At 41.5% G+C, this 71,900-nt stretch overlaps 1 protein-coding gene and 1 pseudogene across 2 annotated transcripts; one reads left to right on the forward strand and one right to left on the reverse strand.

Moving 5' to 3' along the window:
- Window positions 1–5,492: 5,492 nt before the first annotated feature.
- On the reverse strand, window positions 5,493–59,698 carry BEND2 (BEN domain containing 2). Of its 2 annotated transcripts, XM_025373018.1 has the most exons (14): window positions 59,674–59,698; window positions 55,327–55,539; window positions 52,602–52,736; window positions 51,400–51,518; window positions 45,065–45,479; window positions 43,390–43,515; window positions 35,905–36,051; window positions 31,642–31,749; window positions 21,259–21,399; window positions 17,984–18,184; window positions 16,408–16,529; window positions 14,471–14,699; window positions 11,410–11,613; window positions 5,493–5,668 (listed from the first exon to the last, which is right to left on the reverse strand). In XM_025373018.1, exons 1-14 carry the CDS (start codon window positions 59,696–59,698, stop codon window positions 5,493–5,495), a joined length of 2,361 nt encoding a protein of 786 aa, XP_025228803.1. The 2 variants fall into 2 exon arrangements, with proteins under 2 accessions (XP_025228803.1, XP_025228804.1); XM_025373019.1 differs by lacking the exons at window positions 5,493–5,668; window positions 35,905–36,051; window positions 43,390–43,515 and having other exon boundaries at window positions 11,384–11,613.
- Window positions 39,203–40,162, forward strand: LOC112616070 (annotated as a pseudogene).
- Window positions 59,699–71,900: the final 12,202 nt, after the last annotated feature.

A 71,900-nucleotide genomic window follows, 5' to 3' on the forward strand; every position in this document is an offset into this window, starting at 1 on the left:
TTTGAAATTACTATTTTTCTTCCAGGATATCTGTCCACCATGCAGCCTCTTCATGCCCCCATTCCATTGTTCTATAGCTGAGCAAAGAATTGGCCGTCACAATCCTGGAAGGCAACTGCTGGATAATTCAGTGGTATTGAAAATATGTGAAGGGATTTATGGGTTAGTGATAACACCCTTCGCATGAAAGTGAGACTTTAGATCTAGTCCTGGCTTTGTTGCTAGCAGCTCTATGATTTGGGGCAAACTACTGAACTGTTCTTGTAACTATTTTATGGAAAAATCTAGAAGGCTGTGATACTGAGACGAGCACATCAGCTCTGGGGTTTCTTCTCCGCAATGCATACCCTCAATCTAATCAGGAGAAAACATCAGACAAACCCAAAGGGAGGGACATTCTACAAAACAACTGACCAGTACTCTTCAAAATTGTCAAGATCAGGAAAAAACAAAGGAAGACTTAGGAGCTGTCACAGATTGAATGAAAGTAAGATGTGACAACTAAATGCCAGGTGGGACTTTAGATTGAATCCTGGAAGTAAAAAAGAACTTCAGTGGAAAACCTAGTGAAATACAAAGACAGTTTGGAGTTGGTGGTATTGTACCAAGGTTCCTTTCTGAGTTCTGATCATTGTAGCACGGTTATGTGGCTGTTAACCATGCTCAGGGGAGGCTATATGGGAACACTCTGTGCTATTTTTGCAACTCTTCTGTAAGTCCAAAATTATCCCCCCAAAAAAACTTTAAAAATAAAAGACTGCTAAGTAGCATCAAGAGTGAATTCATCACTTTGCACTGGGCCTGCAAATGATGTAGCCAGTCCTGTATGGAAGTATATGGAGAACAGGACGAAACATTTCTTAGGATGCAAAGTAAGGAAGCAGCACGAAAATGACTGCCCTGAGCTTGAGAGGGTTCTGGAAGGGATGGAGACAGGAGCTGTTAAATCTGAATGGAACTTGGGGACAGGAATAAGAATGGCTGTGGGACTGAGTGCAGTGGCTCACGCCTGTAATCCCAGCACTCTGGGAGGCCAAGGTGGGCAGACCACTTGAGCTCAGGAGTTTGAGACTACCCTGTGCAACATAGCAAGACTCACATCTCTACAAAAAGTACAAAAATTAGCCAGGCATGGGGGTGCACACCTGTAGTCCCAGCTACTTAGGAGGCTGAGGTGGGAGGATCGCTTGCACCTGGGAGGCGGAGGTTGCAGTGAGCAGAGATCACTCCATTGCACTCCAGCCTGGGTGACAGAGTGAAACCCTGTCTCCAAAAAAAAATAGCTTTATATATTAATATCTAAGAATTTTTAAAAATAAAATAGCTGTGGACCACTGATTGAAGACCAGCTGGGACAAGGCACACACACTTCAACTGATGATGGCTACAGAAAACGACAAGAATCTGATTCTGATATCCTCTCCCCAGCTTGGAATTGTAGAAGACCCCTAGAACTTAGAAGTAAGTCTGGAGAAAAGGACGGAAACACCACTCATTGGTATTCTCCCAACCTCCATCGATGCCCCGGGTTGTTTTCTTGTCTTCCAAGGAAAGTCAAAAGCCTTGAATGATTAAGATTAAGTTTCTACTTCCAGTGCATGGAGGCTCTTAATAGAAATTAAGTATTTATAGAAAAATTAAGTTAGATTTCCTGCCCGCCTGTGTTTGTGGACTGAGATTTGTACCTGTCTCACCCATCAGTCTTCCAAATTGATTTTACTAGTTAATTTGAGATTACAAATTATTCTACGTTGAAGTAGATGAGCATATTTTTTTAGCATAATGAGAAAGGTCATTGCAAATTTGATGCATTGTGAATTAAAATAAGTTAGGATGAAACGAAGGGGTGATAAGTGCTTTACTCTACAGAAGAGTTAATAATGTCAGACCTCCATGGAGAAATTACTCCACTAGATATGGATATGGGCTATAAGGAAAACTGAAAGCCAGAGCTGAAAATCTTAGCTTTGCTGGCCAAAATAAAAATATTACCATATATTTAAATAAATATTAAAGCATAAAAATGGCATGTGTTAATAACACTTAGATTTTACTCAGGAAGGACAAAGTACTGCCAAAGTTTTCAATAGACATAATTATATCTACCATGGTAAATTACTGTTACTGGGTTAAACTATTCTGTTTTGCTTATCAAGGAAGAAAGTCAACATTCTAGCTGTGCCACATTTAATAAACTGGCTGAAAAATCTGTGTTACATTAATATAAAACACTGTAGGTAACATCAGCAAAAGTTCTGTAAGATGAGTTCATTAAAACAACAACCTGAGCATCTATATTAAGAGCATTTTAAATGTGTGTTTATTGTATTTATTTGGGAAACAAAACAAAACATTAAAGATACATTTATTTATCAAAAACAAGTCTTATGAGCAGGCAGTTGAAATGTTTAACATTGGACTAATACAGTAATAGAACTAACTTGTTAAATTTTGAAGACAGAAAAGATCCACTTTAACATAAAATACAAAACATCTTCATAAAATTTATTTTGTCCAGTCAAATGTGATCCTCCCTCTTGAGCCCAGGAGTTCCAGATAAGCCTGGGCAATATAGCAAGATCTCCATCTCAAACAAAATGTGATTTTAAAGAAGTTATGTGTATGTTATTCCTCTTCAAGCCATGGGAACGACTTTTAAATACTTTTTTTAAAATAAGGGGCATTTTGAACTGTGCCATCCAACCCAGTAGCCACTATCCACTTGTGACTATTTCAATTTAAATTCTAATTAGCTAAAATGAGAGAAAATTTTAAATTTACTTCCTCTGTCTAATTAGTTACATCTTAAGTGCTCAATAGCCATACAAGCCTATTGGACATTGCAAATTTATATTTTTAATGTGGTATGTTTATTTACATTTCCATCATGGTGGAAAGTTCTATCAGGCAAGACTGCTTTAAATAACTTCTGAAAACCACTAATGTAATAAAGTTAGCAATAGAAGTCTGGAAATTTTCTTCTAAATGTAAAGTTTTGTTTCTGTGGTTTTGCTTCTAGTCCAGGGAATATTTCAGATACCACAAAATATTAACCAAATTCAAAATCTGCATATACAATTTGAAATTTCTTCTTGCCTAGGGTCGAATTGTATTTTTCTTTTAAGAAAATTATTTTTAATTGACAAATAATAACTGCGTGTATTTATGGGGTATGATGTGGTCTTTTGATCTATGTTTATAATGTGGATTACTATTCTGTATTAGCTCTGTTACTAGTAGTTTGTAAAATAACTTATGAAACTGAACGGTGAAGCCAATGACTATCTTAGTTGGATTAAATCTGAATTACGGAAGTTAAAGCCTTTTTGCCCTTTATGGAAGATTTTTTTTATGCAAGATTTTTTAAATTATCTATTTTTTTTTTCTTTTCCCGAGACGGAGTCTCACTCTGTCACCCAGGCTGGAGTGCAGTGGCACAATCTCGGCTCACTGTAATCTCCACCCCCTGGGTTCAAGTGATTCTCCTGCCTCAGCCTCCTGAGTAGCTGGGACTACAGGCACACGCCACCATGCCCGGCTACTTTTTTTGTATTTTTAGTAGAGACGGGGTTTCATCATGCTGGCCAGGCTGGTCTCAAACCCCTGACCTCAGGTGATCCACCTGTCTCAGCCTCCCAAAGTGCTGGGATTACAGGTGTGAGCCACTACGCCCAGTAAATTATCTACTTTTTAAGACCTTTGTAGGCATAGCTTAACTTATAAAGATGTATGTAGAAGTACTATGGTTTTATTAAGTTGAAGGCAACTACTACAACAAATCATTCAGAGAATTATTTTTAAAAATAAATCCTTAATATCTTATCTTTAAAAAGCTATACTTGTATATTATAAACTATACTTAAATTTTGCTAAAATACTCTAAAAGTTGAATTTTGAAAAGATATATTTGAAAATATGTATTCATTCTACAAATCGGTCACATAAAAAAATCTAAATCTCGCAAGTCACGAAAATAAAAAGACTTGTCAAGTTTTATATGAATTGTATTATTTGACTGAGTGGCTCCTTACTTTCTATCAGATTTCTTTCTCTACCTTATCAAAAAAACAAATTATATTAATGTCAATTATTTAAGACAAAGACATGGGTCAGAAGCCAGTGACCAAAACTAAAGGCTGACCTCTTACAAGGGAAAAAATTGCTTTTTGAACAATACCTAAGAATGCTATAAAAACAGATGTGACTGAGGGCCATTTGATAGGTTAAAAGCTGAAAGATGGCATTAAACCTGGCAAAATGGTTCTTAAGCACAAATGGTCGAATGATGAAATTACAGAGTACTTCCCATGGCTGAAACATTCAAGAACTTTCTTTAAAATCAAGTGCCTATGTTAAAAATAAAATCCTATGCATGAGCAAAATGGGATTATTTTTTAATTCTCTAAGAATCCTGTCAATATCCTTTAAAATCACTTCTTTCTAACTGAATTTGGAATCTTTTTTCACTTAAAACATTGTAAGATTTACATTTGTATGCATTTCAACTAGTAGAATCTATCAGAAAAATACAGCAAACATATTAAAACCTTCACCCAGACATTTCAGAAACCAAAAATTACGTTAGTGTCTGAATTTGATCAGATCCTTAGCATTTATAGTAGCATATTCTTAAATCTAACCTACCTAAATGGAACTACAGTTTTATAATATGATTTTCTACGTTAACCCTGAGAAAACGTCAGTGCTAAGATATTATCAGGAGGTAACTAAAGAAATGCTGTTCTCATCAGGAGTAAATTAAAAGCACACAGGTCTCATCGGAAAGTTTAGGTCAATGTGTCAAGCCTATGATTCTGATGGATGTATAAGAAAGGTACTGTGGGTGCTTTGGTTATATGTAAACCATACCTCGCTTCTGAGTTAGTGGCATTAAGATCTAAGCCCTTGGTTACGATGTACTTGGCAGATACTCAATGTCTAGTGCCTGCAAGTTTCTATGCTTGGCAAATATTTCCCAGTGCCTCTTCTACGGCTCCCTACCTATCTTTATTCACTGACACTCAGATGTCATCTGTCATTACGTGCTAAGTGTACTCATCTTCTCACCCCACATTCAAAGGCAATGAAAACTACCATTTTATATTATTTGACTGATCGACTCCTTACTTTCTATTGAATTTCTTTCTCTGCCTTATCAAAAAAAAAAGTATATTAATGTCAATTATCTAAGACAAAGCCATGGGTCACAAGCCCATGAGTTTACTACCATTCCCTCAATGAAAGGTTGTCATCAAATCCACAGATGAAACATTACACATCTTCCTAATGTGATTCTACCTCCTTTATGAGCAGAAAAAGAAGTTTGGCAATTTCTACAGGTGTTAATGCAAACTACTCTGCCAGTACAGCAGGCTGATTTTGGAATTAGAACTTGAGAAACTTACAAAATAGTCTTAACAGTTTAAAAAAAAAAAAAGTTTGGCAGCTGCCGTTCAGGTGCTTCTGTCAGTGGCGTTGGGATCTCTTGACTTTTACTCCTGCTCCGACTCTGGAGGGGTCACTACTGGAAGCGACTGAGATCTGGCTTCAGCACTTCTGACATTATGTCTAAGGCTACGGATACTGCTGTTGATGGAGGTCACACACAACTTCCAGTCCCTTCCATTTTCCGAGAGATCACAAATTGGGTAGTTTTCTTGGAGGAACTCTGGTGGTAAAGACCCAAGACATAACAGTTTACTTGCAAATCACTTCTCAGAGAAATCAATTCATTCAACTTTCATTCTACTATGGTGTCTGTGAAAGGATCATTAACACTTCAATTAAAACACATAGGCTATAATCATTATTAAATTAGCTGAACAAATTCTTTAATCTAAAAAGAGAACTATATGAAACAGCACCATGCTTAAATCACAATAAAGCAAAAATCTCCCATGACCTTGCCACATACCAGAATAGAAATCCTCTGCTGCCTTGAGTATTCAAGGTCAACTTTTGTTACTCTCAAAAGTATCAAACAAGCATCTAGCATGTCACTTATCAGCTCGAATAGAGACATGCTAAGCCTCTGCAATGAACAAGAGGCTGCAGTGTCATCCTACTTTAAGAGGGAAGAAGCTGTAACTGCTAACTTTTCTGGTACTGCTGGATTTATCTCTGATAAAAGGAATAAGGGTATTTAGATCTTGCAATTAGAGGAAGACTTCTAAAAGGGAAGGTGACAGAGTAACATAATTCAAGGAGCACTCTTAGAGAAAGTGAGAAGACAGACAAGGAGAAAGGTATGGAAGAGAGGTGTTTATTAGAAGAACAGGGCTGCCCTCGGACACATCATTAGGTAATCAAAGGTCTAAGTGCCTTTCAGCCCTTGGAAAAGGATCTGGTGATCCCTACAGGTTAGCATTAGTTAGTTACATTAATCTCATTTGTTTTTCAATAGGGTTAATAGGCTAATAAACATGCCATAAACATCACATATATCCAAATTTTTTAGCAAAGCATGTGTCAAGGTTGAAAGGCTTTCGTACCCAAAGGACTAATTAATTAATGGATCAGTGGTAGCCTGGAAAAAGGTTTTTGTGGTATGTCACTGGATTCAGTATCCCACTCTATCCTGCTAACATTTTATTAATCAAAAATAAGTTCTGGAAAAAATGTTTATCCCATTTTCCCACAACAGCAAAGCTGGGAGGGATAATTACCACACCGGAAGACAAATACAATGCTTGCAAAGCTTTCAACAGGTGGCAACAAGGAGCCTAAATTGACTGGTGTTTCCCAAAATGTGTTCTCTGGAACGCTAGTCATAAAAGAAGTTTCTTGGGGAAAAAGGTGCTAGTTGCACAAATGGGAAATGCTACCCTCTGCAGCTAGTCACCACTTGGGGATTTAAGATTGCACACAAGCATATTCAGGGTTCTGAACAATCCCACAGAAAAGACAAGTGGAGCCTCCTTTTGCTGATTGAAATGTTAGAGATGCAGCTGCATTGGTGGGACGCATAAATGAGGGAGGTGGCAGTGCACAGGACAACAGAAGGTCAGGGATCAAGACTGGGAGATTTAGGCAGGCTTGATGGCTAAAGGCATTCAGTTTTCAAACTGACAGTCGGCCAGGCACGGTGGCCAAGACGACCGGATTGCTTGAGCTCAGGAGTTCGAGACCAGCCTGGGCAACAATGGTGAAACCCTGTCTCTACTAAAAATACAAAAAAATTAGCCAGGCATGGTGGCGCATGCCTGTAGTCGTAGCTACTCAGGAGGCTGAGGTGGGAGAATCACCTGAGCCCGGGAAGTCAAGTCTGCAGTGAGCCATGATCTAGCCACTGTACTCCAGCCTGGGCAACAGGAATGAGACCCTGTCTCCAAAATAAAAGAAACTGACAGTCAAGTGAAACCTATCTATTGACTGAGGTCCTTGGGGTGCTTGCTTAAGGTCTTTCCTAGCCGTTTGACTTTAAAAGTATTTCACGAGGCTGGGCACAGTGGCTCACACTTGTTATTCCAGCACTTTGGGAGGCTGAGGTGGGTGGATCACTTGAGCCCAAGAGTTTGAGACCAGCCTGGCCAGCATAGTGAAATCCATCTCTACAAAAAAATTACAAAAATTAGCCAGGTGTGATGGCGCATGCCTGTAGTCCCAGTTACTCGAGAGGGTGAAGTGGGAGGATCATTTGAGCTTGGGAGGTCGAGGCTGCATTAAGCTGTGATCACGCCACTGCATTCCAGCCTGGGCAACAGAGTGAGACCCTGTCTCAAAAAAAAAAAAAGAAAAGGTATTTCATGAAACACCTAAAACACCTACTAACATCTAGCTGAATTTGAGAAACACAGTTCAGGGAATGCTGACCTACACTGACAAGATATGATGCAGCAAAAAATATATTTATATTTTTCTTACATTAACATTAAAAGGTGCTAGCAGTATAAATGGTAACAGCCTGAATACTAACAATATAAATGTCAGTTATAGCAAGAAAGATCTAGAGGTCTTAGTTGACCATATATTTTATTTTATTCTATTTTATTTCATTGAGACAGGGTCTCACTCTGTCACCCAGGCTTGAGTGCAGTGGCACAATCACGGCTCACTGCAGCCTCAACCTTCTAGGCTCAAGTGATCCTCCTGCCTTAGCCTCCCAAGTAGCTAGGGAGTAGCTAGTAGCCAGTGTATGCCCAGCTAATTTTTGTATTTTTTGTAGAGACAGGGTTTCACCAGGTTGCCCAGGCTGGTCTCGAACTCCTGAGCTCAAGGCATCCTCCTGCCTCTGGCTCCCAAAAGGGCTGGGATTACAGGCATGAGCCACTGCGCCTGACCTGACCATAAATTTTTAAATGGCATGTGACATTTTAGGCTGCATTAACTATTGTATCCTGGGTGGATTTAAGCACATCTGAAGGTAGTTATTGAATCAAATCATGAAGGATCAGGGCAACATGTATGTGAGGAATTCTGAAGGGAAATGTTAATATTTAACTGAAAAAGCATAAGGCTTAAGAGGGAAAAGGTTGGGTAGAACATTTCCTCTCCAACCCTCATGCTACCATGTGGAGAGACCTCTACATTGGAAAGTTGGGATGAATGGGACATGTACGATTGAAGAATAAAGCTGCTATTTTTATCTTCACCTGCCTGAATGGAGCAGCCCTCTCTCACTCGGTTCTGAACTTAAGAGGGAGTGTCTTTATGATCTCCTAATGCTCCAGCAGGAAGTGATGGCTGTCACTAACTGCTTGAAGGCCCAACCTGTGAAAAGTGATTGGATTGACCCTGTTTAGGTAGAGAAGGGATAACCAAGACAAATGTGTATGATTTACAAAGGAAGGTACATTTTGAGTCACTAGAAGGAAGAACTTTCCCATGAATTGTAGCTGAGACAGCAGGTGCCTCATCAATGGAAGTGTTCAAAGCCCAAGGGAGGTGACTCTGTCAAAGTTGAGATAGGAGTTCCTGCTGTGGGTGGGATGTTGTATTAGAGGGCCTGTAAAGTATTTCCTATTGCTAAGATTCGACAGTTCTGCAATATAAAGACATGGATGGGGGTTTAAGGAGTGAGGGTTGTTCGCTAATTGCAAATCTGCCTACTAACTTCCTCCCTATCAATTAAGAGCCCTTAAGTGATACTGAACTCTCATCAGAGAGCATCAGATAATAGTTATTTATATGAAATCTACACCTTTGGCTCCTGGACAGAGTTACCTTTGACTACTAATTTTCAGAAACTTTTCCCCAAAATAACAAAATATTAGGGTAAGAAACTATATTAGAATACCAGAATAAATTGGTTTATTCATTCAATGGGATATGAATCAGCAGTTCAAATGTATGAAAAGATCTCAAAAACATAATGTTGAGTGATTTTAAGTTGTGCAAAAAGATTACTGTACATCCCCATTTACGTACATTAAAACAACCACATGCCGAGTGCAGTGGCTCACACCTACAATCCCAGCACTTTGGGAGGCCAACGTGGGAGGATTGCTTGAGCCCACCAGCTTGAGGCTGGAGTGCAGCGTTGCAGTGAGCAACAGTGAGCCACGATCACACTACTGCACTCCAGCCTGGGCAACAGAGCAAGACTCCATTTCAAAAAAAAAGAAAAGAAAAAATAAAGTAAAATAAAATAACTACAGAACAATATTACATATTATTTATGGATCTATTAACATAGGTAGCAAAAGTATAAAACATGCATGGGAATGATATATCCAACTCCAGGACTGTGATTACTTCTGGGGAGCAGGAGAGGGGAAAGGGATGATGAGTTGGAGTGTTAATTATATCAGTAAAGCTTTATTATTTTTTTAAAAACAAAAACGTGGAGCACAAAACACGAAATGTCTATTATCAGTGACGGGGGTAGACAGGTATTTATTATATTATTTTCCATACATTTCTGTATGTTTCAACTCATTTCGAATGAAGCAGCACTTTTACAGAAATCATATTAGGGGTCATAATCCCAGTTCTCCCACGAGTGCAGGTCTCTCCTCTCATATCTGATCACCCAGCCTTTGCTCTGACTCTTCCTTCTCCAAGTTCATTTTATCTTTATATTAAAGTGAAAGAGACTTTCTTATCAGCTTCTACTCCTTGGGGCTGGCTCCGCCCCTTGGGACAACAATAACTCTACTGTCTTCTCTCTGCTGAAATAACTGAAATGATTGTCCTTCTACAAAGCAATAGAACTTTGAGTCTTAGGAGAAATTTGTTAAAATCTGCCCTATGTGGATAATACATCCAACTCGTGCTGAATATTTGTTTACTGCAAAAGACATCTTTCAGATTTTAATATAATTCAGTGAGAGAGAAAATGATAAAAGGCTTAGAAAATATTTTTCATCAACTTTTAAAGAAGTAATCTTTTCTAGATGTTAAAGAACTATAAAAGTCACCTATTTTTCCCTGCATTAAAAAAAAAAAAGTAATTAGAAAGACACTATTTCTTCCATAAACACATTCATTTCAGAATTGCCTACAAACTTTTTTTTAACCATAAAGGGAAATTGAGTTTAGTTTTTTTGCCTAGTAGGTTAGCTCAGTGATGTTCAAGTTGCAAGTTGTGACCAATTACTAGGTTGTGAAATCAGTGATAGCAGTACTTGAAAGAAATGTAATGGAAGAGAAAATACTGGAATGTAACACTCATAGAGTAAGTACTGTTTGTGAAACTTTTGCTTTGGTTTTTAAAAGTCACACTCACACAGAGGCATGTACTGTGTCACAATGTAAAATGTAGTTCTTATTATGGGTTGCAGCAAAAAAAAAGTTTGAAAACAATTGGGTTAGATGATAACAAATGCTTATAAAAGCTGCTAGCTGAAAACCAGGTTTCTTTATTCTGAAACACCAGTGTTGTTCAAATTTGTTGGCTATGAAAATGTATGATATGAAGGTAGGAACCACCTGAGATCAGAGCTACATCTTTGCTGGGTGCCAGTGACACAAGTAAGAAATATTTTGCTTCCACTTTGTCCAAATTTGAGATTTCACAAGAAATTTTTAGAAGCTTTATTACTTCACTTAGCATATGTCACAGAGACTATATTAGGCTAATGTGCACAAGAAAAACTTAGCAAATTAACCTTCTGTGCTTTTGTTGACACTTCTGCAAATGGATAAAGCCCTTTAGCTTTGACCTTGCTCCTCAGTCAATGAAGGTGTTTTGAGTTTTCATACCCCTGGCAGTCCATAGCAGGGAGCTACAGTCAATAACCCCTTTCCTGTTCTAGCAAAGCCATTCAAGACACAGCAATTAGCCCTAAGAATCCAAATGCAGAGAGAAATACAATTCATGATCTTGCTCCTTGCTGTACTCTAATGAGGGACTCAGTAAAAGTTCCATTCTCCCCAGAACAAACACAACCTGAATGGATTCTTCTTTCTGCCCTTCTCTTAAACACAATTGGCTTTTATTTATTCAGACACACTCTACATGTAACAAACCTTGGAGAGCACTAATCTTATTAGGGTCAAGGGCATACAGGCCATGCTTTAGATTGCCATAGACGTTACTTTGGATCAGGACATCTTTTGTGAAGAGTTTGTGAATAAGGTATCTAGCTGACAGGCTTGCGCAAGACTTAGCTTTTGCCAAAGTCAGTACTGAATATGGCATCCGTATATTTCTCCAAGGTCTTCCAAAATAGCCTAGAAGCAAAAGAGAAAGATGTCAATTTTCACAGCAGATGTTAGGTTGCATTATTTTTTAAAGGCTGAAACAGAAACACTGATTTTTCTGAATTGTTAGGCTCAAGAATTTGAGAGGTTAAAAATCTAAGGCCTTAAACATTTTTATTTATTTTAAAGACAGAGTCTTGCTCTGTTGCCTAGGCTGGAATGCAGTAGCACAATCATGGCTCACTGCAGCCCCAGCCTCCCAGGGCTTGAGTAATCCTCTTAGCTTAGCCACTCGCCACTCAAGTAGCTGGGGCTACAGGTCCACCCCACCACCCCCAGCTAATTTTTTTTATCTTTTATAGAGGCAGGGTCTCACTTTGTTCCTCAGGCTGGTCTCAAACTTCCAGACTCAAACGATCCTCCTGCCTCGGCCTCCCAAAGTACTGGGATTACAGGTATAAGCCGTCGTGCCCAGCCTAAAGCCTTGCGTTTTTAGTGGATTATGAGACAGCATGAGAAATGAGGTAGAAATCACTGTGATTACACATGCTACCACGGTTCAACAGGAAGATTTAATATGCTGTTACCTTTTAGGATACAATAAGTTTTAAAATTACATTAAGTAACAAATTCTAAGTAATTTAATGCACTGTTTCCCTACTTATAAGAAAGATTTTTTCAAAAATAAGCTCCATGATTCTTCCTGAAATAGTTATAATTTTTAAAATGTAGGTTTTCTATTTAGTATTAAATTCATTTTAAATCAACACACTGCTGGTTCACTTTACATATTGTATCTTAGAGATCTTATTTGAAATGAAAAGTAAGTTTTAAGACTTTTCATTTCTCAACTCTACAGCTTAATCATCATCATCTCTTCAGTCCACAGTGATTCAAATTAACTCTATTTGAAAAATATTATATTTTACATATAATAATTATTTGTTAAATAAAATATATTTTAAAATATAATATAATTATTATAAGTCAGTAAGTATATTCTTCATCTTAGAACATCCATCATTTAATGGGTGGCAATAAAAACTATTGAATCATCCAGATTCAACATTTAGCAGGAGAGATTATTTAGAAACACATTTAATGGGTCCAAAGACTTAATTCTGGGAGATTTACCTAGTAATATTTATCAAGGTTCAGGAAAAAAGGTTAATACTCTTTAACCTGGTAATTCAATTTCTAAGAACCTAACCTAAGATAATCCAAAGTATGAAAAAATCTATCTGAATCGGCCGGTGCAGTGGCTCACACCTGCAATCCAGCACTTTGGGAGGCTGAGGCAGGTGGATCACCTGAGGTCAGGAGTTCAAGATCAGCCTGGCCAACATGGTGAAACCCTGTCTCTACTAAAAATACAAAAAAAAAAAAAAAAAACTAGCCGAGCGTGGTGGCACACATCTATAGTCCCAGCTACTCAGGAGGTTGAAGCAGGAGAATCGCTTGAACCTGGGAGGCGGAGGTTGCAGTGAGCCGAGATTGTGCCACTGCACTCCAGCCTGGGTGACAGAGCAAGACTCCATCTCAAAAAAAAAAAAAAAAAAAAAAAAATCTGAATGAAGACTGTTTTTTTGTAGACTGATTTGTAATCCCCTTCCAAAAAACCCTCAAACCAAAATGACAACAACAACAAAAAGAAACAAAGTAGGAGACAAATAAATTGGGATGCACTTAATTAATGGAATGTTATAATCCTACTTAGAGCAATGATTACGAAGATTGTAGATTCTTGAGGAAAAATAGATACATATTATAATGTTAGAGAAGGGGAGTAATTATATGGGAATCATAATGTTTCCAAATGTTCACAGGAAAAAAAAAAACTGGAGGAAAATGAAAATGCCCACAACAGTTTTTTAAAGTATTTTGATCGTGGGAGCTTTCTTCCCCCTCTTAAAAATATTTTCCAATTTTTAAAATAAAATGGCATAACGGACTCCACACACACTACAGTGACTGCTTGGCTCACAGTGGGCTTAGTTGCCCCGTCCCCTCGTTATAGCTGAGTCAGGGTTAGAGACATGTGGCCCAAGTTCTCACAGTCTTGGGGCTGCTCTAGTTCTTGCCTGCCTGAGACTCACTCGGTTCTTTGCTTCTTTGAATACAGGAGCTATTCAACTGGTGACTTGTGTTGTTGTTTAATTTATCCAGTCTGTGTCTGTAGTGTACAATCTTAACAAATACAGTAGTTAGATTACTTTTATAATGGAAGAAATAAAGCTATATCTTGTCAATGATTTCGTTTGAAAAGGATCCCAGGTAGTATTCTACTTAGGGTTAACATGGGGGCAGGGTACAGAGAGAATGAAGTTTTGCTACTTCAGATGTCACTCATCGGTATGGGTGATGCTAAAGCCCAGCACCCTGGGAAGATGCATTGGGAAGCACAAGTGGCAGGTGGCACAGTCACTACTGAACCACTGCCACTTGACACCCATCAAAGCAGGAGGCGCCTTTAGCAGACAGTTTAGCAGTGGGAGCACAATGTTCTGAGAGATGAGATTCACAAATTCGTGCCAAAAATCCTATTGCACACCTGCAATGTGCCAGGCACACAGAGAACAAGAAGTGTATCTCAGCTGCAGCCCCTCCCCTTCACCACAGAGGGCAGTGCCTTATCAGAGCTCACACGGTCCAGTGAGTCGGCAAAGAGCCACTTTCCGTAGTAAAAATAACAGTCCCAGAACCATGTGTCTATATATTTCATTAACTCATTAATAAAAGACATTAAATTGTTTCACTTTCTGATGAAATTTCTCAAACACACATAAAAGTAGAGAGAATAGTACAATGAGCCCCAAAAATGCATCACTCAGATTCAACATTTATCAGCAAGAGAATTTATTTAAAAATAAGTTTTTTAAAAACTCACCCCATGCTTCACCAGGTTCCTCTGGATTTTCAGTGGAAGGCTCTTGCATTTCTTCAGGGATAGAATTACTGTTTGGCTGCAAGTTCCCCTTTTCTCTCATTTCAGAATAATTCATTGGCTGAAACATCCAAGAACTGCCTTCACCACCATCTCTGTCCCTGTGGTCATTTCTGTCTGCAGATGCTGGTGCAACAGGGTTGGTAAGCTTTTTATTTTTGCGAACAGTTTTCTGTTGAAATACAAAACCATATCCGTAAACAAAGTCCCACAGCAAGAAAATATGTCTGTGCTCTACCACCTACCAGGCCCCACCTAGGGAAGCAACTAACTCTTTAAAAGGTGGGCTGAAGCCATAGGAATACTGTTTGTCGCAATACTATCTGGAAAGAAGGAAAGGGGTGGCTTCTTCCGCAAGCTGTCATGACCCGCTGCTCCTTGGAGGATTTTGTAGCTTTGTCTAAGGAACTGAATGAGAACTGCTGGGACAAATTAAGTGCATAATAAACATTTCACAAATAAACAAAGCAGTGAGTTTCTTGGAGATGACCACTTTTTGTTTCTCATGTTTTGTTTGTATTCTTTTTCCCTAGTGGCGCTCAAGTCTGGCTGCCCGTTTGAACGACCTTCGGGATCTGTAAAAACAAATGGTTGTGTTGGGCCCCACCCTAGGCAAATTCAGCCAGAATCTCTGGCAGTGGGAGTGGGGAGCTCAGGCGTTAGTAACTATTTTTAAGTGTCTCATGTAATTCTAATATGCACCCAGGGTTGACAACCACTGCTCTGGGTTAGCGCTTCTTGAACTTTAGTGTGCACACAAATCACATGGGGGATGGAGGTTGGGGAGGGTCTTGCTAAAATGCAAATTTTGCCCCTGAATCAAGACCCTGCAATTTTCACAAGCTTGCCAGTGGTCCACTGCTGCTGGGCTGTGGACCTACTCTGAGTGACAAGGACCTGTCCCATTCCTAGTCAAGCACACAGCAGGCATTTGGCAGACACTGCTTCTCTTCTCTTTTGACACCTAAGCAAATATGCAAATTACCATTTTCCAGGCAGTGTCTTAATTTTACATTCAAATTGTTTAGGGTGCAATTTTTGAAGGCTATAAAATGGAATGTTAAAAATAAGCAGATTTGGTTTCAGGCAGATGGTGCTTGAGCTATCACTGAAATCAACCCGTTCACCAGGAAAACATACGCTCAGCTACAAATATTCTTGGCAAATTGTTTCCATAAACTTACTCTAGAGACACAGGAGCGACTAGACATGGCCAGAAGAAAAGGGGGTTGGTGGAAATTAGGAACTGTCATTAAGATACATATTTCATCAAAAGACAACAGATATGACACTCTTCCCTAATGGCCCGGTCGTGGTAAAACAAACAAAAATCTCTAATGTAGTTTGAAGACAGACTGGAGGAGAGAGAAACTAGATTTCTGTTATCACATAACTATATGGAGTGTAAAATATCTGTAATCGTTTAACGTCATAACGTGTTTATTTCACCAAGTTCCATCATCACTAAAAGTGAACAAGTAATGAAGTGCCTGCATTTTCCCCTGCACCTCCTCAGCTACCATTGAAACAGCCAAAGAGCACACAGCTAGCTCCTTTTTGTGTTGCTCGGTGAGATACTGAAAAAGATTTGCCAAATATCTTTGTAGCTGAAACTATTTTCCTAGTATTATCCTTGGCTTCAAATATACTAATTATAGCACTTTATTTATCTTTAGGATATTTTTATAGAGCATAAATCTCAAAAAAGTAAAATAAACATGCAGTATGCTTTTGAAAGAACATCCCATGCCCCCTAAGTTAAGTTAATGAGAATTTTAGCACACGGCCTAAAGAGCCTGTAACTCATGCTATCAGTTCTGAAGCTGTACACAGTACAAACTCAGGTAATAGTAACCATATTTAGACGAAAAATAACTTACTGGAGTACTCTTGGCTTCAGAACATAAACAGTAGATCATAGAATTGATACCAGAAATACAGTCCTGCCAGTCTTTTCCATGTTCACACAAATCACAGGTGGGAAAAGTTGTTGCCAGATATTCTGCAAACAGCAGAAAGTATTCACGAAAATTAGAAAAAAAATTAACAAACTAATGAAAATTTTTTTTCTTTGAATACTGACTTTTAGATGGTTCCATTGTGTAATGGTGAGCACTCTGGACTCTTAAATACTGACTTTGTCTCTTTCTACTTCTCATCCTTTTCTCTTATTCTTTCTGAGAATTTAGAAATTCCACCCAATGAGGATGCTTTGCTGAATTATTTCCCCTACCATGAGATCCCTAAAACACTGACGTAGGAAGCTAATATTGAGCTCTTGTTGCTCAAAAAAAAAAAAAAAAAAAGGTGTAGGCCGAGCACAGTGGCTCACGTCTGTAACCCCAGTGTTTTGGGAGGTCAAGGCAGGAGGACCAGGAGTTTGAGAACAGCTTAGGCAGCAAAGTGAGACCTCATCTCTATAAAAAATACAAAACTTAGCTGGGTATGGTGGCATGCACCTGTGGGCCTAGCTACTCAGGAGGCTGGGGAGGAAGGGTTGCTTGAGCCCAGGAGTTGGAGGCTGCACCAGAGCTATGATCACACCACTGCACTCCAGCCTGGGCGACAGAGCAAGACCATGTGTCTGAAAAACAATTTTAAGTGTGTAACCAAATGTTGACTCTTTCAGGGTGTTCAGGCCATTTAATAACCCAATGGATAAATCAGAGCTAAAAGGAAACATATCAAGAGAAAATAGTGTTACTGCAAACATGATTACACCAGGGGCTTACTCATTGTGTCTATCTTCCCCAGCTCTTCCCTCTGCCTAGAACATCCTCCTGTTCCCTCTACCTAGTGAAGGAGTCCTTCAGAATCCAGCTCAAACATCCTGTCCTTAGTTAAGCCTTCCCCAACTCCCTCAAAGCAGCTGCTCTGAGCTTCCCCAACACTACCACACTGGACTGGGATGTATCTGTTTCCATCAACATGTCCCTTTCTAGACTATGAGCTCCTCATAGGCAGAAACACTTATTCATTGTAGTATCCTTAGTACTCATGAGTTCTAGGATCTCAATAGACATGTCTGGAAGGCAGGAAGGCAGAAGGCTAAAAAGGACTAATCATAAAATTCTATTTCTGTGTTGCTAGTCTCCAGCACTGACAAGTCTTTAATTCCCCCACCTTTTGGCAGAGGAAGCTTTTTCCTTTTTTTTTTTTTTTAAAGTAGCAAGTTTCAGGACTAAAGAATTGACTTAGTACTAACCATAAACAACTATAATAGATGAGGCTTGTCTTATTCAACCATTCAAGTCAATGGACAAGTTTTATTCTTTGGAAGTTGTTACCAATGATATATTATTAAGTTGTAAAATCAGGGTCAGACAGGTGAAAAAAATGAAGAGTTTTAAGATTCACACAGACTTCATTGTTATTCCTTCAACTGCCAATAACATTCATTATATGACCAAATGATTATTAAAAATAAGATTCCATTATCACTTAATGTACACATACCTCTCAATGCAGCCATTTTGTTTGGGTCAAGGGACTGGCTGTCTTTCAAATGGATATCCACTGAGTTGCTAATCAGGATTTCCTTGGAGAACAAAATACGAACCAAATAGCAGGCGGCTTGCTTAGGTTTGGCCATATTTCGTACAGCCAGCAAATGAGTTTTAAGTACTCTGACATTTCTTTTTGGATCACCAAGATAGCCTTTAAAAATAAAGAGAAAAAGGAACATCCTTGGTTTTGTCATGCAAAGGTATCCTGAAAGTACACAAGAGAATTACACTGATTTCTTTCTTCTTCTTCAAATAAGGCAAATGCTGATAAACTGATTTCTAATTCATGAATTTCTACTTGGGTGAATTTTTTTTTCGATGCTTATCTCTTCCTTTCCCTTAAATGGGTCTCTTTGACACCATCTGCCAAACTGTCAACATTCTTCACTTCTGCTGGTCTTGAGCTTACTGTATTGAACTACTCTCTTCATTAGTTTGAACACACGTCATTGTTAGGCTGCAGGTGCATATGTAAACATGTTGCCCTGAGTTCCCACTGCTCCATTTCACACTCTAAAAGTATACTCAGAGCCATTCTACTGGGTAAGTGGATGTTCCCTGAAGACAGTATTGAAAGCATGGGTGGGGATCATTAAGAAAATTTTCAAATAGCTAGCATTTATCAGTAGTTCCTGTATATCAGGCATGTGCTAAATATTTTACATCTATGCACCAGCTCAGTTTCATCATTCTAACACCTCTATCATTACTCCCACCCCATTATTCCCACCCCCATTACTTCCAAATGAGGAGACCGAGGCCCAAAGAAGATAAGTTATTTGAAAAGGTCACACTGCTAGTTACAGAGCCAGTTTTAAAATCTGTTTATGAGTCAACTGCTCTAAACCATGAATCTTCTACTAATATCTTCCATTCTTTTTCCTATTTTTTTAAAAGAAAAAATTGAAATCATGCTTTAAGTATAGTTTAAATCCTGCTTTTTCAGTTAACATTGTATTTTGAGCATTTCTCTGTTTTCATCTTTTTAAAAAAAATCTGCATTCCTGTCACCATGATTTTCCTGACAAGTGACATTTATGTAGTACTTACGTCCAAGGCATTGTGTTAAGAGCTTTAAATGCATTGTCCTAGCCAGGTGCCGTGGCTCACGCCTGTAATCTCAGCACTCTGGGAGGCTGAGGCGGGCGGATCATGAGGTCAGGAGATGGAGACCATCCTGGCTAACACGGTGAAACCCCATCTCTACTAAAACTACAAAAAATTAGCTGGGCATGGTGGCGGGCGCCTGTAGTCCCAGCTACTCGGGAGGCTGAGGCAGGAGAATGGCATGAACCCGGGAGGCAGAGCTTGCAATGAGCCGAGAGCGACAGAGCGAGACTCCAGCCTGAGCGACAGAGCGAGACTCCGTCTCAAGAAAAAAAAAGAGAGAGAGCTTTAAATGCATTGTCCTATTTGATCTTCACAATTCTGTGAAGTAGGCACTATTATTTTTGTCACTTCACAGCTGAAGAAACTAATATTTAGGTTACGAAAGGGGCTGAAGGTCATAAGGTTAGTAAGACACAGAGCGGGGATTTGAAATCAAGCAGACAGACATGAGAGCTCATGCCCTCAACTATTAGGCTTTACTGCCTCACATGCTGTGGATATACCAGAAGTCAAGTGATTAATTCCCTATCATCATTTATTTTTGTTTGTTTGTTTCCAAATTTTCCCAATGATTCCGTAAAGGACATTCTTGTACCAAAATTTTTATGTAATTTTTTATTACACTTTCAGAGAGAAGTGAGATTACAGTCAACTGGCATAAATGTTTTTATGGATTTTTCTACAAACTATCTTTCAGAAAGTTTGTACCAATGTATACTTCTAACAATGTATCAGAGTGCCCATTTTAGTACAGAGAATCAACTTTTGTTTCTGGGTTTTTTTTTTTTGTTTTTTGGTTTTTTTTGGCTGGAGTACAGTACAGTGGCATGATCATGGCTTGCTATAGCCTCAACCTTCTGGGCTGCTCAAGTGATCCTCCCACCTCAGCCTCCCAAGTAGCTGGGATTACAGGCACATGCCACCACGCCTGGCTAATTTTTTGTATCTTTGTAGAGATGGGGTTTTGCTATGTTGCCCACGCTGGTCTCAAACTCCTGGGCTCAAGCGATTTTCCCACCTCAGCCTCCTAGATTGCTGGGATTAACAAGTCTGAGCCACTGTGCCCAGCCGAGACCATAATTTTTGAAATTTCTTCTAGTTTGAGTAATAAAATAATTTAAAGGAATAAGCTTTCCTCTAGGAAGGGAGTCAACAAACTACAGTCCACTGGCCCATCCCCCCACCGACATGTGTGAAAGGTATGCTGGCCATGGCCATGCCTATTCATTCGTCTACGGGCTGAGGCTGCTCTTATGTTACAACAGCAAATGTGGGTATTTGTGACAGACAATACTATCTAGCCCTTCACAGAAAAGGTTTCCTGACCCCTGTTCTAGGATATTAATAAGAGATAAGCTGCTTAGAAGTTGAGACAAAAATGAACTGACTACAAAATATTTGGAAGGCTTACCCTTAGAAGCCACAGAGCTTGGGGTCCCCTCATCTCTGCCACTGTGGCTTGGCAGGCAGTACATGAACTGGTAAGATACGTGAGCTTTAGGCCAGTTACGGTGGCTCATGCCTGTAATCCTAGCACTTTGGGAGGCCAAGACAGATGGATCACTTGAGGCTAGCAGTTTGAGAACAGCCTGGCCAAAATCGCAAAACCCCATCTCTACTAAAAATACACAAATTAGCTGGGCATAGTGGTGTGTGCTTGTAATTCCAGCTACTTGGGAGGCTAAGGCAGAAGAATCGCTTGAACCTGGGAGGCGGAGGTTGCAGTGAGCCAAGATCATGCCCCTGCACTCCAGCCTGGGCAATAGAGCAAGACTCCACCTCAAAAAGAAAAAAGACACATGAGTTTTAAAGTCAGAGAAAGCTGGGGCAGAGCTCAAGTCCTACTCACCAGCTCTGTGACCTTGGGGATGGGGATAATAAAAGTGCCAACACCATGGGGTCATTATGGGTATAAGTGGAGAAGAGGCATGTCAATTGTTTAGCACAGTGCCTTGCATGTAATATGCACTCAATAAATGTTAGTCATGGTTCTGAATATCACCTAAAACCTGTCCTCAAAACAGGAAACACACAGCTTTCACTGTCTTGCATCAAGTAAGTGGAAGAATGTAGCTCAAATAGTGCCACTTATAATGTGTGTCATTTCAAACTCACCATACTTGGGAGGGATACAGACAGGTGATGAGGAAGAATCCTGGCCACTGTCACTGTTCAATAAAGTTGAGCGATTCATTGTGTTGAGGCTGTTTTCCGTGTTGGTATCTACTTTTACCAAAATGTTCAGAGGTAACAGTGCTGAAAGAAAAGAACTCTCAACTGACAATTCTATATCCAGCAAAACTATTTTTCAGGTACAGAGGGGAAATATACTCTCAGACAAAAGAAAACTAAAAATATTTGTTGCCAGCAGACCTACTTTTTTTTTTTTTTTTTTTTTTAGACTCTTGCCCAGGCTGCAGTGCAATGGCATGATCTCGGCTTACTACAACCTCCGCCCACTGGGTTCAAGCAATTCTCATGCCTCAGCCTTCCGAGTAGCTGGAATTACAGGCACCCACCACCACACCTGGCTAATTTTTGTATTTTTAATAGACATGGGTTTTCGCCATGTTGGCCAGGCTGGTCTTGAACTCCTGACCTCAAGTGATCTGCCTGGCTCAGCCTCCCAAAGAGCTGGAGACCTACTCTTAAAGAATGGCTAAAAGAAGATCTTTAAACATAAAGGTTATGATGATAGAAGGAACAGTGGCACATCAGAAACGAAGAAAGAATAGAAAGATGCATGTGGAGAAATGGAACAGCCACACTGGAAAACAATTACTACATTTGTAATTATAATTACTATTATTGTAATTATTATTATTATAATTTAAAATGTAGTAATTAATTGCAGGGTTTTCTTAGGGTTAAGCACCTAAGAGTGAACTTGCTGGAAATTTCACTCTTAGGTATTTATCCCAGAGAAATAAGAGCTCGTGTTGACACAAAAACCTTCACATGAGTATCCTCAGCAGCTTTGTGATAGCCAAAACCTGAAAACAACCCAAGTGTCCTTCAATAGGTGAATGGTTAAAGAAACTGTGGTAAATCCATACCACAGAATACTATTCAGCAATAAAAATGAAAAAGAGAAAGAGCAGAAAAATAGGCGATACAAAACCATCATGAGTTCTCTAAATCATATGGAATGACTGAAACAAAAGTGAAAACACCATCTGATACCTATGACTATGATATTTAAAGGTGGGGAGAAAAAGAAACCTAAGTGGAATTAAAGTTTCAACACTTCATTCTAAGTGGTAAAATGCTGATTCCAACAGGCAGTGATAAGTCACATATGTATACAGTAACACTCAGAGCAACCACTAGGAAAACTGCACAAAGCAATATACTCAAAAACAAACAAATCAACATGGAATGCTTAAAATGTTCAAGTAACTCACAGGAAGGCAAGAAAAAGAAAAGGAGAATGAGAAACAGAAAATAAACAGAAAAATAATAAAATGGAAGGGCTTAAACCCTGTATCAATAATTACGTTAAATGCAAATAATCTAAACATACCAATTAAGTGGCAGCAATTGACAAAGTACATAAAAAACAAAACCCTCGATTGCCAGGTAGTGTAAATGAAAACAAAAAAAGAAAAACAAGACCCACCTGTATGTTCTTTATTAGAAACTCTACAAATTCAATAACATAAGTAGGTTAAAAGTAAAAGAATGAAAAATTACCATGTGATATGGTTTGGATTTGTATCCCTGCCTAAACTTCATGTCAAATTGGAGGAGGGGCCTGGTGGGAAGTGACTGGATAATGTGGGCGGATTTCCCCCTTGCTGTTCTCATGAGAGTGAGTGAGTTCTCACGAGATCTGATGGTTTAAAAGTGTGTGGCACTTCCCCCTTTGCTCTCTCCTGCCACCATGTGAAGAAGGTGCTTGCTTCCCCTTCACCTTCTGCCATAACTTTAAGTTTCCTGAGATCTCCCAGTCATGCTTCCTGTTAAGGCTGTGGAACTGTGAGTCGATTAAACATCTTTTCTTCGTAAATTACCCAGTCTCAGGTACTTCTTTATAGCAGTACGAAAATGGACTAATGCACCATGCAAATATTAATCCAAAAAAAAGAAAGCAGAGTGGCTATATTGATATCAGATAAAATAAACAGACTTCAGAGCAAAGAAAGTTACCAGAGACAAATAAGAACACTACATAACAATAAAAGGGTTAACCCCCAGGAAAATATAATGATCCTCAATATGTTCGCACCAATCAAAAGTGTCTCAAAATATATAAAGCAAAAACTGAAAGAGTAGAAAGACAAAATAGACAAACCCACAGTTATACTGAGGACCTCAAAACACCTCTCAGCAACTGACAGAACAACCAGACAGAGGCCAGGCACGGGGGGCTCATGCCTATAATCCCAGCACTTTGAGAGGCTGAGATGGGCAGATCACCTGGAGGTCAGGAGTCAGGGACCCGCCTGGCCAACATGGTGAAACCCCGTCTCTACTAAAAATACAAAAATTAGCCAGGCATGGTGGCACATGCCTATAGTTCCAGTTACTCAGGAGGCTGAGGCCCAAGAATCGCTTGAACCCAGGAGGCAGGGGTTGCAGTGAGCCAAGATCAAGTCACTGCACTCCAGCCTGAGTGACAGAGCGAGACTCTGTCTCAAAAAAAAAAAAAAAAAAAAAGAACAACCAGACAGAACATCAGCAAGGACAGAGAAGACCTGAGTAACACACAACCAACCAACAGGATTTTCATTATAGAACATTCCATCTAATAAAAGCAGAATACACATTTTTTTTTCAAATGCCTATGGAACATTCACCAAGACAGACCACATCCTGAGCCAGAGGAAAAAACCTCAATAAATCTAAAAGAATTGAAATCATATAGAGTATATTTTCTGACCACAGTGGAACCAAACTAGAAATCAATAACAGACAAGAGAAAAATCTATAAACACTTGGAAATTAAACAGCAAACTCCTAAATAATCCACATGTCAAAGAGAAGTCTCCAAGGAAATTTGAAAATACACAGGACACAGCTCGGGAGCAAGATAGCTAAATAGAAGCCTCCACCGACTGTTCTCCCCACAAGAACACCAAATTTAACAACTATCGACACAAAAAAAGCACCTTAATAAGAAATCCAAAATCAGCTTAGGTCCCAGCTCAGCCACAGTGGGGTAGGGTACCAAGTGGGCTCTTGGGGTCCCTGATTCCAGGCCTTGGCTCTTAGATGGCATTTCTGGGCCTACCCTGGGCCAGAGGGGAGCCCACTGCCCTGAAGAGTGAGTCCCAGGCCTGGCAGCATTCACCATAAGCTGAGTGAACAGCAGCGGTGGCCTGGCGGTACCCCCTGTGGGCCTGTGGCAGTGGTGGCCACAAGGAGAGACTTCTCTGCTTGTAGAAATAGGAGGGAAGAGTGGGAAGGACTTTGTCTTGTGGCTTGGGTGCCAGCTCAGCCACAGTAGAATAGAGCACCAGGTAGATTCCTGAGGTCTCCAGCTCCAGGTCCCGGTTTCTGATTGGCATCTCTGGACCTGCCCAGGGCTGAGGGGAACTCACCGCCCTGAAGGGAAGGACACAAGCCTGGCTGGCTTCACCACCTACTGATTGTAGAGGCCGAGGGTCTTGAGCAAACACACACTGTAGCCAGGTAGTGGTTACAGCGAGCCTTGGGCAAGACTCAGGGTTCTGCTGGCTTCAGGTCTGACCCAGCACACTCCCAGTGGTGTTGGCCACAGGGTTGTTTGTGTCACCCCTCCCCCAGCTCCAGGCAGCTCACCACAGAGAGAGACTCCTTTGTTTGGGAGAATGTAAGGGAAGAGGCCAGGCGCAGTGGCTCATTCCTGTAATTCCAGCACTTTAGGAGGCTGAGGCGGGCAGATCACCTGAGGTCAGGAGTTGAAGACCAGCCTGGCCAACATGGTGAAACCCTGCCTCTACTAAAAATACAAAAATTAGCTGGGCATGGTGATGCACACCTGTAATCCCAGCTACTCAGGAGTACTGAGGCAAGAGAATCGCTTGAACCCGGGAGGTGGAGATTGCAGTGAGCTGAGATTGCGCCACTGCACTCCAGCCTGGGTGAGACTCCATCTCAAAAAAAGAACAAGAGTCTCTGCCTGGCAATCCAGAGAATTCTTCTGGATCTTAACCAAGATCACCAAGGCGGCATCTCTACAAGTCTTCAAGAGCCACTGCATTACTGGGCTTGGGGTGCCCCCTGACGCAGATACGGCTTCAGTGACCAAAAACTTAGATCAAAACACCCAAGTCCCTTCGAATATCTGGAAAGCCTTTCCAAGAAGGATGGCACAAGTAAGCCCAGACTGCAAAGACAACAATAAATATCTAACTCTTCAATGCCCAGACAGACGAACATCCACAAGCATCAATTCCATCCAGGAAGACATGACCTCACCAAATGTATGAAATAAGGCACCAGGGACCAATCCCAGAGAAACAGAGATATCTGACCTTTCCAACACAGAATTCAAAATAGCTGTTTTAAGGAAACTCAAAGAAATTTAAGATAACACAAAGAAGGAATTCATAATTCTATCAGATAAATTTAACAAAGAGATTGAAATAAAAAGTATCAAGCAGGAATTCTGGACTTGAAAAATGCGGTCAACATACCGAAGAATGCATCAGGGTCTCTCAATAGCAGAAATGATCAAGCAGAAGAAAGAATTAGTGAGCTTGAAGACAGGCTATTTGAAAATACAAAAAAGACAAAAGAAAAAAGAATGAAGCATGTCTACAAGATCTAGAAAACAGCCTCAAAAAGGCAAATCTAAGAGTTATTGGCCTTAAAGAGGACATCAAGAGAAAGACGGGGTAGAAAGTTTATTCAAAAAGATTTGCTAAGCGCAGTGGCTCATGCCTGCAATCCTAGCACTTTGGGAGGCCAAAGCAGGCAGACTGCCTGAGCTCAGGAGTTCAAGACCAGCCTGGGCAACATGATGAAGCCCCATTTCTACTAAAAATACAAAAAATTAGCCAGGCATGGTGGCATATGCCTTTAATCCCAGCTACTTAGGAGGTTGAGGCACGAGAATCACTTGAACCCGGGAAGTGGAGGTTGCAGTGAGCTGAGATCACACCACTGCACTCCCGCCTAGGTGACAGAGCAAGACTCTGTCTCAAAAATAATAATAATAACAGACAACTTTCCAAACTTAGAGAAAGAATATCCAAGTACAAAGTTATAGAATACCAAGCAGATTTCACCTGAAGAAGACTACCTCAAGATATTTAACAATCAAACTCTCAAAGGTCAAGGATTACAAAAAGATACTAAAAGCAGTAAGAGAAAAGAAACAAACAACATACAAAGACCTCTAATATGATGGGCAGCAGACTTTTCAGTGGAAATCTTACAGGCCAGGAGAGAGTTCCATGACATATTTAAAGTGCTGAAGGAAAAAAAATTTATCCTAGAATAGTACATCTGGTGAAAATATCCTTCAAGCATGACGGAGAAATAAAGACTTTCCCAGACAAACAAAAGCTGACAGATTTCATCAACAGCAGATCTATCCTATAAGAAATGCTAAAGAGAGTTCTTCAATCTGAAAGAAAAAGACATTAATTACCAATAATAAATTATCTGAAGGTATAAAACTTATTAGTAATAACAACACACAGAGTATTATAACACTGCAATTGTGCTGTGTAAAATACTCTTAAGTAGAAAGACTAAATGATGACCCAATCAAAAATAATAATTACAACAACTTTTCAAGACATAGACAGTACAGGCCGGGTGCAGTGGTTGACACCTGTAATCCCAGCACTTTGGGAGGCCAAGGCGGGCAGATCACCTGAAGTCAGGAGTTTGAGATCAGCCTGGCCAACATGGTGAAACCCCGACTCTACTAAAAATACAACAAGTAGCCGGGCATGGTGGCGGGTGCCAGTAATCCCTGCTACTCAGGAGGCTGGGGCAGGAGAATTGCTTGAACCCGGGAGGCAGAGGCTGCAGTGAGCCAAGATCACACCACTGCACTCCAGCCTGGGTGAAAAGAGGGAAACTCCGTCGGAAAAAAAAAAAGACATAGACAGTACAATAAGACATACAGAGAAAACAAAAAGTTAAAAAGGGAAATTAAGTTAAAGTGTAGTTTTCATTAGTTTTCTTTTTGCTTGTTGGTTGGTTTATGCAATCAGTGTTAAGTTGTCATTAGTTTAAAATAATGGGTTATAAGAGTATTTGCAAACCTCATGGTAACCTCAAAGCAAAAAACATACGATGGGGCTGGGCATGGTGGTTCATGCCCATAATTCCAGCACTTTGGGAGGCCGAGGTGGGAGGATCACTTGAGCCTAGGAGTTCAAGAAAAGTTCAGCCTGGGAAACATGACAAAACCCCATCACTACAAGAAATACAAAAAGGTATCTGGGTGTGGTGGCACGTGCCTGTAGTCCAAGCTACTTTGGAGGCTGAGGTGGGAAGATCTCTTGAGCCTGGGAAGTCAAGGGTACAGTGAGTCAAGATCGTGCCACTGCACTCCAGCCTGGGCAACAGAGCAAGACCCTGTCTGGAAAAAAAAAAGATACAATGGAGACACAAAAAAATAAAACAAGAAATTAAATCGTGCCACCAGAAAAAAATTACCATCACTAAAAGGAAGACAGGAAGGAAGAAAAGAAGGAAGGAAGAGAAGACCAAAAAACAACCAGAGAACAAATAACAAAATGGCAGGAAAAAGTCTCAACTTACCAATAAAAAAAATTGAATGTAAGTGGACTAAACTCTCCAATCAAAAGATAGAGTGGCCGAATGGATAAAAAAAAGCAAGAAACAATGATCTGTTGTGTACAAGAAGCACACTTCATCTGTAAAGATACGCTGAAAATAAAGGGATGGAAAAAGATATTCCATGCCAATGGAAACCAAAAAAGAGTAGGAGTACCTGTACTTATATCAAACAAAATAGATTTCAAGACAAAAAGCTGTAAGAAGAGACAAAGGAGACCATTACATAATGATTAAGTGGTCAATTCAGCAAAAGGATATAACAATTGTAAATCTCTATGCACCCAACACTGTTGCACCCACATATATAAAGCAAATATTATTAGAGCTAAAGAGAGAGATAGGCCACAATACAATAATAGCTGGAGACTTCAACACCTCACTTTCAGCACTGGACAGATCATTCAGACAGAATATCAACAAAGAAATATCAGATTTAATCTGTACTATAGACCAAATGGATCTAATAGATATGAACATTTCGCAGATATATTAAATGTATATTCTGCAGGTGTTCTGTAAATACCTATTAATATTTCTCCTCAGCACATGAATCATTCTCAAGGATTGACCATATGTTGTCACAAAATAAGTCTGAAAATATTCAAAAGAATTGAAAAATTATTCAATTTCAAGCATCTTCTCTGACTACAATGGAATAAAGCCAGAAATCAGTAATGGGGAATTTAGGAAACTATACATGAAAATTAAATAATATGTTCTTAAATGATCAGTGGTCAATGGTAAATGAATGGTCAATGAAGAAATTAAGAGGGAAATTGAAAAAAAAATCTTGAAACAAATGGTAATGGAAACACAGCATACCAAAACCTATGGCATAGAGCAAAAGCAGTACTAAGAGAGAAATTTATAGCTAAAAGTGCCTACATCAAAAAAGAAGAAAACCTTCAAATAAATAACCTAATGATGTATCTTAAAGAACTAGGGAAGGAAGAGCAAACCATGCCCATAATTAATAGAAGAAAATAATAATAAAGATCAGAGCAGAAGCAAAAGAATTTAAAATGAAGAAAATACAAAAGATGAAATGAAAGAAAAAGTTGCTTTTCTGAAAAGACATATAAAATTGGCAAACCTTTAAGCCAGACTAACTAAGAAAGAGACAAGATTCAAATAAATAAAACCAGAGATTTAAAAAGAGACATTACAACTGATACCGCAGAAATTCAAAGGGATTATTAGCAGCTACCATGAGCAACTGCATGCCAACAAACTGGAAAATCTAGAGGAAATGTATAAATTCCTAGACACATACACCTATCAAGTTTGAACCATGAAGAAATCCAAAACCTGAACAGATAAATAACAAGTAATGAGACTGAAGCCATAACAGAATTCTCCCAGTAAAGAAAAGCTCAAGACCCAATGGCTTCACTGCTGAATTCTACCAAATATTTAGAGAATTAATACCAATCCTACTCAAACTATTCCCAAAAATAGAGGAGGAAGGAATACTTCAAAACTCATTGTACAAGGTCAGTACTACCCTGATACCAAAGCTAGACAAAGACACATCAAAAAAAGAAAACCACAGGCCAATATCTCTGATAAATACTGATACAAAAACCCTCAACAAAATACTAGGAAACGGAATTCAACAATACATTAAAAAGATCAGCCGGGTGCAGTGGCTCATGCCTGTAATCCTAGCACTTTGGGAGGCCAAGGCGGGGGATCACGAGGTCAGGAGTTCGAGGCCAGCCTGGCCAGCATGGTGAAACCCCGTCTCTACTAAAAATACAAAAAAATGGCCAGGCATGGTGGCACACACCTGTAGTCGCAGTTACTCAGGAGGCTGAGGCAGAAGAATTACCTGAACCCGGCAGGCAGAGGTTGCAGTGGGCCAAGATTGTGCCACCATACTCCAGCCTGGGTGACAGAAAGAGACTCCATCTCAAAAATAAAAATAAAAAAATCATTCATGGATGGCCATGGGGTCTCATGCCTACAATCCTAGTACTTTGGGAGGCCGAGGCGGGAAGACTGCTTGAGCCCAGGAGATTGAGACCAGCCTAGGCAATATAGCAAGACTTTGTCTCTACAAAAAAAATTTAAAAATTAGCCAGGCATGGTTGTCCATCCCTGTAGTCCCAGCTACTTGGGAGGCTGAGTTGGGAGGACCATTTGAGCCTGGGGGTGTCGAGGTGGCAGTGAGCCATGATCATGTCACTGCACTCCAGTCTGGGTGATAGAGACTGTCTCAAAAAGATCATTCATCATGACCAAATGGGATTAATCCCAGGGATTCAACGATGGTTCAACATACACAAATCAATCAATGTGATATATCATGTGAACAGAATGAAGAACAAAAATTGTATGATCATTTCAATTAAGTAACTCTCAAAATGTAAGCATATAAAAGCAAACATTACTGTAAGACAAGAATAGATATTTCAAAGAAGAGGATATGCAGATAGAAAATTAGCACATGAAGAGCCGTACATCATTTCGAAAGGCCAATGCATATTAAACCCTCAATTAAATATTACCATATACCTATCAGAATGGCTAAGTGGTGGGCAGATCATGAGGTCAGGAGATCGAGACCATCCTCGCTAGTGAAACCCCGTCTCTACTTAAAAAATACAAAAAAATTAGCCAGGCATGGTGGCACATGCCTATAGTCCCAGCTACTCGGGAGGCTGAGGCAGGAGAATAGCTTGAACTCAGAAGACAGAGGTTGCAGTGAGCCAAGATCGCACCACTGCACTCCAGCCTGGGTGACAGAGCGAGACTCCATCTCAAAAAAAAAAAAGCAAACATACTAAATGCTGGTAAGAATGCAGAGAAACTGAATCACTCATACACTGCTGATGGGAATGTAAAATGGCACAGCCACTCTGGAAATCGTTGACAGTTTCTTATTACACTATACATGCAATTACTATACCACCCAGCAGTTAATTGTACTCAGGCATTTATCACAGAAAAATGAAAAACATTATGTTCACACAAAAACCTGTACTCTGGTTCTCATACCTGCTTTACTTGTAATAACTAAAAACAACAATCTAGATGTCCTTCAGTGGGTGACAAGCCATGATAAATCCATACCATGAAATAGTACTCAGCAATAAAAAGGAAGGAATTCCTAATATACACAAAAACTTGTATGAATCTCCAGGGAATTATGCTATGTGAAAAAACGCAATCTCAAAAGGTTAAATGGTATATCAGTCCATTTATCAAACCAATGGTGTATCAGTCCATTCTTACAATGACAAAATTATAAAAAGGGAGAATATACTAGTAGTTGTATGGGATAAAGATGAGGCCAGGGAGGGAATGACATGAAGGAGTAGATATGGTTATAAAAAGTCAGTAAGAGAGTCCCTGGAAGTCATGGGACAGTTCTGTATCATGACTAGATACAGTTAGGTTTATTTATGACTGAACGCAGATGTCATAAAATTCCAGACAACTGGATACTCTCTCTCTCTCTCTCTCTCTCTCTCTCTCTCTCTCTCTCTCTCACACACACACACACACACACACACACACACACACACACACGTACTCACACACATACAAATGAATACATGAAAAGCTGAGGACATCTGAATAGATCTGGTGATTGTATCAACGTCAAAACCCTAGTTGTGATATTTTACTATATTTTTGTAAAACAGTACTATTGGGGGAAACTGGGTAAAGGTACACAAGATCTCTCTCTGTATTCTTTCAATCCAGATTAAAGAGTGCTACTTGTAACACATATCATTTCAAACTCACCAAAATTGGGAGTGAGGCAGGCAGATGCTGAAGCATCATCTTGGTCACAGCTATTCTGCATTACAGTTGAGTAACTCATTGTCCCAGAATTCATTTGTGGGCCAGATTCTGTTTTGAACAACATTTCAATATGTAAAACATTTTCTAGTGCTGAAAGACAAGAAATCTCAACCATGTTTTTTGTATCAGGAGAAACTATCCTTCGGGAATAAAAGAAAAACAAAGACATTCTTAGACAAAGAAAAACTTTAAAAAGTGGTCACTGGCTGACTTACCCTTAAAGAACAACTAAAGGAAGATCTTCAAACTGAAAGGATATGATTAAGGAAGGAATCTTGCAGCATCAGGAAGGAAGAAAGAACAACACAAAGAGCAGAAATATGGGCATGGAGAAACTAGGTCACTCACACGTTGCTGGTGGGGGTAGAAAATTGTACACTCTGGAAAACAACTTGGCAGTATTTTATAAAACTAAACATACCATTACCATAGGACCCAGCAACTGCACTCTTGGGCAGTATCTCAGAGAAATGAAAACTTGTGTTCACACAAAACCTATATGGTGTATGAGTGTTTATAGCAGCTTTACTTCTAATAGCCAAAACCAGGAAACAACCTAGATGTCTTTCAATACCTGAAAAGATAAACAAACCACAGTACATCTACACCATGGAATAGTACTCAGCAACAAAAAAGAAGGAACCATTTGGGGGCTTGCCTGTGGTAGAGGATACATGAACCTAATTAGACATATGATAAAAACTGAACTAAAACACATACATACACATGCACATAAATAAATACAAGTAAAACTGGGGACATCTCAATAATATCTGCAGAAGGTATCACGTCAACATCCTGTTTGTGATAATTTCTTATAGTTTTGCAAGATGTTACTTTTGGGGAAAAGTGGTAATGGAAACACAGATTTCTCTGTATTATTTATTAAAACTGCATGTGTAGCTAAATTTTTCTGAAAATAAAAACTTTAATTAGAAAAAGCTACCAATATCTTGCACTACGGATGCCAATCAATCTAGATTAAATAGTGCTGCATATAGCAAGTATCATTTCAAACTCACCGAAATTGCAAGGGACGCTGTGAAATAATGAGGAAACATTCTGGCGACTGTTGTTTTCTAATAAAGGTCGGTAATTTGTTTTCACAGACCTCTTTACTGAGCTGGTTCGTGCTATTCCCAATGTTTCTATAAATAAAATATTTCAAATATTGAAAGACAATACATTTCAATCATAAATTCTACATCAGGCAAAAGTGTCCTTCAAATATAGAGAAGATAAAGACATTCTCACATGAGGGAAAACTAAAGTGTTTGCCACTAGCTGACATACACTTAAAGAATGGCTAAAGGAAAATCTTCAAACAGAAAAGAATGATGAAAAAGCAAATCTTGGAGCATCAAAAAGGAAGAAAAAACAATGAAAGCAGGGGAAATATGCATGCAGAGAAACCGGATCATTCATACATAATTGGAGAGAACGTAAAATGATACAGTCTCTCTGGAACACCATTTGGCAGTTTCTTATAAAACTAAACATGCAATTACTACACAACCAAGCCTTTTTACTCTTGGACATTTATCCAAGAAAAATCAAAACTTATGTTTATACAAAAATCTGTACATCAGTGGCCATTGCAACTTTACTTGTAATAGTCAAAAACTAGAAACAGCCGCAATATCTTCCAATGGATGAATAAGCCAACTGTGAAACATCCATACCATGGAATAGTGTCCACAATAAAAACTAAGGACCACTCATACATCCAGCCAGTCAGATGAATATTCGGGGGATTATGTACTGAGGCAGGTGTGGTTATAAAAGAGCAAGATGGGCCGGGCGTGGTGGCTCACGCCTGTAATCCCAGCACTTTAGGAGGCCAAGGCAGGTGGATCACTTGGTGCCAGGAGTTGGAGGCAAGCCTGGGCAACACGGTGAAATCCCATCTCTACAAAAACTATAAAAAAAAAAAAAAAAGCCAGAGTTGGGTGCAGTGGTTCATGCCTGTAATCCCAGCACTTTGGGAGGCCGAAGCAGGCAGATCACTTGAGGCCAGGAGTTCAAGACCAGCCTGGCCAACACAGTGAAACCTCGTCTCTACCAAAAAATACAAAAATTACCTTGGCGTGGTGGCACATGCCTGTAATCCCAGGAACTTGGGAGGCTGAGGCACGATAATCGCTTGAACCCAGGAGGTGGAGGTTGCAGTGAGCTGAGACTGCACCACTGCACTCCAGCCTGGGCGACAGATGGAGATTTTTGAGACTCTGTCTCAAAAGAAAAGAAAAGAAAAGAGAAAAGAAAAGAAAAAAGAAAGAGTAAAATGAGGCATCTTGGTAATCATGGAAATGTGTATCTTGATCATGGCAGTGGGAATCAAACCTACTCATGTGACAAAACTGGGTAGAACTAAATGCACACAAACAATTTAACACAATTAAGTGGGAGATCTCAATAAGATGTGTGGATAATATCAATGTCAATATTCTGGTTGTGATGTTCTGTTACAGTTTTGCAAGATGTTATTGTTGGGAGGAATAGGTAAAGTGGAAGGGGTAATTTCTCTGCATTGTTTCTTACAACTACCTGTATATCTTAAATGACCACAAAATTAAAAGTTTAGTTTAAAAAAATCTACCGCTAGTTTTACATTAAGGACTTTGATGGATGTAGATTAAACAGTGCTACTAATAACATGTATAATTTCAAATTCACCAAACTTGGGAGGAATGGAGAGCGATAAAGAGGCGTTACCTTGGCTATGGCCCCTTCCTGATGAAGTTGGGTAATTCTCTGTCTGAGTATTGTTTTTTACGTTAGTTCCTGCTGTTTCTGGCATTTCTATAACTTTTTCAAGTACTGAAAGAAAAGAACTCTCAACTATGAATTTTATACTGGGTGAAATTGTCCTTCAGGAAAGAAGGGAAAATAAAAACATTCTCACAAAACGGAAAATTAAAGGAATTTGTCCCTCGCAGATTTACCCTTTAAAAATGGCTATAGGAAAACCTTCAAACAGAAAAGATACTACAAGAGAAGAAATCTTGGAGTATCCGGAAAGAAGAAAGAATGATAGAAAGATCAGAAATACAGATATGGAGAAACTGGATCACTCATACATTGCTGTTGGAAATAAACAATAGTACAGCCTCTCTGGGAAACTATTTGGCAGTTTCTTATAAAACTAAACATGCTAGTACCATACGACTCAGCAATTGTTCTCTTGGTATTCATGACAGAGAAATGAAAACTTATATTCACCCAAAAACCAGTACACAGTACATGAATGTTCAAAGTGGCTTTACTTGTAATATCCAAAAATTGAAAGAGAAAACCAGATGTCTTTCAATAGGTGAATGGTTTAAAAAAGAAAAAAAACTGTTCCTATCTGTACCATGGAAAAGAAGGAACTATTCATCAATAGAAAGAAAGGAACTACTGAGAAATGAAAACTTACATTTATACAAAAATGTGTACATGAAGATTCATAGCAGCTTTACACCCAGTAGACAAAAAATAAAAATAAAATAAAAACACAAAAAACCCACCAGACGTCCCTCAGCAGGTGAATGGTTGAACAAAACATAGTATATCCAGACATGCAATACTATTCAGCAATAGGAATAAACTATTAATAGAAAAAACAACCTGGACGAGTCTCTAGGAAATTAAGCTGAGTGAAAAAAATCCAATTCCAAATATGATTCCACTTATATAACAATTGAAAGAGACAAAATTATAGCGGTAGAGAAGAGATCAGTGGAAGCCAGGTGTTAGAAATGGGTCATGAGGTGTTACGGAAGGGTGACCTGAGAGAGTTGGTGTGGTTATCAAAGGCAACACAACAGCGCCTCGTGCTGATGGAAATGATCTCTACCTTGACTGTGGTGGTGGGCACACAAACCTACTTGTGGAATAAAGCTGCATAGTACTAAACACACACACACACAAATAAATACAAGTAAAATGGGACATCTCTATAAGATCTGTGGCTTGTATAAATGTGAATATCCTGGGTTGTAGTATTTCTGTTGTATTTTTGCTAAATGTAATTATTGGGGGAAATTAGGTAAAGGGTAGTCAGGATTTTTCCGTCTTATTTCTTATACCTGTGTATGATTTCTGAACTATCTCAATATGAAAAGTTTAATTTGTAAAAAGCTATCACTAAGAATTAATATTAAGAATGTTGATGAATCTAGATGAGAGGGCTGCTTGTGATATCCATTATTTCAAACTCACCAAAATTAGAAGTGATGGGAAGATTTGAAGACGCTGGATTTGGGACACTCATATTTCCCAATAAAGATGGGTAATACACTGTCTGAGAGTTATTTTCCATGTTGGTTTCTGTTGTTCCTGGCATTTCAATAAGTATAATTTTCTCAGCTACTGAAAAAAAAAACAGAATGCTCAATCATAAATTCTACATGAGGCAAAACTATGCTTCTGGAAAAAAGGTAAAGACATTTCTCAAACAAAAGAAAACTAAAAGAATCTGTCCCTAGCCGACTTATCCATATGAAATCTCCAGGCCTGGTGCAGTGTCTCACGCCTACAATCCCAAAACTTCGGGAGGCAGAGACAAATGGATTGCCTGAGCCCAGAAGTTCAAGACCAGCCTGGATAACATGAGACCCCATCTCTACAAAAAAAAAAAAAATTAAAAATTAGCCAGGAGTGACAGCAAGTACCTGTAGTCCTAGCTGAGTCAGGAGGCTGAGGGAGCGTCACTGGAGCCCAGGAGGTGGAGGCTGCAGTGAGCCATGATCGCACCACTGCACTCCAGCCTGGATGACAGAGTGAAAAGAAAGAAAGAAAAGAAAGAGAAGAGAGAAGAGGAGAGGAGAGGAGAGGAGAGGAGAGGAGAGGGAAAGGAAAGGAAGAAGAGAGAGAGAGAAAGAGCGAGAGAAAGAGAGAGAAAGAGAGAGGAAGGAAGGAAGGAGGGAAGGAAGGAAGGAAGGAAGGAAGGAAGGAAGGAAGGAAGGAAGGAAGGAAGGAAGNGGAGGGAGGGAGGGAGGGAGGGAGGGAGGGAGGGAGGGAGGGAGGGAAGGAAGGAAATGTTAAAACAGTAAGGATATGATGAAAGGAATCCTGGAGCATCAGGAAGGAAGAAAGACTAATAGAAAGACCAGAAACATAGGCCAGGCACAGTGGTTCCACCTGTAATCCCAACACTTTGGGAGGCCGAGGTGGGTGGATCCTCTGAGGTCAGGAGTTCAAGACCAGCCTAGCCAACATGGCAAAACCCCATTTCTACTAAAAATACAACAATTCGCCGGGCGTGGTGGTGAATGCCTGTAATCCCAGTTACTTGGGAGGCTGAGGCAGGAGAATTGCTTGAACCTGGGAGGTGGAGGTTGCAGTAAGCCGAGATTACATCACTGCACTCCAGCCTGGACAACAGAGTGAGACTCTGCCTCAATTAAAAAAAAAAAAAAAAAGAAAGGAGAAAAAAAAGAAAGGTAAGAAATGTAAATATGGAGAAACTGGATCACCCATACATGTAAAGCCGTTCTGGAAAAATGTTTGGCAGTTTCTTATAAAACTAAACATGCTAGTACCATAAGACCCAGCAATTATGCTCTTGACATTCATGACAGAGAAATGAAAACTTATATTTATCCAAAAACCAGTACAGGAATGTTCAGAGCAGTTTAGTCCTAATACCAAAGAGTGGAGAGGGGGGAAATAATGACCTTCAATTGGTAAATGGTTAAAAACAACTACTGTATATCCAAACCATGGAAGATTATCAGAAAAAAAAAAGAGGAACAGCTGATACACACAACAACCTGTATAAGTCTTTAGAGAATCATACTGACTGAAAACAAAACAAAAAAAAAACCTACCTGCCATAAGATTCCCTTTATATTACACTCTTAAAGTCACAAAATTATAGAAGCCAGTGTTTGTCAGGAGCTAGGGAACAGTCAATGGGGAAGAAAAGGGTGACCTGAGAGAGGTGGGGGTGGTTATCAAAGATGAGGCAGCCTGGTGGTGATGGAAATGTTCTGTCTTGACTGTGGTGGTGAGAATCAAACCTATTCATGGAAAAAAATTTGCAAAGAAAGAAATACAGATACACCCACAGATTATTATAACTAAAACTGGGGATATCTCAGTTATATCTGTGTATTTTATCAATGTCAATATCCTGTTGTGTTAATTTACTATAGTTTTGTAAGATGGTGTTGTTGGGAGAAAAGGGTAAAGCATAAAGGGGATCATTTCTATTATTTCTTACAAATACATGTGAATCTAAAATTATTTTAAAATAAAAATGGCTGGGCACAGTGGCTCACGCCTATAATCCCAGCACTTTGGGAGGCCGAGGAGGGCAGATCACCTAAGGTCAGGAGTTAGAGACCAGTCTGGCCTACATGGTGAAACCCCGCCTCTACTAAAACTACAAAAATTAGATGGGCGTGGTGGCATGCCCTATAGTTCAAGCTACTTAGGAGGCTGAGGCAGGAGAATCTCTTGAACCCAGGAGGCGGAGGTTGCAGTGAGCCGAGACCACACCACTGCACTCCAGCCTGGGTGACAAAGTGAGACTCCATCTCAAAAAAATAAAAATAAAGTTTAATTTTAAAAATGAGCTGCTACAACTAGCTTGCATTAAGGATGTTAATCGATCCAGATTCAATAGTGTCACTTGTAATGCAGCATCTGAAACTCACCAAAATTAGGTGTGTAGCCGGCAGATAAAGAGGAAGAACATGGGCTGCTGCCATTTCCCAAAGAAATTGGGTAGTTCATTGTCTGAGGGTTGCTTTCCAGCCTGGTTTCTGCAATTGTTGGCATACCTACAGAAAGAACATTTTTCAAGTGGTTAGGAACTCTCAACCGTGAATTTATACATAGTGAAATTCTCCTTGAGTAATGATATGGTTTGGCTGTGTCCCCACCCAAATCTCACCTTGAATTGTATCTCCCAGAATTCCCACATGCTGTGGGAGGGACCCAGGGGGAGGTAATTGAACCATGGGGGCCAGTCTTTCCCATGCTATTCTTGTGATAGTGAATAAGTCTCATGAGATCCGATGGGCTTATCAGGGGTTTCTGCTTTTGCTTCTTCCTTATTTTTCTCTTGCCACTACCATGTAAGAAGTGCCTTTCACCTCCTGCCATTATTCTGAGGCCTCCCCAGCCATGTGGAACTATAAGTCCAATCAAACCTCTTTTTGTTCTCAGTTTTGGGTATGTCTTTATCAGCAGTATGAAAACAAACTAATACGAGTAATTAACAGGCAATAAGGACATTCTCACATGAAGGAAAACTAGGATTACTTATCCCGCATAGACTTGCCCTTAAAGAAAGGCCAAAGGAAAATCTTTACGCAGAAAGGATATGATGAAAAAAATGGGTCTTTGGGCATCGGGAAGAAAGAAAGAAGAGAAAGAGCAGAAATATGCATGCAGAGAAATTGGATCACTCAGATATTACTGGTGAGGAGATAAAATGATACATCCCCACCTTTCTGCCCATGGACTCCACTGAAGAAGCATCGTTAAAGTCTCTCTTCTCCCTGCCGTCATGTCTAAGTCAGAGTCTCCTAAAAAACCCCAACAACTGAGGAAGCTCTTCATTGGAGGGTTGAGCTTTGAAACAACCAATGAGAGCCTGTGAAGCCATTCTGAGCAATGGGGAACGCTCATGGACTGTGTGGTAATGAGAGATCGAAACACCAAGTGCTCCAGGAGCTTTGGGTTTGTCACATATGCCACTGTGGAGGAGGTGAATGCAGCCATGAATGCAAGGCCACACAAGGTGGATGGAGGAGTTTTGGAACCAAAGAGAGTTGTCTCAAGAGAAGATTCTAAAAGACCAGGTGCCCACTTAACTGTGAAAAAGATATTTTTTGGTGGCATTAAAGAAGACACTGAATAACATCACCCAAGAGATTATTTTGAATAGTATGGAAAAATTGAAGTGATTGAAATCATGACTTGACCGAGGCAGTGGCAAGAAAAGGGGTTTTGCCTTTGTAACCTTTGATGACCATGACTCCGTGGATAAGACTGTCATTCAGAAATACCATACTGTGAATGGCCACAACTGTGAAGTTAGGAAAGCCCTGTCAAAGCAAGACATGGCTAGTGCTTCATCCAGCCAAAGAGGTCGAAGTGGTTCTGGAAACTTTGGTGGTGGTCGTGGAGGTGGTTTCAGTGGGAATGACAACTTTGATCGTGGAGGAAACTTCAGTGGTCATGGTGTCTTTGGTGGCAGCCGTGGTGATGGTGGATATGGTAGCAGTGGGGATGGCTATAATGGATTTGGTAATGATGGAAGCAGTTTTGGAGGTGGTGGAAGCTACAATGATTTTGGCAATTACAACAGTCTTCAAATTTTGGACCCATGAAGGGAGGAAACATTGGAGGCAGAAGCTCTGGCCCCTATGGTAGTGGAGGCCAATACTTTGCCAAACCACGAAACCAAGGTGGCTATGGTGGTTCCAGTAGCAGCAGTAGCTATGGCAGTGGCAGAAGATTTTAACTAGGAAACAAAACTTAGCAGGAGAGGAGAGCCAGAGAAGTGACAGGTAAGCTACAGGTGACAACAGATTTGTGAACTGAGCCAAGCACAGTGGTGGCAGGGCCTAGCTGCTATGAAGAAGACATGTTTTAGACAAATACTCACATGTATGGGCAAAAATTCGAGGGCTGTATTTGTGACTAATTGTATAACAGGTTATTTTAGTTTCTGTTCTGTGGAAAGTATAAAACATTCCAACAAAGAGTTTTAATGTAGATTTTATTTTCTTGCATCCATGTTGTTGATTGCTAAGTGTAATAGTCTGATCATTACACTGAATAAATGTCTTTTAAAAAAAAGATACAGCCCCTCTGAAAAAAAGTTTAGCATTTTCTTATAAAACTAAATATGAAGTACCATATAACCCAAAATTGCATGCAAACTTGTTTACACAAAAACCAGTACATAAATGTTCATAGAGCTTTGCTTGTATTGACCAAAAATAGAAAACACCCCTGATGTCATTCAATGAATAAACAGATAAACAGTTATACATCAGTACTATGGAATAGTACTCAACAATAAAAATGGAGGAACTATTGATGCATACAACAATTGGTATGAATCTCGAGAAAATTATGTTTAGTGAAAAAAAAGCCATGCTCAAAAGGTTACACAGCATTTAGTTGCATTTAAGTAACAACATTCAAATAATGAAATTCTGGCAAACAAAGTGAGATTGCTGACTATCAGTAGTTAAGATAGGGCAAGATGAGAGAGAAGGGAGATCAGGGGAGGTGGCTGTGGTTATAAAAGAACAATATAAAGGATCCTTGTAGTGATGATGGAAATGTTCTGTATTGTAACTAATAGTGGACATGTAAATTGACTCATGATTAAATTTCATAGAACTAAATACACACACACACTGATGTAGATTTAATCAATGCCAATATCCTGGTTGCAGGATATAGTTCCTTAAGATGTTATCATTGAGGAAAATGGGTAAAGTACACATGGGATCTCTGTACAGTTTCTTACAACCACATGTTAATTCAAAATTATCTCAAAATAAAAAGGCTAGTTTTTTGGTTTTTTTTTTTTTTTAAGAGCTATCACTGACTTGCATTCAGGATGTTGATGGAAAATAAACTCTCAGCCACAAATTCTATGCCCAGCAAAACTATCCTTAAAGAATGTTAGGAAAATAAAGACATTTTCAAATGCAGGAAAACTAAAGAAACCTGAAAGAAAGGCTGAAGAAAAGTATTCAAACAGAAAGGAATTGATGAAAAAAGAAAATATAGAGCATCCAGAAGGAAGAACAACAGAAATAACAGAAATATGAATGTGGAGAAACTGGATCACTCACGCATTGCTGGTGGAAATGGAAGATAATACAGACTCTCTGGAAAACTATTTGACAGTTTCTTATAAAACTAAACATGCTAGTACCATAAGGCTCAGCAATTACACTCATGGCATTCATGACAGAGAAATGAAAACTTATATTTACAGAAAAACCTGTTCATGACTGTTCATAGCGGCTTCACTCCTAATATCCAAAAACTGGAAAAAAACAATTTGATGCCTTTTCAGTGGGTGAATGGCTAAACAAACTGTGGCATAGCCATACTATGAAATATAAATCAAAAATAAAAAGGAGGGTAGGCTGGGCATGGTGGCTCACGCCTGTAATCTCAGCACTTTGGGAGGCCACGGCAGGCAGACGACTTGAGGTCAGGAGTCTGAGACCAGCCTGGCCAACATGGTGAAATCCTGTCTCTACCAAAACTACAAAAATTAGCTGGGCATGGTGGCACACACTTGTAATCCTAGCTATTCAGCAGGCTGAGGCATGAGAATTGCTTGAATCCAGGAGGCAGAAGTTGCAGTAAGCCAAGATCGCGCCACTGCACTCCAGCCTGGGCAACAGAGGAGACTATGTCTTAAAAAAAAAAAAGGAGGAAACTCCTGATACATGCAACAAGCTGGGTGAGTTTTCAGAGAACCATACTGAGTGAAAAACACCAATCCCCCAAAATTACATACTATAACATTCCCTTAATGTAACATTCTTGAAGTGACAAAATTATAAACAGAGAACAGATCAGTAGTTACCAGGTGTTAGGGATGGGGCAGGTTGAAAGGAAGGGATGACATGAGGAAAGTGAATGTGATTATCAAAGGGCAAGACGAGGCATCTTTGCAGTGATAGAAACGTTCTATGTCTTTGCCGGAGGTAGACATTAAAACTACCTGTGATAAAACTGCAAAGAACTAAACAGACAGACACAAATTAATTACAAGTAAACCTGGGGATATCTCAGTAAGATGTGTGGAGTGTATCAATGTCAATACCTTGGATGTGATATTTTACTACAGTTTTAAAGATGTTATCCTTTGGGGGAAATGGCTAAATCATAAACAGGTCTCTGCATTATTTCTTACAACTGTGTGTGAATCTAAAATTATCTCAAACTAAAAAGTTTAATTTGAAAAGAGTCACACTAGCTGACATTAAAAATACTGGTGAATCAGGCTGGGCGCAGTGGCTCACGCCTGTAATCCCAGCACTTTGGAAGGTAGAGGCGGGCAGATCACCTGAGGTTGAGAGTTGGAGACCAACCTGACTAACATGGAGAAACCTCGTCTCTACAAAAAATATGAAAAAAACTAGCCAGGCGTGGTGGTGCATGCCTGTAATCCCAGCTACTTGGGAGGCTGAGGTAGGAGAATCACTTGAACCTGGGAGGCGGAGGTTGCAGTGAACCAAGATCGTGCTATTGTACTCCAGCCTGGGAAACAAGAGCAAAACTCCACCACAAAAAAAAAAAAAAAAAACAAAAAACAACTAGCTGGCAAATCAAAATTAAATAACGCTATCTGCATATTTCTTTCTTATTTATTTATTTATTTATTTATTTATTTATTTATTTATTTTAGACGGAGTTTCGCTCTTGTTGCCCAGGCTGGAGTTAAGTGGCACAATCTCAGCTCACTGCAACCTCCACCTCCAGGTTCAAGTGATTCTCCTGCCTCGGCCTCCTGAGTAGCTGGGATTACAGGTGCCCACCACCACGCCCAGCTAATTTTTTGTATTTTTAGTAGAGACGGGGTTTCACCATGTTGGTCAGGCTGGTCTCAAACTTCTGACGTCAGGTGATCCACCCGCCTCAGTCTCCCAAAGTGCTGGGATTACAGGCGTGAGCCACCATGCTCAGCATTATGTATCATGTCAAACTCACCAAAATAGGGAGGGATGAAGACAGATAAAGAGGCAGTATTTTGGCCACTGTAATTTCCCATTAAAGTTGGGTAATTCACTGTCTCAGTGCTGTTTTTACTGCTGTTTGCTGGTCTTTCTGGCATTTCTATAAATAAAAAGTTTTCAAGAGCTGTAATACAGGAACTTTACCCACAAATTCTATACCAAGCAAAATTATCCTTCAAGAAAGAAAGGGAAACAGACATTCACACACAAAGGAAAACAAAAAGAATTTGTCCCCAACAGATTTACCCTTAAAGAAAGATTAAAGAAAACTCTTCAATCAAAAGAAAAGAAAATGATGAAAGAATGAATCTTGGAGCATCAGGAAGAAAGAACAAAAGAAAGAGGAGAAATATGCATTCAGAGAAAATAGATCACCCATATATAGCTGGCAGGAATGTCAGATGGTACAGCCCCCCTGGAAAATAGTTAGGCAGTTTCTCATAAAACTAAACATGCATGTCCAAACTCATCACACTGGGTATAATAAATATGTGCAGTTTTTTACTTATTAATTACTACGGTTTGAAGGTATCTTTTCCAAAATTCAGGTGTTGCCACTGTGATCATATTAAGAAATGGGACCTTTAAGAGATGATTAAGCTATGAGGGCTCCTCCCTCATGAATGGGATGGAGGCCCTTATAAAAGAGGCTTCACACAGCATTTTGAAATCTTACCCTTCTACCTTCTGCCATGTGAGGACACAGTGCTCCTCTCTTGCAGAGGATGCAGCCCTCACCAGACAGACGAACTGGCTGGCACCTTGCTCTTGAACTTCCCAGCCTCCGGAGCTGTGAGAAATTACATTTCTGTTCTTTTTCAATCACCCTGTCTATGGTATTTTGTTACAGCAACACAAACACACCAAGACATTAATATATCAATAAAGATTTGTTTTTTAAAAAAACCTAAACATGCAATTAATATATAACCAGCAGTTGTACTCTTGGGTAATCATGTTAGAGAAATGAAAACTTCCATTTACACAAAAATTTGTATATGAATTTTCATAGCAGCCTTACTCCTAATAGTCAAAAACTGAAAAAATAGTTTCCTTCAACAGATGAATGGTTAAACCATGGTACACCTATACCATGGAATAGTACTTGGCAATAAAGGAACTACTGAAACACACAACTTGGTTGAGTCTCCAGGGGATTATGTTGAGTGAAAAAAAAAACAATACCAAAAGGTTACATACTATATGCATTCAATTAAGTGATAAAATTATAGAGATGGAGAAGAGATCACACTTGCCAAGGGTTAGGAATAGACAAGTGGGGAAAGGAAAAGGAGGATGGGTTTGGTTATAGAAGGGCAATACAAGCATACTTTCTGGTGATAGAACCGTTCTGTATCTTGACTATGATAGGAACATACAAACTTTCTCAAGTGATAAAATTGTTTTTAAAAAAGCCGAAAGTCAGACACACAAATGAATACAAACTGCAGCCTTATGAGATGTTACCACTGGGGAAAATTAGGGAAAGGGTATCTCTCTGTATTATTTCTTACAACTACATATGAATTTATTATGATTTCAAGATAAAACTTTTAATTTAAAAAACAGCTAACACTAATTTGCATGAAGGGTGTTTTAAAATCTAGATTGAAGAATGCTATCTGTAATATGTGTCATTTCAAACTCACCCAAATTGGGATGGATGCAGAAAGATGACAAGGCTCTACCTGGGCCCACATCTTCATTTTCCAGTAGAGCAGAGTAATTCACCACACCAGGGTTATTTGCCAGACTGGGTTCTCCTCGTGACAGACCTGCCATAGGTACTGCTGTAGTAGCATCGGCAAATGAGATGACAGCATGGGTACTTTCAGCACCTCCACTGATAAAGTTACATGGCATACCGAAACAAGGAAATGAGCCACCTTGTGCGACATACGGCTGTAATGAACGTGAGGAGACAATTCTGGGATATGATGAACTCTCACTGAGGTCTCCTTCCTGCAGTTCAGGACATGCTGCTGACTCAAGAGATGCTACAGCAGGGCTGGCCCAGGCATGGGTTTCCTGCCTTTCTGCTGGTGGTGGTGTGCTAGACTGTACCTATCCCGGGTAAGAGAACAGAATGAGTAAAGTTATTTTCTTCGGTTCCTAGACTTCCATTTTTCCATGAGACATACAATCAAAACTTTTTTGTGTAAATCCAGATGACCTCTAAAATGACACCAACCCAGTATAAATCAACTGTAACTTAAAATGAGGCTTAAAAAGTTGATTTTAAAAAAACATTCCTATGTATTTTCCTTGCAACATCATTTTCCATTGTTAAGGATAAATGCTGTACTTTGATTATATGATTTTTATTCTTCTTCAACCCTGCGTTTTATACATGATAATTACTAACATAAAAATACTAAGTGTTGTAATCTGTCAGACCTAAACTTCAGCATTCTTCCAAGGGAATTTTAGTCCCCCATCTGCTATTAAAGTAAGTAGAGAAAAGCCTTGCTAATCTCAGAGTTACTAGTTCTCTATCAGTTCTAACTGATTGGTGTCTTTAGGAGCTAGAGGTTTATCAAAGTTGTAAAAATGTTTTTGTAACACACATTTTATCAAAGGTGGTTGCTCCCAAGAACACTGCACTTCTGAAACAGCTCCACAAAGATGGTCAACTTGCATAGTGGTATTTTCAATAAGATCTTCTACATTCTATTATACTTAAAAAATAGTAGTTCATATTTCAAAAGAAAAATAACATGTGAAAACGCCATTAAGTCAAATGTTAACTGCTAGACACAACAAAAGTTCTCAAGCCATCAGAAATGTCTTGCTCCTATTCGAGGCCTGGCTGTAGGTGACACAAAGCCAGCAGGCTGAGCTCAGGAGCCCCAACATCCCCTCTGCTGCTCTACCCCGTGCAGGCACTAAGGATGCTCTAATGCCAGCAAATGAAAGTGCCGCTATGCCTCTACACCAGCACATTTATGATGAAGACACTGCACATCAAGGAAGGTGCTATTTTACGAAAGAAATCCTCAAATCTGCTAAAAGGCCAAAGACTCACTTTATAATGTTCATATGTAACATATATGTTCATCTATGTACAAATATGAAGTCTATATTATATACAGAGAGTGAGTGCTCCACTCCAGAAAGAACAGTAAGCCAAATATAACAGATGTGACTTTTGGCTTCAAACATTTTAAAATCATGCAGTCAACAACTAATCTTACAAAACCATTGAGTACACATCCCCTACGTGCCAATCAAGCATATATGACTGATAAAAATCTGAGAATTCCTCTTGAAATACACAGAAACTTTGGGCAAAAAAAAAAAATACACTTAAACAAAGGGCCAGAAACATTTCCTCATTCATTCATTCAACTAAACCTTTATTGACGGCCTACCATCTGGCAGAACTACTTTGCTATGTGTTGGAAACATGGACTGAAAGAAAGCTCCTAGCCGGGCACGGTGGCTCATGCCTGTAATCCCAGCACTTTGGGAGGCCGAGACAGGTGGATCACTTGAGCTCAGAAGTTCGAGACCAGCCTGAGCAATATGGCAGAACTCCATCTCTAACAAAAACAACAACAACAACAACAAAACCTCCATTTCCAGAAAAAAAAAATACAAAAAAGTAGCCAGGCATGGTGGCATGCACCTGTAGTCCCAGATACTCGGGAGCCTGAGGTGGGAGAATCACCTGAGCCTGGGAAGTTGAGGATACAGTGAGCCACGATTGCACCACTGCACTCCTGCCTGGGCAACGGAATGAGACCCTGTCAAAAAAAGCTCCTGTCCTAGAGGAACTGCCATCTCAGCTGGGAGAGAGACAAGTAAAGAGAGGATTCCAATAGACAAAGTGATTAGCAGCCTGGAACAGTGGTTTGCAAAGTGGTCCACAGACCAGTAGCATCAACATCACCTGAAGCTCATTAGAAATGCCAAATTTCAGGTTGTACCCCAGACCTCTGGAGTCAGAAACTCTGAGAGTGGCAACAGTGGTCTATGTTTTCACAAGCCCCCAGGTGATTCTGATGCTCCCAGTAAGAACCACTGGGCTATGGCAATGAGGTAAATAGTGCAGGCTCTAGGGGAACATGGTTGGGGTCAAATACTAGAGTCCAGCCACTTATTGGCTGTGTGACCCTGGGCAAGTTACTTAAACTCTCTGTGCTTCAATGTCCTCATGTAGGGAATTGGAATGAAAATCTCTCTCAGGGTTCTCTTGAGGACAAGAACCTTGCTATAGTATTAGGTTAATATTAATAGTAACAACACTACACTATGCCCGGTCCAACAGTGCTCAGTGGTCTCTTCCTGTTACTATTGTTATTACCAGCACCATGACACAGACAGGAACAGGAGGCTAAGCATGCACAGAAGAGTGGGCCTAACCCAGGCTGGCAGTCATGGAGAGCTTTTCAGAGGAGGTGAGGTCTGAAGTGAGAATTAAAACATGAGAAGGTGCTTGCCAGGTGAGGATGCATGTAAGGGTTTACAGGGTAGAAGAAACAGTAGGTTCAAAAATACCCAGAGAGAAAAACAGGAAGCCAGATGTGAAGACAGCGAGTATGAATGACATTCCAGGAGCGGGGCTGTCATGGGAAGGAGAGAGTGAGGATGACAGCAAAGAAGGGATGGGAGGCAAGAGAAGTGGCTTCTCCAAGCTGTGGGAGAACTTGTAGAGGGGAAGGAGGGACAGGGGCTAGAGCCAGAGGAGAGAGAGAGGGACGCCCGATGGGGGGCGGCTCTGAGTTCGGGGAGGGGACTAGATGCAAAAAGCAGCAAGGATGTCAGCCCTGGTCACTAGAATGGTCGGGAAGGGGTCAGAAGAAGGGCGGGGATGGGGGCAGTTGGTTGGCTGTGGGGACAGATATGAGGAGTTGGAGGAGAGGACTGCCCCAGGCACTCCACTGTCTCCAGGAATGAAGAGGCAGGACTAGGGGGCTGAGATAGGCTGGGGACTGCCAACAGAGGGGGTCCTCCTCTGCTCCCAGCTAAGCAGGACGGAGGTGGACTCAAGAGGGAACTGGGATGAAAGAACACGGCATGCTGCAGTGCCACCCCTATGATCTAGAACGGGCAGGGGAGGAAAGAGCCAACTCCTTAGGAGCAATGGAGAGGAGCCATTGGGGCCATTTCAGGCTGACTGTGGCCCTAGGCACCTCCTCCCACAGATACTGCCTCCCACCCCAGTGTGCAGGCTTGCCGAGGGGGACCCTGGTCTAGCAGTGCAGGGGAGGCAGGCTAGGGAGAACCTGCTCCCTACCTTCTCAGCTCGCCTCTGTACCCACTTCCCCCCAAGACTGCATGTGTCCCTTGGAAGCCCTCCACTTCTGTTCTCCCCCATGATCATGATAAATGCCCAAACAATTTCACTTCCCAAAATATTTTAGCTCATTCCATTCAAGAAACATTATACACGGTAAGAAACATTTTTTTTTTTCTAATAAACCTTCACTACCTCTGGTTTATAACACAAAATCCCCAGTAATCACATATTTACCAACATGGTGATTCTTATAAGGAAAAGAAGGAAACAAAATGCTTCAGAGCTCATTGTCTAATGAAAAGAAGCATACAGATTCAGGAGAGAGAGATATTTCCTTAAGCCTGAGTTCAGAGTAATTCTACAGTGTATACGAAGACTGAAAAAGAATCCAAATTGCTTTCTTGGAATATATTTGGCAATGAGGATTTAATATAATATAAAGATTCAAAGTCTGGTATACACTCATTAATGATACTTCCACCTTCTTCACAATCAAGTATTTATGTTACTGTCTAAGGAAAGTTTATTAATAAACCAAAAGGAAATATGAAAGAAAGAAAAGTTCAGGACTTCTATTTCATTTTCAAGAAGCACCTAAGGCCTATTTGTGATATCAAAGGACCTTTGCCGATTGCAAATCCTACAACTACAGGAAAAGATATATTTGCAGAATTGTGTTCTCTTTAACCCAGCTACACTTAAGACACCATTTTCATCAAGCTTAACCATTTATATACTTTGTGGTAGATAAACGCGTTTTCTAGCACCAGAACTGCTTTAAAAGCAAGTGTTTCTAACCATGAACAAAGAACCAAATGTTAAATGGCTTTTGATTTTCAAATAAACCAACAGTGACACTCTGTGGACAAGACAGGAAACACTTAACCACCTATATTTCTTGATAAATTAATCTGTAAATCATCTTAAAATATTTTTTGGAGTAAGGCAGGGTATAAATAAGTAACTAAACAGTAAATAACCATTATATTTCTGAAAAATTATTCTAAGGATGAATTGTGGGCCATAAAAATAATTTTAACATAAACATACCAAGTAGTTATCTACTTCTTTGTTTCAAAATACATAATAAAAAATTAACTGAATTAGCCCAGCATTACAAACTTATTAGACAGCCAAAATTATATCAAGTTATAATATATATTAATAATTGTAAACACAATATTACCATCTTACCCTTGTATAGTGCTTCATGCTTTCCAAAGTGCTTTCAGATAATTATGTACAAAACCATGACACTGGGCAGATAATTAGCATTATCCCCAAAAATGAAAACATTGAGGCTGATAGAAGTTAAGAATTGCCTACACTACTTACGTGGCACTGATATCCACATCCTTATGTAGGTAAACAAATACATTTTCTGTTAAGCACAATTATATATAGTTTAATAATCTATTTTGTTCAACTTCAGAGATCAAAAAGCACAGGAGAATATAGTGGTAATGTAAAACAGTACGACCACTTAGAAAAACTGGCAATTTCTCATAAACTTTCAATTACCCCATTACCTAATACTTCCACTCCCAGGTATTTACCCAAATTAAATGTAAACATAGGTTCACAAAGAGACTGCCATAAGCGTGTTCATAGTCACTTTATTCCTAATAGCCCAAAATTGCAAACAACCCAAATGTCCATCAAAAGAATGGATAGGCCGGGTGCGGTGGCTCATGCCTGTAATCCCAGGGCTTTGGGAAGCTGAGGCAGGCAGATCACCTGAGGTCAGGAGTTTAACACCAGCCTGGCCAACTTGGTGAAACACCGTCTCTACTAAAAATACAAAAATTAGCCAAATGTGGTGGTGGGCGCCTGTAATTCCAACTAGTCAGGAAGCTGAGGTAGGAGAATCGCTTGAACCCAGGAGGTGGAGGTTGCAGTGAGCCGAGATGGTGTCACTGCACTCCAGCCTGGATGACATAGCAAGACTCCGTCTCAGAGGGAAAAAAAAAAATGGGTAAGCAGATTATGAGCATTCATATGACAGAATACCACTCAGCAATGAACAGGAATGTAATATTAATACTATGAAACAAATCTCCAAAACATTATTCTAAGGAAAAAAGACTATGACCCAAAACAGTACATATCGTACAATTCTATTTATGTGAAGTTCTAGAATAGGCAAAACTCATCTAGGATGGAAAAAAACATCAAAATGTATTTCCCCCAAAGTTAAGGGAGATGGGGACTTACTGGGAAGAGGTTCTAGGTCACTTTCTAGGGTGATGAAAATGTTCATTACCATCTTTTTTTTTTTTTTTTTTTTTTTTTGAGACAGAGTATTGTTCTGTCACCCAGGCTGGAGTGCAGTGGCACAATCTCGGCTCAATGCAACCTCCGCCTCCCAGGTTCAAGCGATTCTCCTGCCTCAGCCTCCCGAGTAGCTAGGATTTCAGGCATGCACCACCACGCTCAGCTAATTTTTTTGTATTTTTAGTAGAGATGGGGTTTCACCATGTTGACCAGGCTGGTCTCAAACTTCTGACCTCAGGTGATCTACCTGCCTTGGCCTCCCAAAGTGCTGGGATTACAGGCGTGAGCCACCACACCCGGCCAAAATGTTTATTATCTTCATGGGGTGTAAGTATACACATTTTTCAAAACTCACTGATTTGTGCATTTGACTGCATGAAATTCAACTCCATTTCTTAAAAAGAAATACAGTAGAATGAAAAGAACAAAGAGAGATTTTCACTTTAATAAACAAACCATAATATCTACCTCTGGAGTAGATAATCTTCCTCTTTTTGGCAAATCCACTTCCTCTGAGTTGTAACTGTATCTTCTTAAATGTACTGGGCATTTGATCTGTGAAATGGTTTGGTCACCATGGGCTACTGCGAAGCAATGCATAAAAAAGTTATTTCATACACTACTCTCTTAATAACCTTAATACGGATATGTTCTTAGAATGCTAACTCAAATTGAATTGGACTTTGGGTTGAATTTTAGAGTGACAAAACAAGAATTCTTCCATAATCAATTTAGAGTAACTCTTTTAAAACTGAAGGGCTATATTACCCATGACTAGGAATAAGAATCAAATCAAATGCAATTGCAAACTGTGAAGTGACTGCTTAGTAACTTAAAGCCTACACAGTAAATGCTGGAAACAAATGAACAAGAGAATGCAAGGGCTAACTGCTTTTGTAAAGGAGCCCCAAAAGGCCCTTGACTAAGGAGACGGCATTGTGTCCAAAATGTAAGCCAGGAATCTATTCTAGATCGGACCCCCACCACTATGTGGGCTGGGCAGACCACTAGAGACACCACCTCCTCATCTGCCAGGTTAACATCAGTTGAGATGATCTCTAAGGTTCATTTCAGCTTTCAAGTTAGGATTGCCTTATTAAAGTTTATATTAATCCTAAATAAATGGATGTGAAATGTAAGCCAAACAATCTAGAATTAGGAAGGTCTGGTTATGGCTCTGAGTCACTTAACTACGGAACTAGAAGAAGACATTGGCCGCAACAGTATTGGATTATATCTTGTACTAGAGATTTGCTTTGAAAGCCTGCATCACAGTGACTGGGAGGGACACTTTAATGAAAGAGCTACTTCACTTAAACCTTCCTGAGCCAGGGCAGTAATGAGAGGCACAATTAAGGGATTCAGGTTTCATCTCTTTCCTGTTCCCTTTCATTCTATAGTGGAGATCCTAATGACCAAGGACCCAAAAGAGAGAAATCAAAAGGGGATAAAGAAAATGGGAGAACTCTCAAGTTAGATAAACACAGACTAAAGTTATATAGAAATATCAAGTTATAAAATACCTCCAGGCTGGACCCAGTGGCTCACACCTGTAATCCCAACATTTTAGGAGGCTGAGGCAGGATGATCACTTGAGCTCAAGAGTTGGAGACCAGCCTGGGCAACATAGCAAGATATCATCTCTAATAAAATTTTTTAAAAAATTAGCTGGCATGGTGGCATGCACCTGTCATCCCAGCTACTGGGAAGGCTGAGGTGGGAGCATTGCTTGAGCCCAAGAGGTTGAAGCTGCAGTAAGCTGTGATTGTGCCACTGCACTCCAGCCTGGGTGACAGAGTGAGACCCTGTCTCAAAAAATATAATAATAATAATAATAAAAGATACAGTAATATACCTCCAAATTGAGCTGTAACTTCAACCAAATTTTATTTTTTAAACTGTTTGAGTTTTTTCTGACTATAATACAAGCTATAAGTAATTAAATTCTGATGTATTCAAACAAAGGAACTACACAGCAATGAGAATAAACCAACTATTGCAGCACATAGCAAGAAGTAAAAAAAGCCAGACACAAGCCGGGTGTGGTGGCACGTGCCTATAGTTCCAGCTACACAGGAGCTGAGGCAGGAGGATCAATTGAGCCCAGGAGTTCAAGTACAGCATGGGCAACACAGCAGGACCCTGTTTCTGAAAAAAATGCCAGATATAAAAGAGAGTATAGCATATGATTCAATTGGTATAAAACTCAAAAACAGAAAAAAGTAATCAATGGTAGGAGAAGTCAGGATAGTGGTTACCTTACAAAGAGTAGTAGTGACTGAAAGGGGTTGGATAAGATTCTAGGGAGCTCATAACCTTATATTTCTTGGTATGGGTGCTGGTTATATGCATGTATTCGTTTGAAAATTATTTAAGCTGTATATTTATGATGTGTGCATATTTTGTATGTCATATAACTTCCATAAAAAGTTCACCTATGGCCGGGCGTGGTGGCTCATGCCTGTAATTCCAGCACTTTGGGAGGCTGAGGTGGGCGGATCGCTTGAGGCCAGGAGTTCGAGACCAGCCTGGCCACGATGTAAAATCCCCTCTCTATTAAAAATACAAAAATTAGCTGGGTGTGGTGGTGCACGTCTGTAATCCCAGCTACTTGGGAGGCTGAGGCAGAAGAGTCGCTTGAGCCCGGGAGGCAGAGATTGCAGTGAGCCGAGATCACACCACTGCACCCCAACCTGGGCGACAGAGAGAGACTCCATCTCAAAAAAAAAAAAAAAAGTTCACCTAAAAAATTCAGCTCACTATAAATAACTCAGAATCTAAATAAAAAGAGAAAGCAATCCATCAGCTATAAATATTGTAACCTTTAAATACATTTATCTTACTCATATATTTTTTAAGCAATTTTGTGTGTCATTTATAATTTTAAAAATATTTTTAAATGCCTGCATAATATTCCATTTTATGGTTGTCCAGAGGTTCTGTTATCTGTTTTCCACTGTAGGACATTTATATGGCTTCTAATTTTTCACTATTTTGATATAATGATGTGTATACATTGAAAGGCAAACATTTATCATTTTAATCATTTGTAAGTATACAATTCAGTGGCATTAAATATATTCAGAGACTTGTATAACGATCATCACTATCTATACCCAAAATATTTCTATCATCTCCAACATATACTCTGTACCCATTACACTCCCCCTCACCTCAGTCCCTGGTAACCTCTATTCTACTTTCTGTCTCCATGATATCAGATGTTCTATAACACACTAAAGAAGTATCCTGCTAGCCCTGCTTATAGTTTTAAAACCAAAACAGATAAGTGATATCAAACTGCTTTTTTGGTATCAGATCAGGGAGCAAACCATAACCTGTGGACCAAATCCACTTTGCCACCTGCTTTTGTATAGCTCATAAGCTAAGATGTTATGGAGTTTTTTTATATTTCTAAATTATGGGGGGGGGGAGAATATTTCCTGAAATGGAAAAATTATAGGAAATTCAAATTTCAACGACCATAAAGTTTTATTGAAACACAGCCACAACCATCTGTTTACATATCAGCTGCTTTCATGCTATAAAGGCAGAGTTAAATACTTAAAGCAGAGACCTTATGGCCTGTGAAGCCTAAAATATTTACTATCTGGCCCCTTACAGAAAAAATGTACCAGTCTCCAACATAAGCAATAACATTTCCATGTTTTGAAGAGAAGAAAATCCAATTCTCTAAGCAAAGGGTAAAGAATAAATTGTCATATAGCTAAGGAAGAAATATTCCAAGGAATTAACGTCTCATGACTCTCTGTACAAGTGAGGATGTGGAGGGTCTCACATTTCCTAGAGAGCCATTCAAAGGACTAGTGGCTATAGCAGTTCTGGTTGCAGGACTGCACTTTCCATGGGGTCTTGGACGCTAATGTAAATTTCAAATTCCAATTGTTTATTGTTGCCATGTAGTACAGTGATTAACTTTTGTATATTAACCTGTTTCCTGCAACGTTGCTATAATCACTTATGACTTCCAGGAGATTTTTGTTGATTCTTTGAGACTTTCTACATAGATAATCATGCCACCTGCTCCATGGACTCTTGACTCAAGCTGTTATTCCTAGAAGTTCAGTTTTAGCTTTTTACTTTTGCATTGCCACCAAATTGTTACAATTATAGTTGCCAGATATAAATAATTGTTCAAAGAGAATATATTCTCCCCAACGCTTCCTGAGACTGTCTCACACAGAACAAAAGAGACATGGCAAAGGTTAAGTAAAGGGAAAACACAAGCAGAAGTAAACATTGTGGTATTACCACGAAGCTAAGCCCTCTGGTCATAACTAATTATTGTAAAGGTTACAGGAATATTTAAGCAATTTACTGGAAATGGGGACCAGAGAGCAAAATTTTGCCAAAGAGAAAATTTAACAAAATTACCATATGACATTTGGAGTGGACGGTGATGGTCATCACTGCCGCCTGGAAAATTTGGTTGTGTGGCTGTGTCATCAGTGGGATTATCTGCTGTGTCATAAGTGGAATCATTTGCTATGTCATCAGTGGAATTATCTGCTGTTTCAGAATCTTCCACCATCTCAATACTGCACTCATTGTTATCATCACTGTCGTCAACAGTTACAATAACAAAATCTAAGAATAAGCAAAGAGAAAGATTAGATTCAATACCACATTAAATAAACAGTTTCTTGAGGAAGCTACCTTATAAAGTTATAGATTGTTTAAAAAACATATCTTAGCTGAAAATTTGTATTATGTATTTTTATATCTGTAATCATTACAAGTTAGCTAATGAACCAATAGTAGGAAGTTTTGAAGTATGTATATACATATGTATGCATATACACACATAGACTACTATCTCTAGTACTTCCAATTTCGTAGAGCAATAAATTTCTTCTCATTTAAGAAATGTGGCCAGCTGGCCCATGCCACAGTGTTCAATGATATCCTTTTAACTTAAATGATGCAACTGGTGTTAAGTAGACATACTTGTGGTGACCATGATGTTCTAAACTTGTTCTCTAAAAACTAGTATTAGTGTCTATGATGACTGATAATGCAGAAATAAAGTGCAAAAGTAAATGTTGTTATGAAATGAATTAAATCTGAATCTCACAAAATGTGAAATAGGTAACCACAAATATACCAGATGTGAAATATCAACTTGGTAAACCATTTTAATGAACACGAAAACACATTATGCAAAATGTCTAAGATCAAAATAAGCTTTATTTCTTAAAGCTGGCCTGAAAAAGAACACATTTAAGCTTGAAGTATTTACTCAGAGATCACATTTAAACTACATCATAACTTGGATTTATTCTATTTATTTCAAAAAGACTAATGCAGGAGAATAAAATAATTAGCTAGTGTGAGGGGCATGTGATGATTTGAAAATGGTACTAAATTAAGAATCACAGAATGAAGGTTCCAATTCAGGCTCTGTAATTATCCAGAGGTATGACCATTGGGCTAGGTAAATTGACTCTTTTGCCTCTGTTTTCTCACCCATAAAAAGTGGGGTTTTTTTAAGAGTCACTCTGAAGTCTACTTAATAGTCTTCATGGAAAAAAAAATACGACATTAGAAACCACTTAACCATCTAAACCAAAGTATTAAATAAACAAAAGCTTAAATAAATTATGGTATTTCCCTGAGCTGGAATGGTATATTGCCAATAAGAAGTGTGTTCTCAGGCAGGGCGCGGTAGCGAATGCCTGTAATCCCAGTACTTTGGGAGGCCAAGTGGGGCAGATCGCTTGAGCTCAGAAGTTCGAGACCAACCTGGGCAACATGGCAAAATTCCGCCTCTACCAAAAAATAATAATGATGATAATAATACAAAAATTAGCCATGCGTGGTGGCATGCGCCTGTAGTCCCAGTTACTCGGGAGGCTGAGGTGGGATGGCTTGCACCCGGGAGGCTGAGGTTGCAGTGAGCCAGGATCCCGCCACTGCACTCCAGCCTGGGCGGCAAAACGAGACCTTGTCTCAAACAAAAAAGGAAGGAAGGAAGGAAGGAAGGAAGGAAGGAAGGAAGGAAGGAAGGAGGGAGGGAGGGAGGGAGGGAGGGAGGGAGGGAGGGAGGGAGGGAAAGACGGAAGGAAGGAAGGAAGGAAGGAAGGAAGGAAGGGGGGGAGGAGGAGGAGGAGGAGGAGGCGGCGAAGCAGCAGCAGCAGCAGCAGCAGCAGCATGTTCCCAAAGAAAATGTACTAATATTAGATATGCTTGTGAAATAAAGTTAAATAAAGTTAAAGGGGAGAAAAGGATTCAAAACAGAAAAACACAGTATAATCCTAACTTTGAGAGCCAAAGGTAACATACCAATGGTTATCTAGGTGGCTATCACTGAATAGCAAAATTTATTATCATTAGACCTCTCTGTCGATTCTCTACAATAAACTTTAGATTCTGTCATCAGAAGAAAATAACCAAGGCAATTGAAAGTGTATTTTTAAGACAAGCTTTTGTATATCAACAGATCTTTCAAACTAGAGCTAGTAAAGCTATTGACAATGCCACTAAGGTTTCTCAGTAAATATGTAAAAGTCCAATCAGTTCTTTTAGGTGTACACATAACTTTCCCAATTAAATTTTAAAATACATTTTAACATTTAGAAATTGTTTGAAGATGGCCGGGCGCAGTGGCTCTCACCCGTAATCCCCGCATTTTGGGACGCCGAGGTGGGTGGATCACTTGAGGTCAGGAGTTCGAGACCAGCCTGGCCAACACAGTGAAACCCTGTCTCTACCAAAAAATACAGAAATCAGTGGCGCGTGGTGGCACGCGCCTGTAGTCCCAGCTACTCAGGAGGCTGAGGCGGGAGAATCGCTTGAACCTGAGAGGCAGAGGTTGCAGTGAGCCGAGATCGCGCCATTGCACTCCAGCCTGGGCGACACAGCGAGACTCCATCTCAAGAAACAAAACAAAACAAACAAACAAAAACAAGAAATTGTTTGAACATTATACTACCAAGGCGCACGGCTTTCAATTGCCATCAACTCATCAGATGAGGCACAGCTCACAATGAGGTCTGAAAACGGCTTTTCACGCCGGGACCACTTTGAGAAACACACAGAAAAACGAGGCCAATTACAACAGCCAGACCGCTCCGTTTGTTTTAAGAACAATCACTTTCTAAATCTTCCTGCGAGACTCTCAAAGGCAGCCCTTCCATTGCCGCCAGAACCGTATCCCATCGCCCAGCACTTGCCGCAGGCCGGACAAGTGAGGCCCAAAAGGGCACCCAGCCCATGGCCCGCTTTAGAAAACACCGCGCTGCAAAGCTGCTGGGAAAATCGCTCTCTTTTAGTCAACCTGAAGCCACTTTGCCGCTCTTGGGGAAAGTCGGGGAGAGGAGGGAGGGACGCGATCCGCCACCAACCAAATCAGAGCCTTTCCTGTTAACGACCGTGCGGCAAGGGGGCCGGGGCCGGGCCCTCGCACACCTCGACGGCCTCCCCCGCTCCACAGGGACCCCGATATCGCAGGATCTCCCGACTCCCGCCTCTGCTCCCGACACCCTACGTTTTTCTCTTCTTTCTCATTTAAAATATTTACAATAAAACAGCGAAGCTGCACGGTCTCTAATCAAACGCGGTTACCATCAAAGCCTCAGACTCTGTCTCAACCGCAAAAGGTCTGACAGGAAATCAACTCCGGAGTTTGTCAATTCTTTAGACTCAAAGCTCTCACCCAGTGCGGTGGTTCACGCCAGTAATCTCAGCACTTTGGGAGACGGAGATGGGAGGATTGCCTGAGCCCAGGAGTTCGAGACCAGCGTGGGCAACATGACGAAATCCCGTCTCAACAAAAAATACAAAAATTAGCCGGGCGTGGTGGCGCGCGCCTGTAGTCTCCGCTCCTCAGGAGGCTGAGATGAGAGGACTGCTTGACCCCAGGAGGCGGAGGCTGCAGTGGGCCGAGATGGTGCCACTGCACTCCCGCCTGGGCGACAGAGCGAGACTCTGTCTGAAAACAAAACAAAACCAAGCAAAAAAAACCTCTGTGAAAGTTTGAGTCATTCCTCATTCCTCGCCCCTCATACCCCGCCTCACCAAAAAGAGAACAGCTGAAAAAGGATCAGCTTGTCCCAGAAAGTCGGCATCAAGTATCTTATAAGCTGCAAAATCTCAAAATGTCACCCGCCCGGGCACCCCGGGAGAGGCGGCGGGTACCACCCAAAGCACCCCCTCAGAACACCCGGAATTTGAGGCTGCACCCCAGCCGCTATGCCAAAACGCTGAACAGGGCTGTGTTCCGCGGCTGCCCACCAGGGAAAATCAGTAAATTCAAGAAAAAGTGCAGCCGCACAGACCTGCTGTATCGCCGGAGCCCGGCGTCGCAACCGCCTGCATTGTTTCCCGAACACTCGAGGCTTCGGAGAGAACCGTGGGCCGGAGGGCAACCAGGCCCAGCCTCTTTACACACTCTCGGCACAAGCCCGAATCACCCCAACGCCGAGCCACCAAGAGCCACGGGGACGCCATGAACCTCAGGATCACCTCACGTCTCAGGGACATCTTGAGCCCCTGAGACGACCTGAACTCTGGGCCATCTCTGTCCACCACGCCAAATTTCCCACCGGCGCGCTGAGCAATCGGCGGCAGATGGCCGATACTCAGAGGCCGCCCACCGACGTGCCCCGGCCGATGAGTAGCCAATCCTGCCGCCCCTGAATGGCCGCCTAAGTGGGTGCCGTCCAGACTCTGACAGAACTTGAGGCCCAAGTTAGTGGGCCAGTTGAGGCGAGGTCACCTTACCCTGTTCCTCGGTCCCCTCAGACATTGTGAGATGGCGGGGTCTAGCTCTGAGGCCCGCGACCTGAGGCCTATGTCTGCGCCGCGACTGTGTGGTAACTCCTTGGTAACTGCGTGGTAACTGCGTACACTCGTTGTCCGAGGCACAATGAGGCGCGGGCAGGAGCCTGGACCACGTCTCTGCGGCTGCGCAGTAGCACGTGACTCCTGGGGGGTCAAAGGGCCTCGCCCCCCCCCACTTTCGACCTATTTTCTTAAAGTGTCCTTTTTACAAAAATATATACATGTGTGTGTATATGTATATATTTGTACTATATATGTGTGTGAATATATGTAGATATAGATACAGATGGAGAGAGAGAGAGAGAGAGATAATGAACTGGGAGCCAACAGTGTAATTCTGCTCGTCCCAAAAAGCACATCATAAAAAAAAAAAGTCCAATGTAAGAGAATTGCGTTCAGACTTTCTAGTGTTTTCCGGGTTGCTTCCTCACATCCGGTGCCGGCTTTGGGAACAAATCCGAAAACAAGCCGACTTTGAAAATGTGCCCCTAATAAATACCTAGCAACCCCTCCCCTCCCCTCCTTCCTGCCCCCTCTAGTAGTCTATAGCCTATTGTTCCCATCTTTTTGTCCCTGTGTACCGGATATTTAAGCTCCTACTTACAAGTGAGAAGATTCAGTATGTGGTTTTCTGTTTCTGTGTTAATTCACTTAGGAGAAAGGCCTTCAGCTGTGTACGTGCTGCTGCAAAGGACATGGTTTTGTTCTTTGTTACGACTGCATAGTTTTCTTTATTCGGTCCACCATTGATGGACACCTGGATTGATTCCATGTCTTTACTATTGTCTTCACACCTTTCAAAACCTGTCTCGGTACTACATCTGTTCGAATAATACCTCCATCAAGACACTTTCCGATAGCCCCCTGGTAAGAAGGATCCCACAGCAGGTAATCTTCACGTCCCTATCAGTATTTAAATTACTTTACCTGATATTATAAATCCTCGTCAACATGCCTCTCTCCTAAGTTCCTGGAGGACAGCACCATGTCTTATTTATATTTGAACACCACCTCCCTCACAAGATTCTAAGAATTAAATGTTATAAAATATAAAGAACCTGGTGCCTGGAATTTGGGATCCATTTCTTCACTGTGTCAGTTATACAATGACTCTTGGGACTGTGGGTCTCTTCATTTGGGGGAAGGGTAATAATTTCTTTACTTGTGAGAAGCAAAGGTGTATATTGTTAGGTAGAAACACAGAGTTGTTTTGCTATCGTACCAGAGTGTACATATGTGTAGGAGGATGCATAGAGAAACCGAGGGCTGAAATGGATACACTGTGCTGGTTACCAATGTGTTACCTCTCACCTCCAACTTCACCCACTTTTGCCTACTCTGTGAAAGTGGATGTGGGCCCTTTAAATATTTTTCCCTTTGCCAGTAACACAGTTTAAACCTTTGGCAGTAAAAGGTGCTAAAAGGAGACCGTAGGAGGAGAAGGGTTTTTTTGCCTCCTGGTTGACCTGTGCTCTCTGAGGACATTGATGCAAAGTGTAGCTTTCTCCTGCAGGAGAAGGCAGATTTCCAGTACTTTATAGAGGATATATTTCCAGCAAATTCATCAAGTTGCAAGGTTGGGTTTCCAGCAAATTCCAGAGAATAGATTTACAGTGAAGTCCACCAGTGCAAGCCATTGAGTGAGTCTTAGACACTGTGTCTCAACCCTAAGGGTAGTGCCTGTTTCTTATAGCTATAATTTGTAAAGAATATTTTAGAATTTTATTATTAGCTAATCTCTCATTACTCCAGTCCTCTTTTATACTTAATAATTTTTTCTTTCTTTTTTTTTTTTTTTTTTTTCTGAGACAGGGTCTGGCTCTGTCATCCAGGCTGGAGTGCAGTGACTCGATCATGGCTCACTGCAGCCTGGATCTCCCAGGTTCAAGCAATCCTCCCACCTCAGCCTCCTGAGTAGCTGCGACTACAGGCATGCACCACCATGCCCAGTTAATTTTAAATTTTTTTGTTGAGATGGGGGTCTCCCTATGTTGCCCAGGCTGGTCTCAAACTCCTGGGCTCAAGTGATCCTCTCGCCTCAGCCTCCCAAAGTGTTGGGATTACAGACATGAGACACCACACCCAACCAATAATTCTTTACATTAAACTTTCCCTGTTCAAATTACCACATGGTATTTCTCTTCATATTGGACCTGGAGGGATGCACCCACCTTTTGGGATTTCCTTCTAGCACACAGTACTCAATAGGTACACAAGGTTTGTTCATGGACTGTAATTGAATAGCCAACAGATACTCAGTAATCCCCTTCAGTTTAATTTCTGGTCAGTCCTCTCCATTCATTTGCCTGACGCCTCTTCTCCACAGAGAGAGGTGGGAGGGAGGGAAGAAACACTTTCCTATTGTCATGCCTAAGACTGACTTTCCATTTCCTGTCCTACCTAAGCTACATTAACCTGAGCAGGAAGAACAGCAGGCAAGGGAGGCTTCCCAGCCACGGGAGAAGTGGGAGGAGATGCTGCAAAGCTGTCTGTTCCCAGGTGCAAGCTGGACCACAGGAGCTACAGAGCAGGTATTTCTGTCAACAGCCAGTACAGTCACAGCAATGTGGAGTTCCGCAGCCTGTAATTGTGGACTGGTAAACATCTTCTGAAAGACAACTAAAAAAAAAAAACTGGATGCAATGTTTTTTAAATATTATAGCATTAGGCCGGGCGCGGTGGCTAAAGCCTGTAATCCCAGCACTTTGGGAGGCCGAGGCAGGTGGATCACGAGGTCGGGAGTTCAAGACCAGCCTGGCCAAGATGGTGAAACCCGGTCTCTACTAAAAATACAAAAATTAGCCAGGCGTGGCAGCGGGTGCCTGTAGTCCCAGCTACTCGGGAGGCTGAGGCAGGGAATTGCTTGAACCTGGGAGGTGGAGGTGGCAGTGAGCCAAGATTGTGAAACGGCACTCCAGCCTGGGTGACAGAGCAAGACTCTGTCTATACACACACACACACACACACACACACACACACACACACACCATTAAAGAATATCATAAAGTTAACAATTTCTGAGCTAAGATCTGAGAAAGACCCAAAACCTAGATAGGTGTGAGAAACTGAGAGCATTGCTTTTGTTCTTGGACATTTGCTGATGCAGAGGAGGCCAAAGGAGGCTGAGCTACACGTTGGGTGGTTTTGTGGAACTGAGGGACAAAAGTTGGAATCTGGGACCCACCAAAGCAGAGTTTGTAAACCACCTCCCACCTCAAACTGGGACCACAAAGAGACAAATCTTTAGAGTAAAAGTAACCAAAAACTAACCATGTGGTCTCTAGATCAGCCTCATGTCACCTGCGAATTTAGCACTCCCAGGTGCCTGCATAAAGCAAGCAAACATTCTCTCTTGCAAAGGTAATGGTAACTTATTTCTACAAAGAATTATTTATTTTATTTATTTATTTTCAAAGATATTATTTTTTAAATGTTTTTTATTTCAATAGCTTTTAGGGTACAAGTGGTTTTTTGTTACAGGGATGAAATATATAGTGGTAAATTCTGAGATGTTACTGCATCCATCACCCAAGTAGTGTACACTGTACCCAATCTACAGAGTCTCACTCTGTCACCCAGGCTGGAGTACAGTAGCACAATATCGGCTCACTGCAACCTCTGCCTCCCGGGTTCAAGCGACTCTCCTGCCTCAGCCTCCCGAGTAGCTGGGACTACAGGTTATAGGACTACCACGTTTGGCTTTTTTTTTTTTTTTTTTTTTTTTTTTAGTAGAGACAGGGTTTCACTATGTTGGCCAGGCTGGTTTCGAACTCCTAACCTCTGGTGATCTGCCTGCCTCAGCATCCCAAAGTGCTGGGATTACAGGTGTGAGCCACTGCAGTTTTTTTAATTCCACACCATCCTCCCACTCTCCTTCTTCTGAGTGTCCAATGTCCATTATGCCGCTCTGCATGCCTTTGTATACCCATAGCTTAGCTCCCACTTGTAAGTGAGAACATGCAGTAAGTGGTTTTCCATTCCTGAGTTACTTCACTTACAATAATGGCCTCCAGCTCTGTCCAAGTTGCCGCAAAAGACAATATTTCATTCCTTTTTATGGCTGAGTAGTATTCCATGGTGTATATATACCACATTTTCTTTATCCACTCATCGGTCAGTGGGCACTTAGGTTGGTTCCATATCTTTGTAATTGTGAATTGGGCTGTAATAAATCTACGTGTGGCAGGTGAATCACTTCAGGTCAGGAGTTCAAGATCAGTCTGGCCAACATGGTGAAACTCTGTCTCTACCAAAAATACAAAAAAAACAAAAAAATTAGCCAGGCATGGTGGCAGGCACCTGTAATCCAAGCTAGGGGCAGGGGCAGGTTCCTAGCATCAACCTGGTTGATTTGCAGGGGAAGCAAGCAGGCCATGCAAGAAGAGAGGGAGAGTTGACTTAAATGCAGCCCACAGGACACGAGACGGGACAATATGGCCACAGAGCAGTGTCCAGCTGCCCAAGGCGCCACTCTCCACTTGTTTCCACTCCACTCCATTCAAACTCCTGCCACCCGGGGGGGTTCCATCTCACCAGGCACAGTGGTCATCACCCCTGGCTTGGAGCCCCGGACACAGCTCCGGTGGCCTGGCCAAGGCGTGCAATGCCATGCTTTCATGAGGCCCTGAGAGCCTGCTGCTTTGCTGACCCCAGTGTCTGCAGTGGGTTTTTGGCCCTAAGGGCAGGTTTGACAAAGGAGTGTGTATTAGTCAGGGTTCTCCAGAGGGACAGAACTAATAGGATAGATGTATATATAAAGGGGAGTTTATTAAGGAGGATTGACTTACACGATCACAAGGTAAAGTCCCACAATAGACCATCTGCAAGCTGAGGAGCAAGGAAGCCAGTCCGAGTCCCAAAAGCTCAAAAGGAAGGAAGCCAGCAGTGCAGCCTTCAGTCTGTGGTCGAAGGTCCAAGAATCCAAAAGCTGAAGAACTTGGAGTCTGATGTTTGAGGGAAGGAAGCATCCAGCATGGGAGAAAGATGTAGGCCAGAAGACTAAGTCAGTCTAGTCCTTCCACGCTCTTCCACCTGCTTTTATCCTAGCCGTGCTGGCAGCTGATTAGATGGTGCCCACCTAGATTGAGGGTGGGTCTGCCTCTCCCAGTCCACTGACTCAAATGTTAATCTCCTTGGCAACACCCTCACAGACACACCCAGGGACAATACTGTGCATCCTTCAATCCAATCAGGTTGAAACTCAATATTAACCATCAGAGGGTGTGTTCTTTGTAAGGACAGGGAAAGGCCCGGAGGAGCTGCAGAGCAGCACCGAGCTCTGGCCATCAGTTGTGAAAGCTGGATCCCATGTGTTCATGGGCACAGACACGTGTCTGTGTGTGAGTGTGTGCGTGCGTGTGTCAGAGAGAAAAAGAGAGGAGGGAGAAAGGAAGATGGATGGGGCTGAGATGGTGATGAAAAGGGGAAGACAGGCTGAGCACGGGACAGAGTGACAGGCTAGCACCTCACCATTTCTGTGTTACCTACAAAACGGTGACCTTAGCAGAGTAAAAGTTGCCTGAGAACTTCACCCTGTCTCCCATGTTGAGTCTAGCACTCAGCCTCCCTGGGGAGAAGGGGGGCGGAGGGCGGCTAGCAGGGTCTTAGGTATGCCCCAGGGGTGGTAGAAGGTGGAAGCATCTCCAGCTGAAGGAAGCCTCCTAATTAGGCACAACCTGTGCTGTCACCTCCCCTGACCCCATCAGCCCATGCTGATCGTCACCAGGTGCAACTCCAGGGCTCGCCTCTCACTCACCTAGCTCCTAGTGTGGAAGCAAATCCCATGTGGCTTCTTCCTGCGCCTGCATTTGGGTGGGGGGACTGGCCTGCACCATCCCACCCTTTCAGGGCCCCAGGAGGCTGGGCCCCAGCGCACTCTGCCCTCCCCCTCACCCAGTTCAACAAAGAGTCTGCAGCCTCCAATCCAGATCACAGAGGGCCAGGCTCCAGTGACCTTTCCGGATTCTGCATCTTGACGTTTTCATGCTGAGAAAGCAAACAGGGAAGACGCCTTTTGAACGCTCTAGTCAAAGGTTCCGCTAAGAGCACTGCAGAAAGCTCAGCTTCTCAGACCTCAGGCAAGCTTGAAAGTACTTTACTCTACCATTTTAAAGAGAAAGGGAGTTGCGCTTCACTCGCGGTCATTAACTCAACAACTCGGACTACTTTCAGAGGGATGCTTGCTCTTCTAAGCACAGCCCAGGAAAAGGCAGGAAGAAATATTTCGAGTGGACCCCAAGGGAAATACGCAGTTGGGATGCATATCCCAGGTAGTGCGCGGAGCAGATGGTCAGCTCCTGTTGGCTGAGAGCTCCAGAGCTCCCAGAATACGGATCTGATTGTGTGGCCTGCCGCCATTGATCACCCTTCAATTGATTCCCACAGCTCCTGGGATCCCATTCAAAGCCTACCCAAGGTCCTTCCTGCTCCAGGCCCTGCTCAGCTGTCCAAAATCCAAGCTCAAAATAATTTGGAGAAGGAATTTAAAGTCTTCCTTAATAGTAAGGCTTGCTAGGGCTGCAGTTCCACTGTGTGTGTGGCGGGGTGAGCCGTGGCCAGGCTGTAGGAAAGGGAGTAGCAAGGGCCTGGGGACGGGAAAGACAGAAAGACAGGCAGAGACAGAGTGGGCACCCTTTGGGATGAGGCACTTCCCCATCTTGACCTCCCTGAACTGTCAGGGGAGGGGCGATCCTCATTGGACCAAGGAGAAAACAGACTCGGATTGCCTGAGCTCTGTGAAAAAGCCACACAGGCAGAGGGTCCAGCCCTGAGCGCCTTGGGCAGGTCTTTCCCTCTCCAATCCCTTTCTGAAAGGCTCTGAGGCTCTTGGACGGAGAAGGGGCCCCGAAGGAGAGGCAAGGAAAGCGCCATGGAGGAGCCTCCTTGGATAGGGCCAAGCCAGCAGGAGCCGGCCCTGAGAACAGGCGGCCTCCATAGGCCCTCCGCAGACCCTCAGCAGGAACTGGTAGACCGTCTGCGTGCACTGGAATTTCTGACTTGGTGTGGGTTTGGTGACCCGCGCATGTGTTGGTACAGGAGTCCGTGTGTTGCCTTCACCCAAGGGGCACGATAGACAGCGGCTCCTGGTGACTGAAGTCAAGCCCTGTCTATAGGCCAGGAGCCCCAGCTCCCTCCCACGACGGCAATACGGCAACACGACAGCAGGACCAGCCCTCCCCGAAGGAGGGCCAAGCCCCTGGCCCAAGGCGTGCCTCACACATTTGCTGCCGAGTGTTTTCTTCTCCGGCCACTGAAATTCTCACGTTTCTTTTCCTCCCTGAACCCACCCCCCAGCCCTCCCTCCTTCCACCACCTTCCGCCTCCTGGGTCCGGCAAGCGCAGTTAGCCATAGCTGACTGCCGGCTTTCTGCAGTCCAAATCCTCTGGCTCCTCCCAGCTTTCCTCTGCCTTGGGGTCCCGTGGATTTCAGCGTGCGTGGCCACTCCTGCTGAGCTGTGTCTTGACTCCTGGAATTCACTTCTTCATTGAACACATCCTCACTGAGCACCTCCAGGGTGCCAAGCACAATCGTGAGGCGGGGACAGAGCGGGCAGCCGCACACACCAGGCCTTGACCTTGACCTTCTGGTCAGCAAGGGGAGGGAAAACAGAAATGAACAAAATACTTTCCGGAGGCGTGGAGCACTGTGAAGAAAGTAAAAGGAGATGACAAGGAAGGGAGGACGTGCCAAGAGGGACAGTCACAGAAGACTTCTCTGAGAGGCCACATTGGAACTGAGACGTGAATGGTCCAAACAGGAAGAAGCCCCAACACCTGGGAGCAGAGGAACCCAGGAAGAGCCACTGCATGGGCGGGGCCTGAATTCAGGAGGAAGCTGGACACGCCGAAGCATCCAAGAAATGGCCAGGGCAGCTTCACAAGGGTGGCCGAGAGGAGAAGGATGGGTCTAATATTCAGTAAGGGTCAGAATCAAATAAGATAATGAGAGAAGGGAAGGAAACACATCGCGGGTAGGTATGGACCCTACTAAAACAGAAAGACACGGACAGAAGCAGAAGAGGTGTGAGGATGGAGCACAGAAAGACAGAAGAGATGGGCGGGGGCAGATCCTGTGTGAGTATCAATGGCAGGAAGACAGGAAGAGATGGTCAGAGCCACATCATGTGTTGGTGTGTCAGTAATACAACAAGGCCTAGGCTGGGCATGGTGGCTCATGACTGTAATCCCAGCACTTTGGGAGGCTGAGGTGGGTGGATCACTTGAGGTCAGGAGTTTGAGACCAGCCTGGCCAACATGGCGAAACTCCGTCTCTACTAAAAATACAAAAATTAGCCAGGCGTGTTGGCGCGCGCATATAATCCCAGCTACTCAAGAGGCTGAGACAGGAGAATGGCTTGAACTTGGGAGGCGGAGGTTGCAGTGAGCCGAGATCTCACCACTGCACTCCAGCCCGGGTGACAGAGCAAGACTCTGACCAAAAAAAAAAAAAAAAAGAAAGAAACTTCAATGCCTTTTGTTCACGTGACTTTAGCAATCTTTTGGAAATAAAGACAGTTTTAAAAATTATTGGTTAACAAGGTGTGGTGGCTCACGCCTGCAATCCCAACACTTTGGGAGGCAGGCAGGCAGATCATTTGAGGTCAGGAGTTTAAGACCAGCCTGACCAACATGGTGAAACCCCATCTCTACTAAAAATACAAAAAAATTAGCTGGGTGTGGTGGTACACACCTGGAATCTCAGCTACTCAGGAGGCTGAGGCAGGAGAATCGCTTGAACACAGGAGGCAGAGGTTGCAGTGAGCTGAGATCACAAAAAATAAAAGTTGCTAAGAGTTAACACTGTAATATGTAATTGACACTACTGGAGAAACAGTTTTACATACAAGGTGTGTAAGGAAAGTATAATGTTTCTTTAGTAAAAGATTAGAAGAAGGCAAGGGAATATGGCTATTGTTAAAGGGAATGTAATTTTGTCTAGTTCAGAGGGTTTAAAGATTGCCTTCACCTAAAAGAGTAACGAGACAAAACTGAAGGTTTAAGCAAGGTGAAAAGGGTTTGTGAAGCAGCAGATGGCAAACCCACACTCATGACTCCTGCCTGAGGGCGCTATTGACACAGGCAGGACTGAAGAGGTATAGAGTGGCAAAAACAGGAGGGGAAAGGACTCAGGGATGATGAACAGGAGATGGCTGTGGCTTGGAGGTGGAGACATTAGCTGAGTGTTGGATGCACGGGCCAGGAACACAAGGAGAAAGTTCAGGAAAGAAGCTGTGCCTAGAAAGGTGGTGGTGGTGGTGATTGTTGATTTTGTTGTTAGTGCCTCAGAGACTCTCATTAACTTCCAACTTTTTGCCCCAGGCCATAGCCTGTACTGTGCTCTGACATTCAGAGGGTTCTGGTAGCGTAGTAGGTACTCAATTTTGTGAACGTTCTATGGAGTCCTGAAAAGTCTGTGTTCCCTGTCTATTAATAATGCCTTTACAATGATACCAATATCTACCATTAATTTTGCATACATCTATCAAAAGCTAAGAACAAAGTCTTTCATTCCTGTTGCCTTTCTATTAAATTATCCATGAGGTTCATCTGGTTCTGCTTTCTACTGTTGATTATGTGTAATTGATCAGATATACCTTCATGATCTGTACTTGAACCTCATACCAGGTAGCCATTCTGATGCATTGACTGTTTTTGCCTCTAATTCTCCCTCACCTGGATCAGTATTATCACGGTGGTACTTTCTGTTTGCTTGTTGATCAGTTTTTGTCCAGTCCTTTATTTATTTAAGAGACGGGGGGGGGGGTTCCCTATGTTGCCCAGGCTGGTCTCGAACTCCTGGGCTTAAGCAACCCTCCTGCCTCAGCCTGCCCAGTAGCTGGGACAACAGCAAGCACCACCATGCCCAGCTTGACCCTTTATTCTAATGTTTGAGGTAAATGATGAGGTAGGTAAAAGCATAAGATTGTTTTAAAAATAAATCCTGGAATCATTTTAACATGGGCGTTTAATCTGTTTCTATGTAATGTCATTATATTAAGTTGGTCTTCTGACATACGTTATGCTTTTTCCTTATGATTTTGGCTGTTTCTGCTGCCTGCTAAATGGCAATGTTTTATTGCCTTTTGTCTTCCACAGTGATTTGGACATGATATAGCCTGTGTTCTTGAAATTGAACAATTATTATAACAGCAATGCGCTGCAGAGAAATCAGAGAGTGAAGATAAGCAAAACGAAGAGAACATGGCCAGAATCCCACCTGCCCCTCCACACCCACTATAGACGGGTTCATGTGTATCTTCCAAATATCTTCTAGACGTATAAACACATCTGAGTATAAACACACAATGGGATCCCCTGGAGAAGGAATGCTACAAATCTGCCTGTGACCTGCTTTGATCAACATACCGTGTATCTTTCCATGTGAATAAATAACTTTCCCCTGTATAACTTTTCATGACTGCAAATGTGTGCATTGAATGGGTGTAACATAATTTCAACAGTTCCCCTATTGTGGACTTGTTTATGAGCCCTTTGTCATTTCTAACAATATTGTGATGAACAGGCTTGCTAATACCTTACTCTTTGAGCACACTGTTACTTCTGCAGGATACATTGGAAGTAGAGAAATTACCAAATCAATAGGTGTGTGCCTTTTTCAGGCTTTTCCTGTGTGATGCCTAACTGCCTTCAGGACACATTACACCAAATTCACATACCATTAGCATGAGTACCTGACATTGCTTTGACCTTTGCTAAATTTTGTTTCAACTTTTATTTTAGATTCAGGGAGTGCACGCACAGCTTTGTTACCTGGGTATATTGTGTGACGCTGAGGTTTGGGGTACAAATGATCCCGTCACCCAGGTAGTGAGCATAGCACCCAACAATGAGTGTTTCAGCCTTTGCTCTCTTCCCTCCCTCCCCCATCTAGTAGTCCCTTTTTTTTTTTTTTTTTTTTTTTGCTGCCACCTTTATGTCCATCAGTACCGAATGTTTAGCTCCCACTTATAAGTGAGAACATGCAGTATTTGGTTTTCTGTTGCATTAATTCACTTAGGATTATGGCCTCCATGACTTTGCTAAATTTATAAAAGGTGAAGAATCACACATACCCTGTTTTACTTCGTGTTTCTTTAATCACTGGCGAAGCTCAACATTTTTCATGTGTGGTATCAGCCCACAAGTTGACCCATAGTGGTCCCCCCCGGCCCCCGGTAGTCCCGCTCCTGTGTAATCCACCCCACAGTGAATCAGGGATGGTCTGGGGGCCAACAGAACACCGCAGAAATCGTCACTTCTGACCCTAGGCTACAAAAGACAGTATTTGTTTCCTGTAATTCACATGTTCCTTGTTGCTGAACCTGTGCTCAATTTTGTGAAAGGTCTTCGGATGCCTCTGCCTCTCTCCTGAATCGCTTTTGCCTCCCTCCGCCGCAGTCTTGGGAGCCTTGTACCAGAGGGAATAGGTGGCTGAGATGGTAGCCCCATGAGAATGGAGGCCTTCTGCCAAAAGCCACAGCGAAGTCGAGGGCTCCAGTCAACGTGTGTGGGTGGCCAACCATCCCGGGACTGCGGGGTGAGCCAGGGCACAAGCCTCTCAGCGCTAACTCTGGGGACAAGCTGGTCATCCTATACATGAGTGAGCCGTCTGGGAAGCAGAGCCCGGTCCTAGTCAAGCCTTGAGATGACTACAGTTCCAGCCGACAGTGAGTGCATGACCTGTAACACCCTAGGGCAGAACCACGCGGCTGAGCAGTGCCCAGATTTCGGATCATCAGACCCTGCGTGAGATCCTGAGTGCTTGTTGTTTTAAGCTGCTAAGTTTGGGGGTAATTTTGTTCCACACAAATAATACATTATGTTTTTAAAACATTTTATAAGGATTTAATATGTGATAAAGGTGATAAATTTACCCTTTGGGAAAAGTGTAGGAACAATTGGTTTATCCTGGGGAAAAGATAAAGGTTTTCAATCAAATGATCACCAGATGTACTGAGGATGTCTTGAAAACAAAGCCACAGACCTACTGGAAGAGGGACAGGTGTGTCTTGACAGAAGCTCACTCCTGCTCAGGGTCTTTGGCCTTCGACACACACCTCCCTTGACCCCTGCCCATCATCCTTCAGGTCTTGGTGGAAACGACGCTTTCTCCAGAAGCCCCGCACAATCTTCTCAGCCAGGTAGAGGCTGCCTGGTGGAACTCTCAT

Source organism: Theropithecus gelada, chromosome X, assembly GCF_003255815.1.
Source record: "Theropithecus gelada isolate Dixy chromosome X, Tgel_1.0, whole genome shotgun sequence".
In the NCBI taxonomy this organism is placed as follows: domain Eukaryota; kingdom Metazoa; phylum Chordata; class Mammalia; order Primates; family Cercopithecidae; genus Theropithecus; species Theropithecus gelada.

What these genes read in the sequence shown, in the direction of transcription:
- BEND2 (XM_025373018.1), bottom strand. Translation starts at nt 59,698, where the DNA reads ATGTCTGAGGGGACCGAGGAACAGG. An exon ending in CAGGTGCATGCCACCATGCC is followed by an intron (nt 51,519 to 52,601) that starts AGCTAATTTTTT and finishes TGCATTGCTTCG; the next exon opens with CAGTAGCCCATGGTGACCAA. An exon ending in CTGTATCCCTCCCAAGTATG is followed by an intron (nt 18,185 to 21,258) that starts GTGAGTTTGAAA and finishes TTATTTTTAAAG; the next exon opens with GCTATCTTGGTGATCCAAAA.